The sequence below is a fragment of the Pholis gunnellus genome, assembly GCF_910591455.1.
Source record: "Pholis gunnellus genome assembly, chromosome: 17".
NCBI classification, from domain to species: Eukaryota; Metazoa; Chordata; class Actinopteri; order Perciformes; family Pholidae; genus Pholis; species Pholis gunnellus.
The window spans coordinates 14,673,527-14,745,188 of record NC_136544.1 but is presented as its reverse complement, the minus strand read 5'-3'; the positions used below and the strand labels follow the sequence as shown (position 1 = coordinate 14,745,188).

At 39.4% G+C, this 71,662-nt stretch overlaps 5 protein-coding genes across 5 annotated transcripts; all 5 read right to left on the bottom strand.

Moving 5' to 3' along the window:
* Window positions 1-19,360: 19,360 nt before the first annotated feature.
* spag9a (sperm associated antigen 9a) lies at window positions 19,361-43,991 on the bottom strand. Its single transcript, XM_079177212.1, has 29 exons — window positions 43,543-43,991; window positions 40,346-40,466; window positions 38,329-38,399; window positions 38,138-38,226; window positions 37,768-37,912; window positions 34,176-34,305; window positions 33,853-33,946; window positions 33,637-33,758; window positions 30,966-31,023; window positions 30,685-30,837; window positions 30,517-30,568; window positions 30,247-30,377; window positions 29,692-29,748; window positions 28,351-28,515; window positions 27,979-28,108; window positions 27,208-27,297; window positions 26,990-27,100; window positions 26,677-26,863; window positions 26,341-26,556; window positions 25,931-26,141; window positions 25,296-25,412; window positions 24,957-25,037; window positions 24,804-24,871; window positions 24,388-24,536; window positions 24,049-24,220; window positions 23,825-23,938; window positions 22,603-22,779; window positions 22,104-22,241; window positions 19,361-21,691 (listed from the first exon to the last, which is right to left on the bottom strand). Exons 1-29 carry the CDS (start codon window positions 43,840-43,842, stop codon window positions 21,573-21,575), a joined length of 3,768 nt encoding a protein of 1,255 aa, XP_079033338.1. The 5' UTR covers window positions 43,843-43,991; the 3' UTR covers window positions 19,361-21,572.
* Window positions 43,992-45,327: 1,336 nt separating this feature from the next.
* LOC306709682 (interferon-induced protein 44-like) lies at window positions 45,328-48,300 on the bottom strand. Its single transcript, XM_079177928.1, has 9 exons — window positions 48,211-48,300; window positions 48,025-48,048; window positions 47,695-47,730; window positions 47,444-47,474; window positions 46,982-47,183; window positions 46,599-46,751; window positions 46,260-46,431; window positions 46,073-46,173; window positions 45,328-45,940 (listed from the first exon to the last, which is right to left on the bottom strand). Exons 3-9 carry the CDS (start codon window positions 47,726-47,728, stop codon window positions 45,779-45,781), a joined length of 855 nt encoding a protein of 284 aa, XP_079034054.1. The 5' UTR covers window positions 47,729-47,730; window positions 48,025-48,048; window positions 48,211-48,300; the 3' UTR covers window positions 45,328-45,778.
* A 2,509-nt stretch (window positions 48,301-50,809) lies between these two features.
* Window positions 50,810-53,530, bottom strand: LOC306709975 (interferon-induced protein 44-like). Its single transcript, XM_079178313.1, has 6 exons — window positions 53,412-53,530; window positions 53,130-53,328; window positions 52,172-52,321; window positions 51,834-52,005; window positions 51,621-51,721; window positions 50,810-51,506 (listed from the first exon to the last, which is right to left on the bottom strand). The coding sequence occupies exons 1-6, from the start codon at window positions 53,498-53,500 to the stop codon at window positions 51,345-51,347; spliced, it is 873 nt and encodes a 290-aa protein (XP_079034439.1). The 5' UTR covers window positions 53,501-53,530; the 3' UTR covers window positions 50,810-51,344.
* Window positions 53,531-55,718: 2,188 nt separating this feature from the next.
* LOC306708860 (interferon-induced protein 44-like) lies at window positions 55,719-71,316 on the bottom strand. The gene is made up of 9 exons (XM_079176818.1): window positions 71,280-71,316; window positions 58,190-58,213; window positions 57,860-57,895; window positions 57,609-57,639; window positions 57,139-57,337; window positions 56,724-56,876; window positions 56,385-56,556; window positions 56,198-56,298; window positions 55,719-56,065 (listed from the first exon to the last, which is right to left on the bottom strand). The coding sequence occupies exons 3-9, from the start codon at window positions 57,891-57,893 to the stop codon at window positions 55,904-55,906; spliced, it is 852 nt and encodes a 283-aa protein (XP_079032944.1). The 5' UTR covers window positions 57,894-57,895; window positions 58,190-58,213; window positions 71,280-71,316; the 3' UTR covers window positions 55,719-55,903.
* On the bottom strand, window positions 60,990-64,293 carry LOC306709750 (interferon-induced protein 44-like). Its single transcript, XM_079178018.1, has 8 exons — window positions 64,262-64,293; window positions 63,745-63,756; window positions 63,567-63,600; window positions 63,285-63,483; window positions 62,338-62,487; window positions 62,000-62,171; window positions 61,787-61,887; window positions 60,990-61,672 (listed from the first exon to the last, which is right to left on the bottom strand). The coding sequence occupies exons 2-8, from the start codon at window positions 63,752-63,754 to the stop codon at window positions 61,511-61,513; spliced, it is 828 nt and encodes a 275-aa protein (XP_079034144.1). The 5' UTR covers window positions 63,755-63,756; window positions 64,262-64,293; the 3' UTR covers window positions 60,990-61,510.
* Window positions 71,317-71,662: the final 346 nt, after the last annotated feature.

The following is a 71,662-nucleotide window of genomic DNA, read 5'->3' as shown; positions in this document are numbered from 1 at the left end:
TCTATGTGCAAATGAGACTGACCTGAATACCATTTAATCAATGTTATTAGAGAAGCCTTATCTACTGCATACATGAGAAATGTCAAAAGCACATGTTGAAGGGTGCAGTCACAGTCCACCAACATATTGATTGCCTGTGGCTTTCCATATTGATTCACATTAAAGAACCTTTCCCATCTGAATGACAGCCGTCATTTCTTTATAATTCAATCTAAGAAAGTGGCTTTTTATTTTAATATGTCGAGGTCTTGACCTGTTTTTGCCACCCGGCTTAATGAAGTGTCCCTGATTGAGCATGTGGATGGGACTGCATTGCTGTAATTAAAAATCATATAGATAAGCTGAACATAAGACATGCGATCAATGTGAGTTTTTACGTGTTTGTATTATGTTGTCAGACATATGGTGCATAATTGATGTTTGCTTGGTTGATGGGTAATGGGTGGTGCAGTACACGGGGCTGAACTAATGACGCTTTGAAGGGCACAACATGTACTGACAATTGTTTGCCATAATCATTCAGTGTGTATGTGTGTGTGTGTGCTGAATGGCAGAATGGCAATTGTCTTCCTCTGATGTCATAGACGCAAACCTGGCAGTTTAATGTCTCAATTAATATGTGAGGTTGAAGTGATCTGAGCAGGAACACTGCGCTGCGGTGGTTTCTTGCCCCTCACTTTCATATTCCCCAGCAGCCATAGAAATGTAAATCAGTTTAGGTGTAAATACATACGCAGGCCGCACATCAAGGGATTTAGAATGCACATCCTTGAATGGATTGTCAGAGGTTCAATTTGCCACGTTTGTAGGTTGATCAAAAGATAACAAGATCCGTGGAGATAATTTGTTTTGTTTTTGCATAATGAATTAATTTAGTGCAGCCTGTTTGGCTTCACCTATGCAAGCCTCAGTGGTAGCATAGCACTCTTATTGAGTGCAGAGGATAGAGACCAGGTCAGGCCAGTTAAAGTAAAACATGAGCTTACTGCTGAGGACACGCATGCACTGGCTACAATTCAGATTTTTCCATTCAAATTTCGCAAATCAAGTCTCTTCAATATTCCCAAGGCTTCTCGGTGCAAATTGGCGAAGAAGCCACAACCAATGCAGGACTCACTTCAGCATCTCCAGTCCCTCACTGTGGGATGCTACATCAGTTTATAAAGGTAGTGACTCCTCTCGCCTCCTGCCTCTTTGGTCTTTAGATTGTAAGGTGAGGTTTTCCAATTCTAGTTTTGCAAAGCTTATTGTCATGGCCATAGATAGTGAAGAAATACAGAGCTAAAAAATCTATAGCATAGTTTTTGTCATGTTTAAAAATAAATAAATAAATAAATTTGCATTTCCTTGTCCTCATCCACGTTTAGGCTAAAACAACAAAGTCCTCCCATACAGTAGGCTATATAGCCGTCCCTGCATAACTCATCCACACGTGGTGATTAGACTGTCTCCATCAAAATAAATGTGTGGATGTTGCTTTGAACAAATAAAAAAAGCAAACCCCAGTGCTTTAATGTGTGTGCGTGTGTTATCTTTGCTCTGTTATAGTGGTTTGTTTGCTTTGGTTTTGTGACATCGTTGGTGATATGCGGTCATTGCTGTGGCGTTCTGGGCAGCATTTCCCGCTGATCACTTGGCAACAGTGTTACCACAGTGTTGTTTTGATTCACTGAACTGACAGCAGCTCCCCAAACCCCAAACAAACAGCATGCATTGTTTTACTGAGGCTGATAACACCACAATAAATAATGGAGCAACAAAACACAGCAAAATGAAATATCTGCACTGTCGAAATATATCAAACCATTTATGCTTAGCAACAGTATTCTCAGTATATGTTACAGATAGTGGCTACAATCACTTGTATATTAGCGATTCTCAACCATTATTACATTTACACCAGTGGCTATGTGGGAAGTACATTCAACTAAACCCAATTTAGGAATTTAAATTGTGATTTGATTTAAAAAGTATGTATTTACATATTTGTTTGAAGGGAAATAAACAGACAAATAGGATTAACTTGGTGTGCTGCTGATCTGTAGTAAACTTACAATAACCTGCTAAAAAGTTGAAATAGTTCACTAAAAGCAATGATGTAATGCTCGAAGTGAGAACTACTGGTAGGCTGTACAGTTTGACCACCTTATTGCAGACTAAAAGAGGCAAAGAGAAGAAAAGTAGAGTGACCATATTTCATTCCACTTACATAACCAGAAGATGCTCCCACAGCTGAATTATGAGCATCAGAAGGGAACCAGAGGGGGGTTTGAAGAAGCATCTAAAAACCAGGAAGCTGTTGCTAGATGAATTAGAGCTCTCATCATCAATCAGATCAAACACAAGAAGAAGCCTGTTTTAGTTTTGCAGTCAATAGGAGCCAAACAGCCAGTCTGTGCGGATGCTGGACAAGTGGCATCAAATAACCTCAACACGACTGCTCCCGGGGATGATTCTGGTCATTTATATGAACTTTACTGTGACTTTCCTGAAGCATTGAAGTGATCGTCACGGTGACATAATACATCATCATCATCATCATCATCCACTTGAATGTGGAGACCCATATAAGATATGCACCTGACACATGGTTGTTTGTGCAAACCCGTGAACAAATCATGGGAGACATGAATGGCTATATTGTAAAACTAATATTCTGCTTATTTTTGGTATTTTGAAAGCTTTCAACATTACAGTCTGAGCCAAAAGTAGACGGGGCCGACGAAATAGAAAATAACTGTTTTTCCAAGTGCTCGAGGTCTGACTTAAATTGAGCTGAAATTGCAGCATGGAGCTATATCATTTAAATAAAATGTCTCATTTATTAAGTTTTACATGTCTAGAATAAATCTAGATGCCGTAAAAAATAATTTGGTTCTATAGTCACTATATGTTTAGTCTATTTTTGCCACCCATAAACTCTGATAGGAACCTGCAGTGAGGGCAGGGATGAGCTGGCTATAGGTGAGCCAGTGGACATATATTACTCTCCCTATGCTCTTTGCACACCAACTCTGATTCATATTAGGGCCATAAAGCACGGGGCGAGGGCACTTTTAGACAGGGACAGCATAAATCCCACAGTACAGAGCTGATGAAAAAAAAAAAATACGCTGCTCACTCAAACAAAATCCATTTCTAAACACTGCTTTTTTTGTTTATCTCTGAGCTCCAACTGTGACTAACGTTTCATGCACTGTTCACTGTCAACCTATGTTTGTGTTTTTAGTTGTTGTTATTGTTTAACAGTAGATGTAGAATATGCAGCAAAGCAGTCTGCCGCCTGCGCCACAGTAACACAAAGCCAACATGGTGACCTTCACGGTATTAAGGCGCGTCCATCCAATCTTTCAGAGACCGTCATAAAGCACACACTGCTCTGACACCTCAGGGTGCGAGGTGTAGGGGCGAGAGTTATTGTATGTTGTAAAAAAAAAAAAGAAGATCTAAACATGACTGACTGTACACTGAGCAGTATGTTTATGTTCTATTACCCAGGCTTCACCCTCAGTGCTCTATATTCTCCAGCCACTGACGTCATCACATCTGCATGGGCTGAAATTTACACTGAAATGGACTCAGTCCACCGATCCTGTGGTGAATGCATATATAGATAATGTACTTTTCTTTTCTTGCATTCTGTCAGAGACACTCACTTACAACTGGCTGGTAAATGTCAATTAAATCATATGTTGCAAATTCAGAGTAAGATACTCAATAGTGTCCAAATGTTTAATGTAATGGCCTCTATGCATCTACCTCTTTCATTATTTCCACATCTCAGCACACCTCTTTCTTATTTCACACCAGGACACACTCTATTGAACGGGCTTAAACGAGACATTCCATTTGTATCTCCAGCAGTAATGTCAGACAAGCAATTTCTTAAGTCAAACATGCCCGAGAGAGAGTAAAAAAGGACCTGCTTCCTCTGTCAAGATATCTAATCAATGTTTACCCAGTAAAGTCAGTAAAATTATAATCGGTTTGCTAATGTTTGCACTGTGCTCAGCGTCAGTCAGACGGCATAAAACGACCCGTGTTTAGATTAGGAGGGACGGTGTCAGCCAAGTGGTGAAACCTGATGCCAAATAGGCTCTATGAATATAGCATACAGCTATAGCATTGTACATTATTAGTTTTTCAGTATGGTATTTCTTTTTCCAGTACAGTAAGAGAATCACCACCCTGAATACTCACATTTGGCTCTGTTTCTCTGTGTTAAAACAAAAACAAATCAACATGTATTTTGTTGAATATCAATAATGCACAAATGTTTCCGGGCACAGTGTTTTCCCAAAGACATGAAATTATTATTATTTTTTTTTTAATCCTGCTTGCTTTTCACCTTCAGTATTTCTTCACACCGTTATTATATTTCCTCTTGGCTGTTTAGGGCATGAAGTTACTCACAAGCAGAAAGGTGTAGGCTTATTCTGGCTGGGTTTCTGAAGCAACAATAAACAGGCTGAATTGCAGCTAATATGGACTAAATTTAGAGAGCGACCTCATGGCATTTACTGATGCTGTGACCAGCCTCCCCCTCATGTTTTCCTTGTCAACACAGCACATAACTGCAGACTGTCTGCAGCAGAAAAAAAAGAAAAAGGTAGCAGGGCTGCAGGAGCAAATGTTCTTTATGGTGATTAATCAACAGTCATTTCACTGGAAATGTCAATTGTGTACATTTTTTGGATGGATGACTTTCCAGCATTACATTTGCAGCATTTGTCTTTCCCTCTTACATGGCGTTTCACAAATGTGTTCATTGCTGCTAAAATGATCCTAACAGTCCCTATTATTTTCCTGTCCTTCCTCAGAACTGTAGTCCTTAAAGAGTAAAATACGTGTTTACAGTAAGCATAACTGTAATGAAGAGGAAAAGATAGAGTGTTACTCAGTCAATGTGTGTCCCATTCTTTTTCTGAGTTCCTCTAATTCACTTCCGTGGCAAGAATATTTGCTTTTTGAAAAAAAAAATGAAATGAGAAGAGTATGAGTGGAGACAGAAAAATGGAAACAGTATAAGCAAGATAAATAGATCTATTGAGGAAGTAGCAATAGCAAAAGAAAAAATGAGGTGAAGGGAGAAAGAAAGATAGAAGCCAAGAGAAGATAGAGAAGATGCAGCTGTCAGAGAGAAATTCAGCACTCTCTCTGCTGTTGATTATTTCTCAAGCACCCTGGCACACTGCTATTCTGAGGACGGATGGAGCCTCGTCGTTAATAGCTCTACTGATGCCTCCCAATGTGTAGTGACCCGGCACATTCACAGGTCAAACTATCGGCCAACAGCCCGCGTCGCTATCTTTACAAATTAACCATGGAGTTCTAATTATGTGAGCAATAATTTTTCAGTGTTCTGCAATCATGCCTGACCTACAATCTGCAGCAGTAGGGGGTGGCGTTTTTTTATTCTCTCTGTTTTTTTTTGCAGGATGCATTGTTGAATATGAATTAAAGAAAGTAAATGAGTTTGAGACAGAGCAGAGCTAGCAGGAGATATACCTGTTTCTTTTTCTTATCTCTTTTGTTTTTTCTGCCGCTCATCCTCTTCCACTAGCTCACATTTCAATTCAGATCATTTCTCATATCCACTCACAGCCTCACAAGAAGAAGCAGACTGATTTTTTGGCCAAAGGTGCCTCTCGTTTTTACAGCATTTTATATTTCACAAAATTCGCTGGTCATAATTGAATAACCTCCAGGCGCCTCATGTTGTGGGGTTTGGTTGTTTTGCTGCAAAAATTCAGATTTCAGAGAATTTCTGCAGGGTTCATTAGAATGGCGCTCAGTTCGGTTGCTCTATGACCTACACACCCGTAGCCTTCATGAATTTTAAAGGCTCCTTTACGTATCTGAAATATTGGCAGGAAGAGTCGATAGAGGATGAAAAATATATGGACAGGGACTGGATAGAGCGATTGAGATGCAGTGCGCTCGTATCGGGTGCAGAATGACAGGATTCAATTAGAACCACCATGTTCCTCGAGTGGGGAGGTGATCATTGAAGGTCACATGCTGTTCGGATTTTTTCGATCCTGAAGGAACTGAGCGCCGCTGCATAATGATTTTCTAACTGCGAGTATTGATAGTCACTAGTTCATCAAGGGAGAGACTATTCAGTTTGAAGGCCTTCAAGGATCAGATTTTTTGCAGATTTTAGCGTGACCTGCTTTTTTAATGCAAGAGGCCACCACATTTATATGATCCTTTTCAACTTTGGCAAAAAAAAAAACAGGACATCATGTTCACTGTGAGGGATTATGAAGCAAGCTTAAATTCTCTGCAACTTGCTTTTCATACGACAGGAAGGTAAAGCATTGGGCAAAAACAGTTACAAATCTAAATCACCACGGTATCCTTTTTGAAGTAGGCAGCAGTAATGTAAAGTAATTTTTAGTAAATGAGCTAAAACATGCAAAAACACAGACATGGCTCCCTTTAAGTGAAGAGAAATGCTTGTCTGCAAATTTTGACAAACAAGCTGTGAAAGACAATATGACCTCTCTGAGCAGAACCAGCATATCTGAACACGGCGTATACATTATTAATATACAGCGCTGCTGTGTGTTTCTCTATGCTACGGCATATGAAACAATTACAGCAGGGCAATGTTGCTGATACTAATCCAGTCGATGTTAAAGCCATGGGTCAGTGTTGCTCCTATAGTCCCAAGTTCTCTGTTACACTTTCTATAAGCTCACACTAATTGAACTACTTTCTCTTCTCACCCTTTCCTTATGCATCTGCTTTGTAGCCCGCATACACTATACTAATATCACCCAGTACTCCTTATTCTCCTTGTATGAGCTTGAGCTAGCTTTGGTGGCAGAAAAAGTATCAAGCTGACCTCAATCCCCTCCCACTGTGGGTCAACGTCTTGCTCAGCAGAGCAGCTCTCTGGCTCTCCCACGAAGAACCAATCCGGCATATTCTTAGCCCTAGCAGCTAGCTGGTTCCCATGGCCTGGAGCGATTAGCCTTGCTATTCATACCCAACCAAAGCTACTCTCTCAAGCTCCCTGTCTCCTCAGTCGCTTGCCTAAAGGATGTGACTGGTCAAATACTCTGGACAGCAGATCTACCTCAGCCAAGCAGCTGATTAGTACAGGTTAGTGTGTAAGTCAGTATATGTGCAAATATGTGCTACCTTAACCAAAATCAAGAGTCAGTGGCCCAAAGAGGTAAAAGTTTCCAATATTTCACCAGAAAAGCAAAAACAAAAACAAATTCTGAATACTCATTTGCATAGCTAAACTTTGTTTTTTCTTCTTCCCTACTCTCATGGCACTGAGATTTATCTTGTGACCCTTACAAGGGCCCCGACCCGTAGGATGGTAAAAACTGCATTAAACTACTCTATGTACGGTAAAGGAATTCAAACTAGCTGCATCTCGACCCGCTACAGCAGTAAAATGCTTCTTACACAGTGTTGCATTGGTTTTACCAATCTAATAATGCCATATACAGTATCGTTGTATTATTTTTAGCACAGAGTTGCTGTATTAGTACTTTTACTTAGTTAAAGGATCTGAGTACTTCTTCAATCCCTGTTGGGGATGGTGACACTTGAGAAAGAATTGTCAAAAATGCTCCGTCGCAACACCGTTTGTTTTTAGCTAGTTGTTTCTTTGGGCTTCACAAAGTTTTACTCCATAACAAAAACAGTTTGCACAACCACATAGTGACACAGAGCTTTCAGCTGTGGTAGAGACAGGCATAGTGACACATTGAGCCAGCGGCGATTGCTTAGAAACAGATCCAAGCACACACAAACGCACACACAGGTCTCAACACAACATTGGCCTATATGTAAAGACCACGCCTCATCTCTTGATTGATAATGTCATATTAGCGCTGATATCATCACGCTGGTTCTCAATCATGCTGGCAGAGCAGGATACCGAAGCACTATATTGCACAAACCAACTGGAGCCATTCCTGTGATGTAAAAGAAAGAAAACGCTGTTATAAAACTAAAGTTGCTGGGTCAGCATTGTGAGGAGCAGTCACATTCAAAGCTCAAAAAAGGTTAAAAATGTGTGAATGGTGCCCACATTCCTAGAAAGGTAGAATATCCCTCAGGGTTGGCACAGTTGTCCCCTACACCTCACTGCACAGGAAGTTTCACAAACTGGCATTTTCACACCCAACCAGCTCTCCTTGCCTAAAAGGGCAATACATGCCAGCAGGAGGAAGAATGGAAAAACACGCAAAAGTCCCACAGAGAGACAGGAGGGACAAAACACTGCAATGTCCTCAGTGCAAATCAAAACAGCCACGTAAAAAAAAAACAGTGAAGGCCGCTATATTTATTTGAGATACTTAAGGTTTGTGGTATGAGATTTGATCAGACAGAATAGATGTTTTGTGATAACCTCCAGCTTTCTGGCTGCGAGCTCAGGGCATTTTGCATGATTTTGCACACAAACACTAAAATGTGCCCAGGCACTGCAGAAATACACATGCATCAGTCTATATCACACTTCTAAGATGATCCAATTTAAGTGTTTCTTCTGCAATTATTAATTTCCATACACATGAAACTAAATCTGTCCATTTGCAGCTCCAAACACCCTAACTGACACCGTAATGTACTGCTTTCCAATTTATCATCAATCTGTTCCTTGCAATCATTTTATGTGCACTCTCCACCCTCGTAGAGACCAAGGTACTGTGTCACATAAAAAATGTCGGCACACTCTGAAATGCTATTCTCCCCTTTGGCCAAGATGTACAAGTTCTTCACCTCAAGCTGTCATGAAAGAGACTGATGTTCTTGTGAGGCATCCCAGAGGTCAGACAGCCATGTTCCACCACTGCATCCCAACCTTGGCAGATATATTAGTAAATTTAATTCCCCCTCAGCCCTGCTGTATGTCTTTTAGGTGTGTAGTTGTGTGTAGAGCGTCCAGTAAAACCCAAGAAGCCGTTGTTACTTCAGCTGTATTTCATATGTGTCAGAGAGAGAAAGAGGTAGAGAGAGCAGAGATTCATTTAGTTTGACAGGTATGAAATACAGGTTCACGTCCCTGGAGGGAAGGTTTATGAATTGGAGTTTCAGAAAGATTGTATCTCGAAAATTGCAACTTTGAAGATGTGCTTGGTCATGCAAGAGTTGTGTGTAAAATACCTGGAGGTGTTTTTGTGGGCTGTTTAAGGAAACTGTATGTCAAAGAAACGTCATCAACAGAGTGAGAAAAAGATGTTGCTCTTCCGTGTAATTAAGTTATGAAGACAAGAAGGCTGGTTGAGAACGGGAAAAGATAGAGAGAGGGGAAAAGTCGAGAGTGAGACTGATAACTATGTAGGTAGGAGGTGCAGGAGTATAAGTGAATACTTCAGGCCATCAGCTGACAGGTGCCAGAAACATGTCACAAGATGATTTATTTCACAAGAAGAGGCAAAATCACTAACTATGACCTATTTTTCAGCTTTTTTTCCATTACTTTTTAAACCCAAGATACTAATCTCAAGGAATACTTTTATGAAAGCTTAAAAAGATAATGTTACATTATACATTTTTTGCCACCCACTGTGTAAAATGTTAATTATATTCACTATTGTAACTTCTTAAGGAAATTCTTGTATCATAGCAACACTTGTAGAAGGCCTTCACCGTTGAGCTGGACGTGACGCAAATAACAACACAAACACATGCAGCACAGGCTGTCTGCTGGGATCTCAGCCTGATACTACTTTATTTTGCTATATATATATATGTGTGTATATACAGTATATATATGTGTGTGTATATATATATATTTATATATATGTGTGTATATACATGTTTATATATATATATGTGTCTGTATATACATTTGTGTGTGTGTGTGTGTGTGTGTGTGTGTGTGTGTGTGTATATATACGTGTGTGTATATATATATATATATATTTATGCATGTTTGTACATATTCATTTATGTTTGCTAACTGGCCGAGAAAACTGTACACTAGCAATATCAATGGTCACCTTTCACCCACATATACTTATTATAGATTTATGTCCAAATTTCTCTATGCTTCCTTTGAGGTTGCTTTCCCCCACATCAACTGTCTGTTTCTCTCTCTCTCCGTCTGTCTGTCTGTCTGTCTATTTTTCTCTCTCTCTCTCTCTCTCTCACACACACACACACACACACACACCCTTGGATATATCCTGACACTTCATGTTGCTAATGCTGGATGGAGGTTGTCATGGGAACACATCTTTGACAGTTTTCTGGGCTCATTCGCAGCAGAAACACAGAAACTCACTCAGGAGTCAGAGGAAGTGCAGACGCTAGAGGAGGAACAGGCAGCGGGCGGGGCTGAGTGAAGGGGCATCATCAGGAGGCGTCAGTGAGGGGAGCTGAATGCACATCTAGATAGCTGGGTGTATATTTTGGACTGTTGACAGAGCCGACACAGTTTTGATCTGATTCCTCAGGTCTGTGAATTAAAACGAACTAGATTTCATGTTCTATGCACTTTTCAAATGACCAGTTGCCAGGCAACCAGAGGAAACTCCAGGAAGTTGCTGGTACCGGCCAAGAAATAGTCTGACACAAAACCTCTCGTTAAACGAGGATTTATATTAATTAAACAAACAAGATACAACATGCAGATTTTGTTACCTTCGCACAGAGCCAGGCTAGCTCTTTCCTCTGGTTTCCAGTCTTTGTTATGAGCTAAGTTACCGTACAGACGGGACTCGTTTAACTCTCAGTGAGACAGCACATGAGCATATTTCCCAAAATATAAAATTATTCGTAGTTTGAAAAAGAACTAAAATGCCCAAAGCTCCATATCTGACTCCTTGCAAGTATTCTTTCTAATTTTATTAGTTTGATGAAAAACTTGAAATCTCGTTTGAACTCGCGGACTTCTCGTCTAACAGGATGTAACTATGGTGTAATCGACATTCATGTTCACAATCAAGATCGACTTTGCTAAGTTGTGCTGCAAAGTGAGAATGACAAATCGTCCCTGCACCAAAGACATGTGGTGCTCTCACAATAAATGAATTGCAGACTCTGCTCCCATCTGTTGGGTTTTCTGTCTCCCTGTCAGGGATTTATGACTCTGTCTCACCACAAGCCTTCCAGGGCACCCAAAGATGCTCAGTAACCGCATCAAGAGTGCACAACAGCAAAACATTTGCTCATGCATGCGTGTTGTACCTATACCAAGATGTTTTATTACATTTCTGTGACAAACTTTAGCTAACTTTTACTGACTTTTTATGACATACTATACCGTGACTTTTTATGACCTTTTGATAGAATAGTATAATATAAACTTGACTTTTTAATGGAATACTGTACTATGACTTTTTATGATATACTATACTACAACTTTTTAATGACCTTTTTTTGGCATATTACACTATGATCTTTTAATAGCATACTAGACTATGATGTTTAGGATATTCTTATGACTTTTAATTACTTTTTCTGGCATATTATACGATTGTTTTTTACTTTCGATGGCATTTTATTTTATGCCTTTTTTACTTTTCCATACTATAACTTTTTAATTACTTTTTTATAGCATCTAATACTATATTCTTTTTAATTCATTAGTCCGCAATGCCAACTTTTTATGTCGTTTTATTATTTTTATGTCATATTATGTAATGACTTTTCCATGACTTTTTATTAAGCCACGCCATTACATTTTCTCGACAGGGGCACCGCAGGGAACAGTTCTGGCTCCCTTCCTTTTCAACATCTACACTGCAGCCTCATCACAGACGGGTTCTACGGGGAATACAGGGTATTTACCCAGGACTTTTGGGGTTTGTGCCAGTGGAACAGTCTCAAGATCAATGCAGAGAAAACCAATGAACTGGTGGTACCTCTGCTGGTGCAAACACTCTCTTCTGTACCAGTGAACATCCAGGGAATGGAAATTGAGATGGTGATGTCTTACAACATGGGTGTTCACCTGAATAATAAACTGGACTGGACAGCCAACATAAATGCACTGTAGAAAAAAAGAGTAGACCTTTCTGCTGAGGAGATTCTTTTGAAGTGCATGGAGCACTCCTGCAGACTTTTGTTTGCCTCTGTTGTGGCATCAGCAATGTTCTGGGGGCAGTGGCATCTTGACTGCTGACAGGAAGAGACTCAACAGATTAGTTAAGAAGGCAAGCTCTTTCCTCGATCCAGCGGAGGTTGTGGGAGAACTCAGACTGACGGCTAAACTATCATCCCTGATGGAGAACATGGTCCACGCCATGCAGGACACTTTGACAGCACTGTGCTGCTCCTTCAGAGACAGGCTGCTTCAGCTGCAGCATGTGAAGGAGAGATGCTGCAGGTCCTTCCTTCCTGCTGCTGTCAGACTTTACAATCAACAGTGATCCCAGTAGACTGCACATACCAAAAACTGACAATTCATTCATCTGTGTGCAATATCAATAAACTGTGCAATGTCAATATTTCTTATTTCATATGTGCAATAATGTAAATTGAACCATTCAGTCTGTCTACTATTCTATTTAGCTTGTTTTACTGTACTTATTAATTATATCCTTAATGCTTACTTACTTAATTATTCCTTTTCTTTACTGATGACTTTTGTTGTTGCACTGTCCCCTTTACCACTGTAAGATGTGTTAAAGATGGCCTGTGGCCTCATGCATTTATACAATGTGTTTTATGATTTTTATAATATTCTATATTACAACTTTTTCATGACACTTTGCTGACACTTTTTATGACATGCTATATTATGACCTTCATGACATGTTAATTTATACTGTACTATGATATTTCAATAAAACTGAATTATTATTGAAGACATTGTATGACTTTTTGAGATGTTATGATTTCACATTTTCAGGACTTTTTTTAATTCGATACTGTTACCTTTGAAGACTTTTTCCCCAACAATCTATAACATGCTATCCTATGACTTTTTTGATTTTTTTTGATATGCTATATACTTTGGCTTTTGATGACACGCTATACTATGACTTTTTTATGACTTTTTTTGGCATGCTATACTATGATTTTTTTTTTTATTTTTCGACATGCTATATACTATGACTTTGGAATTTTTCGACTTACTATACTATGAATTTTTTTAATTTGTTGACATGCTATACTATGAATTTATTTTTGACATACTATACTATGACTTTTTTGAATTTTTTGACATGCTATATACTATGACTTTTTTCGACATGCTATATACACACACACACACACATACACCCACACACACAGAGAGAATGGGGTCTGTCCTCTTCTGTCACAAAAGAAGAAAAATGGCTGTATAAACAAAGTCAAGAACACATTTAACACAACAAGAAAAGCAGGAAGACACATCAAATACACACGCACGCACACACACACAAACATCCTGCTCATAGAAAGCTGTCAGCTGCTTTTCATGATATAAGATGTCAGTATTTCCCCGGACTTCACTCCAGGTGTCTTCAGATGAGTGTGACTTGGGGGGGCCCATGAAAGGTCAGTCCAGCTCAGAGCGCTGGTGGAGACCCATCAAATACAACACCAAGGGATCAAAAGCTAGGATGTAGCCCACCTTTCAAACCTGGCAGTGGGGCATCAAGGAGGTCTGAAGTGGAGGAGACGGATGATGAGGTGAGACTACAGGGAGATGTGAAAAAAAGAGAGAGTGTGGTAGAAGAACTTGAAAGAGAAGGGGAGATGGGTGTGCAAGGAAGGATAGACGTTGTAGAAATGAAGTGGCAGCCTTCCACTGGTAGGCACATTGTGAGTCACCCATAAGTCAGCAGCTTCATTATTGTGGCCTAGTTTACTACGCAGCAACCCTCACATATCACCTCTGAGGGCAAATTGTGTTTGACATAATGTGAAGCAAAATCATAAACCATATTTGCTATTTCCATTTCACAGCAAATGATCTGGGATGGGGGGTAGACCTAAGTGTTATACCATCCAAAGCGACACGCGTTTGCAGGTAATGAAGCTACAACAATTTGTGCAGTCTAACTCACACACAGATGCAGTTAGACTATGACAGGTGATAAATGACTGAATCTGTAAAGCAAGATGCCAAAAGCAGTGCATATACTCTTTTAGTATTATACCGAAAGGGTTTATTTACTTTCTCTCTTTAATTTTATGGTTAGACTTGCTGATAGGCAGATTGTGTCACCTTACAGAGCTAGTTTAGCTGTTTCCAGTCTTTGTGCTAAGCTAAGCTAACCGGCTTGCGGATATAGCTAGTGACATATTTATCGTACAGACATCATCTTTTCATCAAACACTCAGCAAAAGGGCACATTTTGAACATTGTATTCCTTTGAAAATCTTATTAAAAATAATCTTGACAATAACTGAGGTTGTGTTTCATGTTAATCCATTGTTTTTTTTCTTGTGGAGAGCTGAAGTCCACTCTACAACCTGACAATTCTGTTCCAAGCCTCTTTGAGAAAAATATTCTACAGTCATGTTACAGAAGTGGCTCTATTTTGTACATAGGAACAAGGTTGCTTTGAGCGAAGTGCGAATGTCAGGCATGCTAACATGCTCCCTGACAATGTTAACATGCTGATGTTTAGCAGGTATAATGTTGTGGTATAATGTTCACCCTCTTATGTTAGCGTGTTAGCATGCAAGGCTCAAATGTATTGCAGAAGTCTACTGGAACCGAGATGAACACAAAAATGCTGAATCTCAGAACTAGGATCATAGTCAGAAAGAGTAGACCTGATAGCCTCTTCAGACAGAAGACCACTGCCAGCCACGTGAATCATAACATCATAAAAAGAGAGAAAGAGAGTGACTCATAGGACTGAAATCATCCAGTTGCTGCCTGCATGCAAGAACACAATAGTACAAAAATAAATGACAGGGAGAAAAGGGGAGGAGGAGGAGGAGAACGATAACAGCAGTATGCCTACGTCATCGATGAAAGAGTAACCAGACCCTTGGGGCGGGGGGATAAATACAGGAGCGAGGAGTGTGGGTAATATTACCCACATCTCCCTGCTGCTTGTGGCCGCCTGCCATGCAGTAATGTCACTCACAAACACAAACACACAAAGACTATGTTAAGAACTGCACACACATACTGCAGGTGCTTAATTATTAAACTCCCCATATATATATTTATACACACACATGATTCCTCATCTATCTGGTCAATAATTCCACTGCAACATTTACCAACGACTTCCTTTGTTCCTCCCTGCATCTGTGATTGCAATGTCATCCCCGAAGTTACAGATGCTGTGAAAAATAACCGTAGTCTAACATATTTAAAGTCAAACTTCACCCTGTATACAGAAAGAGGGCAGCAGGATGTACACGATTCATTTCTCTTATTCAACAAACTGCAAACCTGTGTACTTCAAACGTGCTGCCTAAATATAGGAAAAGAGAAAGGGAGCGAGAGAAAGATGATGAGGATCTAACTGGTTTGCACCCATATATAACCTGTGCCCCACTGCTAGCCTGCACATGGTGTCACACTAAACTGTCTCCCCTCTTTCAAACCTGGTTCAGTCCCCTCAGCACTTTAGACGTTTGCTATAAATAGGCATCCACACACACACACACACACACACACACACACACACACACACACCCCAACAGCCACCCCATTATGCCTGTCTACTTTTATTTTTCAGCTAAGGAGATTTCAGCTGTGATGAGGCCTCATCTGCTGGCTGGTGTTGATGGTGTGCACAGTGTGCTCTAAGAACGCTGTGTTGCTTTGCTGTACTGGCTCACAAAACGCTTAGCCCAGCCTATCACAGTAAAATATACTGCGCACTTCCATGGGAGGCCAAGGGCACTCTCGCCAGGGCCGAAGGAGGCTTTTAAATCACATACTATCATAGGCACACACAGGAAGGAAAGACAGAGGTGCATACTGTATGTGCACAATTTAATATGTGAAAAAGCAAGCACACGGACTGCTCTTCTGGACTCTTCTACAGTGAAACAGACAATATCTATAGTGTTCATGACATTGTGGCTCATTATAATAATTAGTTAGCAGCCATTTTAAACTTCCTTTCAGCACATTTTCTCTACATTTTAAAGCTGTTTATTACCTGGTATGCTGGATTAAAAAAAGCGTTGCTCTATTGGTGGAACATTAATGTGATTTATTTGCAGAAAATAAGCCCTGGGTTTTTGGGATTTTTCAAAATCCCATTGACTTTTTGTCGAGGGAACCAGTGCGATGCTAACTTTCGAGGTTGGCCTGCAAACATACGCCATTCATTCAGCTCTGTGTTTGCAGAGGTGATAGAAACTCCAAAGCACTGACTGCTGATGATCAAATATTTGTACTTGTATGATCTCTCTCCACAGGCCTCCATTGAGAATCATGCTTTGGAATCTGGGGATTAAAACAGAAAAATATAAAACTCCCACACATACAAAAGGTGTTCATCAGACTTATTCAGACACATACACACTTCGTCTTGTTTACCAAGGCTTTCAGCTGCACTGCCTGCAGGGGGGACCCTGTTAATATGTAGCAGATGCATCTCTTCACCTCTCTCCTCACAACCGCCATATTTTCCACCCCAGTGTCATGTGGTGGGCCTCTCCTCTTTCCCCTAACTCTGTTGACTTCCTCCCTTCTCTCCCTCTCTTGGATTTCTCACCTTCCTTCATGCACTCCCCTTCACCACCATGCAGCTAAAAAGCCAAGAGACGTATCACAACATACCACAGGCATCCTCGAATGTATTGCAACTATCTATAAACGTCAGCTCACGGAAGCTTCCATGGGATTGCATTTCGTAACATGTTGTGAAGCTGTTATACAGAAGAGAAAATGTCTTGTTCTCTTCCACTGAAATGATTTGACCCCTGTCTTCCCTTCTCTGAAGTTCCTCTCTGGCCTGAGATCCCAGAGTGATAACACTATTGATCTGGCAGCCTGTGTTGCATGTCACTGCTGTGCCCCAAGCTGAGACACCAGCATGTCAAAAAACACCAGCACGTTTCATCAAACTAAGCAAACAAGCAAAAAGGGGGCTATAGCTTTTAGTGAAGAATAGATTTTCTGTATAATTACAATAACTGACAGAGAGAAAAGCACTTCATAGCATTTGACCTTTAACGGGGGATTGACTTTCATGAAACAGAGAAGGACAGAGAGCGACACAGAGAAGGCACCAGGGAGTGTGGTATGTAACAGTTGAACCTTGCCTCCATCTATTGGGGCCTATTGGGTTTCTTTTAATGTCATCTGAATACGAGTGAAGCTCTATACTAAACTGTGAGCCAAGTGAGCACAACACAGCAACCCAAACCCCCCTTTTCTTTCCGTCTATCCCTGCTAGTTGAAGATAAGTCATCCATCAGAGTTGAAATCCCTCTGCTTCATTACATTTGTCTACTAAACAAATTAATCGGATGACTTTAACGTCAGCTAAGGCCTAGAAAGTCCTGTTTAACACCAACCTCTTTAGTATTGCTTTTAGCTGCAATCTGTAAGAGACACTACTGAAATTACTTTTTGTCCCCATTCCTATTCATTGGAAACAGCTCTGACAGGAAGTTGGGATCAGTTCTTCTTTGCAGCATCCCAGCTGTAATGCAACACAATCCTGGCATGTTACAGTCTGAAGAATCCCCCGTCTGGGCTACAACACACTCTGTGACGTCAGGAAGCTCTTTGTATGCCTGTGCGGGGCTCGCTGTCAGCCCCCGCATGGCTTACGAGGAGGAGGAGAGAGGCCGAGGTGGGATGGAGGGACAAAGAGAGAGACTGAGGTGGGCTTTACGCTGTGATGTAATGTCATGGAAACGGTTATGTGTGGTGATGCTGCATCCTACAGAAGCATTGAGCAGCAAGGCCTCCTACTGGCCAAGGAAAATACCCAATGAACTGAGCACAAACACAGAAAGGTAAACCCAGTAGAGTGCAGATTTCCAGGTCTGCAATGACCACTGCTGCATCGTGTGATTGAAGAATACATCCACCACAGTTTGCTAAGCCCTCATAGACTGTAAGTGTATCAGACGTGTTTTTCACTCTCAAACAACAGATGCGCTCTCATTTTAATCTATGCAGATGTCTGCACCAGCTCTGTGTAGACACGTGTCTCAACTCCGTCCACTCTATTTTTTTTGACAATACGCATGTAAACATGAGGGTGATGGCCAATAAAAAGCCAGGAATAACTGTCTCTTGCCGTAGAACAGCGTCAGAGTAGCGTCAAGAGTAGCGTCAGAGCGGAGGCAGACCGGCGGCGATGCACTCAGCTGTGTGTGTCCATTAGCCCTTAGTTGATAGTCAAACAAGTGAGCAAACTATTTTCCACACTGTGTCCCTGGCAGCACAGCAGCGACGATGCACTCAGCTGTGAAATCACTTGCGGCCAGCTGTGGGCTGGTTAAGAATAGTGAGTAGAGTCAGCAGGCAGTCAAATACAGTATATCGAACGGACAATAAAAGGTGTTTTGGAAACTTGAGTCACTGCAATCACATGAGGGCCTTGAGCATGCAGCCAAAAATGAGCAATCAAAATATGATGCAGTTTGGTGCAGCAGAATGAAAGATTGGCCGAGGACAGACACAGAGATGCGCCTACACAAACATCTCATTATCTGCTGGCGGAGATAATAATAAAACTGTATCCGACTGTAAAATATGTTTGTGCTGCCATCTTAAATTCTTGATGCTCAAGATGAGCGTTTTCTCATCTTGAGCATCAACAAGCATTTGTTCTTTGAGCAAATTACATATTCCATATTCCATACTGAAGCTCCAGGATATTTAAACATGTCAAGGGGACTTTTTTCATAATTCTTTGGTTGTTGTGCAACCTATAAAAAGTCAACATGCAGAGTTCCCATGAGCTGTAAACAGAATGATGGAATAAAGCGCACATTATTAAAGCTTGGTCTTCAATGAAGCCTCTGTCATTACACAATGGCCTAAAAAATCCTATTTAAATGTGACCATAGACATACAGCACCATCTGGTGGTTATATGATTACATTATTTATGCTTTAAAATAATGAGCATTACAATGTCAGTCTTTGGTTGATAAACTCTAATATCTTAAATTCTAAACTGAGTATTTGTCATTTGACCATCTTAATAAATGCAGTAGGTAATGTGATGGAATTTAGTAAATGCAGCTTAGAAACAATTCTGCAGACTGATTGGTGCACAGACGAACATGACATCATCTTTTCCAAATGGAACCCCGTCCACATAAAACCTGTGAAAAAAGCACTGAAAGAACACTTTGTCAGAACATTTTAGTTCATGTAGGAGCCCATTACTCATAGCAACAAGCTGATTGAGAAAATAGCCTTTCAGGGTCTTAAACACACCGTCACATCTTTAAGCGGGAAAAATAAAATTGTACAACAATCAGACACACGATTACAGAAACGTGTCCATGAAATTGAGTTTAATAGATTGTTAAAAATAAGGCTATGATGCTGTTTTAGCAAACATTGACCAGGAGGAACCACGTCCAGAGAAGCCCGGTGCAACGGGTAAATCTGACCAGTCTCTGAAGTATTACAGATGAACATACAGTGAGCACACATACACCACAAATTTCCAAAATCAAACACACACGGACAAATGTGTCTTGCGTTCAAACTCCTACACATACTGTACACACAAACACATGGATAGACATCCACCCCACCCAAAACGGTGGCAATAAACTGATTTAGCTGAAAACATAGCAGTGTCCTTTTTAAAAAAAACAAACATGCATAGCTTAGTACATGAATGTGTTGTTCTAAAACCATCAAGTTATTGTTTGCACACTTTGATTTCATGGTTTATCAAAAATGTCCCACATGATTACATTAATTTCCTTTATTTGACCATTATTAACAATCACGTAAACTCATTGGACTATTTTGTTTACAATAGCCTCCCAATTTATTTTGCTCATGTAGAAAGTTACATTCTGAACCCAGAGAGGCTCGTTAACTAAGGAAATAAATACTGGAATGGCAAAAACAAAATAGAAATCACTATTTTGAAATGGATTGAAGACCAATCTTGGCCCAACTTGTCAGATATAAAAACAAATTAAAACACCTGCTTAATGTTGGTATCCTGCTATCTGTTACAGTCATCATCAAAATACTTCATAAAAGTGTCTCACACATGAATTCAAAACACAAAATAACCAAGAAAATGACAATAATTGGCTTCCAGGCCTCAACATGTATTTGTAACAACAAAAGAAGGAATGATGAAGCAATCAGGAGAAACTCCCTTTAGTGCATAACCATTAGTAGGTGCCACACAAAAATTATATTTTTAGTCAGATTCCCTTATTCAAGCTTATTTCCCAAAAAGGACAACGCCCTGAATATACACATGTATACCCTCAAATTATTAGACTGACAGGACGTTTTATGTCGGAAAAGATGAAAATAATGAAATAGTCAGTTTCACGGTGCGTCTTCTTTCGTCCTTTGGTTACTGGGGTGACACATCGCTACAGATATTTGTACATTTTGTTCCCTTCATACGGTGAGCACACAGTATTGTAGTGTACATTGGGTGTTCTTCCAAACCTCAAGCGACTAACATCTAACATTTTAAAGTGCCAATGAGCTGAAGCAAACAGGAAGCACCAATCTGGTGGCACAGGCAGATTTTCTTCACACGACAGTCGACGGTTTAGCTTCAAAACGTCCGTGCAGACACACACACACACACACACACACACACACACACACACACACACTTGGACGAGGATACGGGTGTTCCCCACGCAGGCTAATGCTAACCTGAAGTACAGTAGGCCGGTTCTTCTGATTAGTAGCAGGACCCAAACTGCTTGGACATTTATTCATGTCATAAAACATAAACCTGTGGCAAACAGGGCTCAGTGTCATTCAATATTAATGAAACCCCTCAAAGTGTTTTATCCTATAACTTTTGCTGAATAAAAGCACATTTAATAAACCACTGGTACGTGCAAGCAGCTTTTCTAATAATCAGACCGTACAGTAGAGTAGTTAGCCTCTGTCAACACGCTCAATAAATTTAACCTTTTGGAATTTTGTATACATTTTGACTTGTAGGTAACATATTTTGACACCCAGCCCTAATGGTTAATATAATAAAAATGCTCAGTGAATGCATACACACACCTGATGTTCACACATACATACACGTGGTTTACAAATGTAAAAGTCTTATGTGTGTCATATAAAATATACTTCTGCTCCTTTTCAATGACTGCCAAACTGCTTTAAGCGCTTTTCCCTTTTATCTTTCACATCTCTTTAACATTTGGGAGACCGACTTCCATTCTTTACCTGATCAAACTATGCCCACAACTTCAGTTGAGTTAACTAGGCCTTTTTCTAGTGCGCACCGGCTCTCCAACATGCAACCCAGCAGAAGGGAACACTTGGACGGATTCTTAAAGTTAACATAAACTTCACCTAATTCAAATTCATAAAGAATAAACTGTACAAAACATGGACTAAAAATAATTGGTTTTCTTTTACAAAGTAGTCAACTACTCAGGCATTAAGAACAATCAATAATATCAAATAAAAAATGTTGAGAAGGACATGCAGGGGTTTGGTGGGCGGCCCTGGCGTTGACACAACAGTCTGATTAGTTTTTTTCAATCATGGGAGGCTGTGACCTGCCAGACAATGAGGTGGCTCTGCTCGGCCTTGGTAGGTGGGGACTGCTGGCTGGCTGTTGGCTCTGATAAACCGTCCGACTCACCGCCTTCATCACCTGAGGAGGAGGACGATGAGTCAAACAAACAGTATACCAGGTGGGTCACAGGGACGACATTGGGCCTTTGAACCAGCTTTAAAAAAGGTCCAGTGTGGAGGGATTGGCTGCATCTACTCCAGATTGCAACCAACTTAAACTTCTCCGTGTGCTAAGCCTGTAAGAGAACGACGGTGGCCCAGGCGAAAACGTGACTGTTTGTCAATTGTACCAATAGATCCTGAATGCTACACATTGGCCCTTTAAGAGAGACTGTACAGTAAACAGCTGCATTACTTTTATGTGGATTCAAATGCAGTCTTTTGTATTTTACATTTCACTAAGGGGAAAATAGAAAGCTACTCGTTGGCTCCACCGAAGTCAATGCACTTTGAACTACATCTGTGTTTCGTCAGTGGTGTGACATACTCACCCATTCGGAAGTCAATGTAGCCTTCGCCTCCACTCATGACCAGGTATGTTTTAGGCTCAGAGGCTGCCGTGTCAGAGGATTCAGATGGAGGGTCATCAGAGCCTGAATCTGCACTGCCTGGAGGGGGCATCGCCTGACCTGTGACAAAAAAGGCCCAAAAAAGCTGTAATCAGGAAACAATTGCTATTTTTATTGTGCATAATAAAGATGCATAGATGCTCAGAGCAACTAACACCATAATCAATTCATCTGCAGATTATTTTCTTGGTTAATTGTTTAGTCTATGAAAAGTCTTTTTGTGCTTTTTTGCTTTAAAAATGACTGAAACAGTTGATCAATTATCAAAATATTTGCTGATTAGTTTAAATCTATTTAAATAATAAGTTAATTACTAACATACAGTAATTTGACCCAAACATATGGCTGGCAATTTCAATGTTTTAATAGTTATTCATTTTGCAGCACTTGTCACTATTTCTGCCCTTTTTTCAACACTTACCTGGCACTGTGACAAAAAACTTGACAGCATCTCGATGTCCATGGAAACACAGCTGGGCGTGGGCCATGGAGCAGTACGGCACAAAGCTGCCTTGCATGGCACAGTCTGAACCGTCATCACCGTAAACCCGTACAGCACTGCCGGGCCGATTTGGCACTATTCCCGTTGTCTTGTTGGCTGCAGAGTAAGAAAAAAAATGTGTAAAAGCTACCGATGTCGCATGGTGCATATTATCTAGGTTTTGCACAAGAAGGTCAGCGGTGGGTGAAGGCGGCTTCGCAAAAGACAAAAGGTGAGGTCTGGGGTGAAACAATCGAATCTCAGTCTCTGACAAAAGGCTGAAAAGTCATCAGTGTTAACGGCTCACTGAAGCACACACACACACACACACACACACACACACACACACACACACACACACACACACACACACACACACACACACACACACACACACACACACACACACACACACACACACACACACACACACTGACAGCAGAGCCGTCTGTGGGTTCATGTCTGTTTGATCTCATTGTTTTTAAAAACATAAATAAAGTGAGACATCCAAGCAAAAAGAGAGGCTGTTGGAGAGAAGCTAGAGGTTGAACACTACAAGAAGAGCAAACAGAAATAAAAGGAGAGTGAACTGCACAGAAGAGGAAAAGATGAAAAGGAAGAATATAGAGCATACATGATAAAAAAAAAGGTTGTTATATTACACAAGCAGTGTCGTGTGCGTTACAAGGTGACTGTAAGACCTGTATCCATGGCAACCCGGTTATATTTTATTCAACAAGTATCTCCTGAGTGGTAACGACGACGTGAGAGAAATATCTAACACACAGATACACAGTGAGGAGAGATGCATGGCAGCCTTGACTTAAAGGCAGGTTAAAAAGGTTCGGTTAAACGTATGCCAAAGTGAGCTTTTGTCTTAAATAAATAGTTTTGGGAAATTCGCTTATTTATTTTTTTTGTTAAGAGCTTGATGATTGATTCCACTTTCATCCCTGTACGGTAAACATGAAGATACCACCAGCAGCCAGTTAGGTTAACACAAAGGAAACAGATAGTTTCTGTCCACAGACAGCAACATCCACCTACTGACGCCTCTAAAGCTCACAGATTGTATCCGTTTAACGTTTATGCTGTGCTATAGCCTTATGAAAACAAATGTTCAGGAGTCTGTTGTATGTGGTAAACCTGAGGTGTGTGATACCTTCAGAGAGCGGGATGGAGATGATGACCCCGTTTCCTGTCCCAACCCAGAGTCGGCTGCAGGACACCACCAGAGCTGTGATTCTCACAAAGGAGAAGCCCAGTTTACCCGTACCTGCATCACACACACAGAACACACACTTGTTGACCGTTTCAAAAAAAAAAAAACATGGTCTGGTGAGATAAAAGTCAGAGAAGAGAGAAATGACTAGTTGGTATGCGTACCCAACATCTTGCTGACGTAGGGCTCGATGTCCACGTCCTGGAGGTGCTGGTAGGTGTGGGCGTGAAACAAGCGTAGAGTTGAATCCAGCCGGATGGACACCCAGATACCGTCTCCAACCCAGGCCAGCTGCCGCACTTGACTCTCCCGGCGAGGATGAGCGTCAAACAACTTCTGCTCAGACATGAGAGAACGAGATGATGGTTGGTTTAGACGTTAGAATATTATAGAAAAATATTATAGAAACGTTAAATGTAGGATTTTCAGATGTTACCATAAGACAGGTTATGCAATATTTTGCTGGTTTGGAAAACATTTATTAATTATAATCACAGCTGTACCTCTATCCTCATGGCCTTCGGCTGGATGACATAGATCTTGTTTCTGTAACCGCACCACACCTTGTCATGGACTACTGTCATACAGCGGATAGAGTGGTGAGGCCGGCCCAGATCCAACAGGTGATAGTTGGTTAAATCCCACTGACCGTCTGCATGGGAGAAACAAAAAATGCAAGATAATCTAGGATCTTTGTAGATTGGCATCCAACAGTATAAACACTATACAAAATATTCAACATCTTCTAATATTCTGAGCTTCCTAGTAAATTGATTTGATTTACAAACATACAAAATATGGTCAAAATAACAGTGACAGTGCGGTGGATTTAGATTCATACCAAAAACTGAAATGTTCTGAATTCTGCACGTCTAAACCACAAGGTGTCTTACCACAATGAGCGCTAACCCAGACTCACCAATGCTTCTGTGAAAAATTGCTAATGTCCCATCAGCCAAAGCTACCAGGACTCTCCCTTTAACGTGCCTGTAACACATAAACACGCTCTTTTTACACATGTTTTCCTGTAGGTATAAATCAGAATTTGAGGTACAACTGACTTTGTACTCACACTATGCTGAGGATGGAGTCTTTCAGCTTGATGGCGTGAAGACACTTCCTCCATCGAGCCACAGACGAGTGCACATAAAGACTTGAGAGGGAGAGACAGAGAGATGAAGAAATGTTGATCAGAGTGCAGCGCTGGCTTATGAGGAGTGGATTTCAAACTACACGAGAAAAATAGAGCTGGTGAAAGTATAACTAAGTATAATATGCTGACAATAAAAGAACCACCATTGGATTAAAACAGACTTGATCTTCAGTGATGCAATAAACACATTATAGGTGTTGAGTGCGTGCCAGCCCTTATATGTTGCTGCTGCCCTCTAGTGGCTGTTGTCCTGCTCACCATCCATTCTGAGCTCCCAGCCACATGGTGGGAAGAGCGCTGCTCATCCTCAGGACTTCCCCATCTGATGGGTCCGAGTCTTCTGGGAAGGAAGTCTCGCCATCATGTCCGCAGCCCCTGCATCACAGAAGGTAGAAAATTCAAATTGTTCTAATGCAATAACTGTAACACTTGTGACAAGTTCAGACTTCTTTAAATACCATGTATATATCAATGTTGCCAGGGTTGTTCTTAACATTTCCTATATAAGCTAAATATCCTCTCCTTGTTTAATTAATATCCAATGTCTAACAGGGGAGGAAACACTATAGTATACTTGTGTCTTATGTATAATAGTTGATAGTAGTATAAGAGTAGTATACATCATAAACTACTGTAGCTAATTTAGTTTTTTGACGTGTTTTTGCTGTAGAATCATGAAAGACAAAGCAAAAGGGGAGTTTTAGCCTCTTTCTAATAAATGGGGGACTTTTGCATCGGGCAGAACATTACTTTTGTACTAATCCAAAAAATAATCATAGCGATTTGCAATTTGAAAAACCTTTCATAAGAAAAGCGATCCTACCTCTGCACATATTAGTAACTACTAAAACCAAACAATTACAGAAGAGATAATCTAGAACATCATTGCTCACCTCTGTGCGTGAGCAGAAGGGGAGTCAGTGGGTCCCACCCCCAGTGGGTCGGTGAACACATGCTCCGTGTAGATTCCTGGCTGGTTTGGATCCGCTCCCTGGTCCTCCTCTCCTTCTTCGCCCACGCCAGCGGTAGCCTCCGTTGCTTCCGTTGCCTCTTCCGCCGTGGGAACGTTGTCTTCTGCTGGACTGGTCTCTCTGGACAGCTCAACTGTGGGCATTGAGGATCACAGGGTTGATCAGAGGGTAAATGAGTGATACGGGAAGGTTTGGGTGGATAACCTGTATGACAAAGATGAAGCCTCCTGGTGGAGTTGTAGCTGTTGGCCACCGTTGTGTTTGATGCTAGCAGTACAACAAATAACGACATACTCTATTAAAGCATTTTTGTCAGTAGAAATCTACTGCACCTGAGCTAGAGATGCCACTGTGCTCAGGCGGCTGATCGGTGACACCTGCAATGGCTGTCTGGGGAATGGCGGTGGTCCCCTCTGCTGCCATGGGCCCATCGCTGCCCGTTGAGCCCACGCTGGCCACACTGCCGGCCAGTGACACCCCGTCACCTTGGCCAGCCTCCGGGTCTTGTGGTACCTCTTCGCCTGCCGAATAATCGGTCTCCAACACACCTGTTAAAAGACAACACACATGAAAGAAAAAGAAAATAAATGATGCAGTCATGGATGAGGAGGACAAAGAAAACCACTCATCCATCCCACACAAACAACCAATGTGACCACTCAGCCTACCTGGCACGCTGGCAATGCAGACGACGTGGGTGTTGCAGGCGTAGAAGCTGTCGAGTAAGTCAGAGGGCTGAATGGCGTCCAGCACCATAACCTTGGTGGAGGAGTGGGTGCTGGTGCACACCCACACCCTACTGGACATCTCATCCTGAAGGACCAGCTCCTTCTCCTGCTCCCCTTTCTCCTGATCCTTACGGGGGGGGGGAACTAAATCAGCCAACAGCCTCGACAGAATCTAAACCATAGTTTAAAGAACTCTCTGAACTCACTGGCTTTACGAGGAGCAACACCTCTTCCTTAAATATCTTACGCTTACCTTACTCTCTTGCTCCAACTGGTCCAGACTACTCTGAGAACCCTTCGTCTGTTTCATGAGCTCTGGTAATGTCTTTCCGCCAGATAGGTTGACCTCTGCAGCACACCACAGCTGGGGAACAGAGAGAGAAGACATTATAAATATCAGATTTTCTTTAGTATTAAAAAACACAGTACGCTGCTTATATCCAAGTGTCATCTAGGTATTGGCTTATGTACCTTCATAGAAGCATCTTTCTGATCCAGAGGTCTCAAGTATACCGGTACAGGTAGGTTCATTTTGTTCTCCACTTGTTCACCATTTGCCACCTGTCGGGGCATCACCGGCACATACAAAGGAAACATGCTATTACAACAGATTCTCACCCAAATTTAGACAAAAAGGCAACATAGTCAACACAGCTTGAAGTCTCTGTAACATTCTGCACACGGTTACCATCTGCAGTAGTGATATGGTCTCCAGAAAATGTCTTTGAGCTGTGAACGTTTTTCAGAAGGCTGATTCCAATTTGAATCAAATCTTACAGATACTAGGTTGAAATTAACCCTTTGTTTCTTTTGTCTGTTTTGTAGACAGAATAGCTCTCATATGTTTCATTGTAGATTATGTCGGGGGTCTTCAAGCTGTGAAGCCAGAGGGGAGAATATTCAAATACTCACAATTTACATCATACACATGTTTTTAGATTCGGCATGACTCACACTTCCTGATATCAAGAGTTATGAGTCACTTCCTGATATGAAAGGGTGGTTTATATTTAGGGGGGTTGCAGGAACATGGACAGAGAGCTTATAAAGGCCCAGCAGAAATAAATGTCAGCTGTGCTCATGAGTAAATTACACTGTACATAAACATTTACAATGTTCATTTTCGTGTCACTGGTACCGTGACATAATCGCATGGTCAAAACTGACAGTCTTGATCATTATCAAATGAAAAAAAGCCATATTCTCTCTTACTTGAGTCCTATTCTAACCTTAATTCCCTACCTTGTATTTGCTGGGCAGGCTCCAGCCGTGTGCAGTGACTCGTCCATCCTCCTTCTGCATGTGGGCCTTGACCTGTCTGTACTGGGCTCTCTTCTGCTCTTTACGCGATGGCGAGCTGCACAGGTCCTTTCTACAAGACGTGCAAAGAGAGAGAAATGTCATCAGATTACTGCGAGCCATTCGGTGAAAATAATATTCCTACAAATATTTTTGGAATGAGTCGTGATGGAAATCAAACCCAAATGGCTTGAACTGCTTTAGAAAAAAAATCTCTGATGATAAAAATGCAATAATTAAGGGTTTGTGGTTTGTGTCAACATGTTCCCCTTGATCAAATACACCAAACTCACAGTCATTGACTCTGTTACTCACTCTTCATTAAGGAAGTCAAACGTCTTTGACTTCTCTGTTGGGAACTGGGAGAAGGTGCTGCTCCTCTTCACCATGCTGCCCGGGGCGTTGTATTTCATGTTGGACTGGGACTCCACCTTCTTTATAGCCGGGGAACTGGAGGAGGAGCTAAACAGTCTGCTGAAGCTGCAGGTGGCAAAGTTACAGAAAGCCAAGAGGGAAACAGAGCAGACAGGAGAGCAGGGAAAAAGCAAGGTAGGGAGTCACCAACCAACCAGACAACCAAGGGCACCAACATTTACTGAACAGTGACGCAGAGCATGCTGGGAGTCGTGAATAGCTGAGCAGTTCCTATCACATTCGACTGTGAATGGGCATTGAACGTCAATCCTTTTTAAGCACTAACCACACCGTGTCTTTAGCACCAAGTATCAACACTATCTTAAGTGTCAAGTGAGATAATTTTATACTTAAGTATAATCCAACCATTTTGAATGTGTAGGAAAAAGTCTGAATAAAAAGATAAAAACATCACAGTTCTAAAAAAAGCTAGAAAATAATATTGATGTCTAATTGATGTTCAAATCATCGTTTCCATATTAACTAAACAATGTAGAAAACATTCCATTAAATACATAAACACATTTCATCCAAATCATAGCAGACTGAACGTGAATGACTGAAACCTGAATGTGTCTCCAGTGATTTATGTGCGACTATTTGTGCTGAACACGTGAGGTTTTACCTTACAGCTTAACATTTTCAGTCAATATTTCTAGAGGTCTACTCAAATTACCCAGATTAAACAAGGAGAACACATCTGCTAAATCTGTTAAAAATCCCTTAAAATACAAAAATAAAGCCTACCGATCTGACGGTACGACCTGACTTAAGACAGACGTGTACATGTATTTAGGCTGCAGGGGGAACTCTGTCGCTCTTAAGCTCCCTATGAGCAGACAGAGTCGGAAAACATCAACCAACGCACACAGCAGGCAGGAGACAGAAAAGCCCGGGGGCACAAGGAGAGTCATGTCTGAGCAGTTTGTGATAACGACAACTGATGCACTGCTCGGAGAGAAAACATTATGGATAAAGACACATCAAAGTTGAATCCATTTGTAATGGAGGAGCAGTTCTGTGTCAATGGAGGGAAAAAAAGAGAGGTTTGACTGGAGGAATGTTTATTAAACCATCTTTACCCAATGCTGCCAATTCAATTGCACATCCCGAGAAAAGAGAAGAAAATGTATTTGGAAAGTTGAGAGAAAATGTCACAGCAGTTGACCTCTATAGGCTGTCAAAATGAATGCCCTGACAAAGATAGTTAAAGGAAAAAAAAGTACATTTGAGAGGACTTACAACTGCCAGATGCTGGATTTCTTTTTTTCTGCGAGTGTTGGATTTTCTCTCGAGGCCCTAAAGAAGAGGACAAGATGATATCACGTTACCCGTTGACAGCTTGAAGACACACGGTTTGAGGACGTCCAACCGTCTTTCACATTAAAAGGATGAAATCTGTTACGTTTTTTGGCTGATATGTCGTTATTGTAATCATCCGTTTTGTGTGTGAAACACTAATACTGAAAAATGTTGCATTAGTCTTGTCTACAGCAGCAACACCATCTAACTTCATCAATTCATAAGAAATAAAATACCCAATGTTCCATGTTCATTGTGTCCTTTTGATCAGAGATGTTTTCACTGGTGTTGAAGATTAATGACTTCAGCTGATAAGAAAACAGCCGACATCATTCTCACAAGTGGACACTGGCATTAAGTTTAAGTGATGAATATTAATTAGGATTTAGAGAGACTTTAACACCGCCTGGTGAAATGAAATACTCCAACAGTTACCTTAATATAAACAAAAACTGGTTATGCGCAAGTGTTGATTTGCAGCCAGGTGTTCGGTACCTGATCATCTCCGTCCACCGCACAGCTTCCTGTAGCTCCATCAGTCTCTCTTTGTACTGGTTCCTTTCCATCAGCACTCGGGCCATTTCCACTCTGGTGAAGCGCTTCCTCTGCGCTGTAGGTACATCACTCTGGGGTAGCACACAAGTAAACCCACACATGACCACACAGAAATACAGCCACATCAAACATACTGTTTGTGTATATATATATTATACACACAAGAGGTCTGCAGCTTCGGACATTGTTGTAAAAGTGAAGAATACTCACATCTTCTTCCTCTTTAGTTTTGTGTTTCACTTCCTCCATCTCCAGTCGCACTCTGGAAAAGACCATTTATTACACTCGCAAAGATATAAAATGTAATTAAATCAAAGCATGTCGCTGTGTTCTGTTGTCATTCTATCATTATTACAACAAGCACAGTAGTTAACCTACTTTTTGAGCTCCTCCTCTATCTCTTTGTTCTTGTCCTCCAGCTTGGTCTTGGCCTGCAGCACAGCCTCCATCTCTCCCTCTAACATCTCCTTCTCACAGGTCAACTCGTCCACCTTCAATATCAAGTCTTTGTTCACCACGTTCAGAGCATTCCTGGACAGGCGGGAACGAGGGCATTTTAGTACACTTGTAAGATACTGCCGGCACATTTTAACAGGGAGATTACGAAGGTATCACATATCAAAGTCAAGACACAAAAACACATTTAATGATGTACTTACTTTGTCTCAAGCAGCTGTGAATTCTCCTGAATGAGATTTTCAACTTCCCGGCCCATTCCTTAACAGAGTTGATGATGAAAGAGTTTTATTACATAAAAAACAGTTTGACAACCAGCTAAAGCAGTGAACACACAAGCACTACAGATTAAGATATAGCACTTTAAATAAGTCTTACTTAAAATACAACAAGGCACTACAAAGGATGTGAAATATCTCCTCGTGAGATATTTAGCACTGTACGTTACACACACACGGTACAAGAAACTACCACAAACACACAAGCCCACAGCACATGTCACATGACTGACAGGAGAAGGATGGATAGAGTGGATGGGGTCTTACCAATCAAACTAAGGTCTGAGAAAACCATGCAATCCAAGTCAGGCGGAAAGAACAGGGAAGAGAGAGAGAGAGAGAGAGAGAGAAATGCGGATATAGTTTGAGACAGTGGAATGATCAAAGTGATGAAGGAGCCAGAGCTAAACCTGTAGCTGTTGACTACACAAGCAGAAGATGCTGTTGGGTCTCTAAAGCTAGTTGATAAAAACAATTGCAGCAGTACAGAGAAGGAAAAACAGGAAAATACAAGGGCCAGAAAAGGAATTCAAGCTGTAAAAGGAAAACAGTTAGGCCAACAAAGGAAGCATTGAACTCCATCATCCATGCACCAAAGTAGTCAAAAGTAGGCAGCTTAAAAGATGTAAACTGTGCATTCCTGAACCAACTGTATGTCTACTGTTATTAAACATAATGAAGAAAAAGCTGTGAGCGGTAACGATGGCGGATATGTCAGAAAGTGACTAATGAGCATAGGTCAAGGATGTTTACAGAGTAATGTTTAGCTAAGGAAAGGTTTGAGGTCATACACACCAGAGTACTCCACTGGGATTATGGACAAAAGCCAGAGGATGAGATACGGGAGAGAGAGAGGTGATGTTAACATGGGTAGACGGCTAACACTGTGTATCACAGCTGGACCAAAGCAAGTGGTGTAGCATTGCAGCAAACAGCAGCTGTCGGACTTACAATGAGTTTAAAACAAGTACGATCAAGTAGAGCAAGAGCTGCTAGCAGAGCAGAGCAGTAGAGAGCCATTAAAACAGCTTTATGGGATTTTTTTTAAGAAATATGGGTTACCATGCATTTCATTTGGCTGATACGACAAGATTAACAATTTTAGTTGATCACATTGAGAAATTACGGAAGCCCTGAGAGAAGTCTGATCTAAATGGTTTTCTTCCCTGTGAGTTTGACTGAAGGTAAAAAATGTTTTGCGAGAAAAATCTTTTTAAGTTTCTTAATCATGGGAACAGTTGAAAAAAAAAGGTTTTGCTCGGATAATTTTCTACGTTACTTTTTGTTTCACCTGTGAATGCCTAAAGAAAGACATGACAATAAGTTAACATAACTTGCTAACACACAATATTTAGCTTTTAGTCCGACAGTATTTAGAACATCAGGGTAGTGGTGCAGTTCAGCCTCTTGTGGCTGAAATTAGTTTTACAACAATAAACACCCACTAAACCCTTTGTTTTCACCGGTTTTCGCAGATGAAAAAAATATTTGGAAAAAAAATCGTGGCAAAATATATTTCTTCCTACCCGTTTCACAAATGGAAAAATTAAAGTAACTTAGAAAGATTATCCTTAAACTTTCCCCCTTTTCTTAACTCATAAACACAGAAGAGAAAACTATTTAGATCAGACTTAGAAAAGGGATAACAAGAATTAGTTTTTTCACTGAGACTCTCAAAGAGTCTTATTTTCAATATCAGGACACCTTGAAGTAACTTATCATGTGTACGAGTATACCATGGCCACTTACAAAAAAACTAAATGATGGGCTAACTAATTATTGTCATCTATTTCTTAAATGTTTAAGTATCTTAAGCATCATAGCTTAGGCTGCCTGTAGTTTAAACTGAGGGAACCATACGGACTAAATCTAAATTAAATTGTAGAAAGTATTACTTATTATATTTTGTTTATTTTCTCAAAATCAGCTATCATAAAATCTGTATCCCTGTATCATTTTTAGATAACCTTGCCATAGGAAGCTTCATTCTGGAATTAAAACTAACTAATCATATTGTACCTCTGAAAAGGAGGTATCTTTTATTAATAAATAGTCACGATGTCCACCAGGTAGAAACACTGAGGGACGCTAACAATAAGAATAGCTTCTATAACTAATGATAAGTGGATATTGTTGGCTGATTTCTTCACGGCCATACGTTGCAATCTGCGTTTTTTTAGGATAGAGGGCCTAAGTCCATTGGCCATGTTTCCCCCCTGACTCTTATGTATCTACCTTGTACATTTAATTGAATTTAATAGACACCTGTGAGCAAATTACAAACAAGTATTTTCCATGACCATGGTATAACTGTCACCAATAACATTTACATGCCTAATCTTCACACAACATGCAACTCATTATAAACTCTTACACAACAACTCATTACGTTCTGTGAATACTCAAGTACCAGAGAAGGACAGTACGGTTTATTCACTTAAACAACTATTGAGTCAATTCAATGAATAAAGACATTTCATACCGACTATTCCAACACAATCCAGATGAAATGTATTCAGAGTATCTGACAGGATTGCTGCTGCCTTACTCCAGTTCAGTGCTGCATTGTTCCAACGAAGATAAGGTTTTTACTCACCCAGCAGGTCGGCCCCGTCATCCACATCCCCTATGATCCCAGTGCCTGCAGAAGACAGCTCTTCAAACAGAGACTCTGTGTTTCGGTCAAATGCCAAGTTCTCAATGCCTTTAGTAGGAGTACTAGAAGAAGAACAAGAACAGGAGGTGATGCTACGCTACCTGGTGAAACATTGTTTAAAACTGACCTGACAGCATGTTGTTGTTTTTTTACTACCTGCCGGGTTTGTATCCAATGGCATCCATGTCCAGCTCAGGGGTGGTCTCAATGATGTCCTGCACATCTGAACTCTCCTCATTTTCAGGCAAACCTGCATTTGACACAGCACATGCCAAAATACCAAAGAGAAAGTGAGTCAAAATCTAAAAACTAGGATGTTTTCAGAATGAAGAAATAAAACCTCTACAGCACAAACACCGTATGCCAAACCCTTCATATACTGTGTATAACAAAGAAAGGAAATGCATGAAGGCCTTTAAGACAGATGACTAATGAATGGGATTCAGTGACTTGTGCAGTTTCATGATGTTTGACCCTACCCACTGATATGGACCTGGTCCCCGGTGCAGCCTGCACCTGCGTGCTCTTACTGTTCCCATCTCCCTTCACCGCGTCTGTGGTGGACATTGGCGAGGCCGACTTGGAGCCGGTGAAGTCCGACAGCTCCTCCTGTAATGAAAAGAAGCTTAAGTACAGCGATATTACAGATAGCTATTCAAAGACAGGGGGCAAAATGAAACTTTACAAAAATGAGATAAAACAAGACATACAGAACACATTTGGACCACAAAGATAACAACACAGTTTACGATCTAACAGGTTAACATGGTTGGACAGATTGAAAGAAATAATCACAAACTAGAAAGGGTTGGAGGTTTACTACATATACTACACACTACACATGTAGAATAACAAAACGTAAGTCCAATTTCTCTCAGCTCTTACATTTTGTAGAGCAAGAGCACCGTGATTAACTCTAAGTGAAAATCTACCTCTAAATCCCTTAAATACAATAATTTGAAATACTAAGCTACTGAGTAGCTTCTTTTCCATGATATTGGAGCTCATTAAAACATCAGGAAATCTAACAGAAATACTATGAATCAACACAAAAAAAGACAGAACCGTGAAACACTAAACTACGTTGCAGATGAACTGAGGAAAGTTTTCCAATCAGATGCAGAGAAATAACATGAGCAACACAGAGGTAGGACACAAACACAGACGAGTAACACAGAGCCACACGACATCAACTGAAATTAAACATGGCCACAATGGGAGCTGCCATTCTACCTCCAGTACACAACACAACATAAACCCACACGATATTCAAAAACTAAGAAACTGCACAGAGACTGAACGTATAAACCGACTGCACGTTAGAACGTATGACACAAATACAGAATTAAAAGACACTATTCGTATGTGTGATGCTACGTTATTGTACAATGAGTGATGAAAAATGTTAGTTCTGTTGAAGATCTGCTGCATGAATGAACAAATTCACAAAGAAGCATGTGAAATATAAAAGTCATGCATATTAATGGTAAAGAATAATAGAGACCAGATGCAACCACGCTGTTATTGATTTTGAAAGGTTAATAATTTAAATAATTAACCAGTTCCATTCGCGACACAGCTGATTGTTGTGTGCACTTGAGATTTTTAAAAAAAGACCCCAAACAATGAAGCCCTCACACAGGACATGGTTGCATGTAGCATGATCTAGCGCAGGTGGTCTGTGAAGTGAGGGTCTATAAATGCACAAAGTGAGAGGCGACGCGTTTGAAATGATGAAACAGCATAGTGGGGGGAGACTACTGAAGCCCACACACACGCAAACACAAACAGTGTGCTGTCCACAGCCAATGCAGGCGTGCTGCTGGCACTTCCGCCAGCCGCCACTCATCCAACTACCTTGCAGTCATCTGCCAGTGATTTCCCCCAAGTAGAGTCCTGCGCACTCTTACCCTCCCTTGCCTTTGGGGGGTCGACAAAGTCCAACTGCTTGGGGGGGGGGAGAGTAAGAATGAAGCTCACATTTGCAGAAGCAGTTCATATGAAATGCATACGCAACAAAGTGTGCATGTCTGTAATGTGAATGGATCAGTACTATCTTATGACAGTGTCTGTAGATGTGTGTGTCTGTGTGTGCACATGTGGCTAGCTCAAACTAGCTAGTTTAGCAATAGATTCATCTTTAATCAAGATAATTTAATTTATAATTTTTCTTAATCATTTTCTGTCCATAATGTACCCATTAAATCTGTGTTACAATAGTGACTGGTAGTAACATTTGTAGGATTGAAACAAGTAGTTAATGCAACTATTTAGATATTCGGTTTATAGTTCATTTTTCAAGTAAAACTCGCCAGTTCATTCGCTGCTTTTCTTTATCTTCTGTGACTGTTGGTCACACAAAACAAGCTATCTGCTGACGACATCTTGTCAGAAATTGTGGTGGGTCATTTTCACAATTTTCTGACAGATATCAGTAGTTGCTGTCCGACCAAATTGTTTCTTTAGTTTAACCAACGGCCAAGATACCTTCAAGTTGTACTCGGACTGATACGAACTGCAGGAATCCAAGCTGTTAATGTGTCAGAAGTACGTTACACATACAAGGAATTTGGCTTGGTATTTGGTGCATAACAATAAACAACAGATTTGTCGGACAGACAGACAATTTTTTACAAAGGTATCAATACTGATGCAGCTGAACCAGAGATATAGTCTTTTATCCCACACCAACATATTACCTACAATGCAACTGGACTGTCGGCAGTTCGGCCAGAGATTCTGCTAATGTTGCCCCGAGCAGCTAACCTGCAGCAGAGATGCTAACTCTACACCCTTTTTGTCATTTTAAAATGTGTAGACTTAAGCCCCTTTAACTGCTTTCTAAAGGTCCCGTTTAATTAAACAAAATAGAATTATGCCAGCTTCAAAGACAATGTGATGCTCTTATTGTGGATGGAGGCCTGGCATAGGGCATATGCACCTCATTAACCTGTCGTTCCTCTTCATTTGAGGCACTCCCGTAAATAAATACGAGGTCTCTGTTTAAGTCTAAGAGCCTGTCTGCATATCAAAGCCACTCATGTTCAAAAGGGTATGGCTCAACAATAACCATCCTGTAGCACTGATTGCATAAGGACTAATCACATTCCAGCTAGTCTTTCTCTCCCTCAGTGACTGGCTGCGAGCCATACAGCGGCATCACTCCCATCGTGCATCACGCCACAGAGCTGATGTCCCAGTTTTAACAAAGATGCAGCAGTGGGATGAATTAACATTGTCACCCTCCAGGTCCTAACTGCCACAGACACAGACATAACCCACACACAAAAACATTTTGAGTACCACTCACTGTGTTTTACGGATAAAAACAGCTAAATTTCATCCGAGTGACTATAACCATAATAACGTCTATGTTAGAAGAATGACTTGTGAATCTTAAATCAGTTTAACAGGAATTGAAATCACTAAAAATACACGTCATACAATAAAGCTCTGGATTATAATTTGCACCTGCATCAATAGAAACGTCTATCTTTTCTGAATACGAGTATTCATAGATGTATCTCGTCTTGACTGCTGCACCAGGAGAACAGACACGTTTGCATATTCATCAATGGCTACAGAGGAGGATGTCTGAAAACAGAGATGGCCTTGTCAGACGCCTACTAAAATACGCCTTGGCACGCCCGAGCCTCATCAAAGGTTCCCTATTTTTAAAATGGATCCAAAGCCAAACCTCCTCCATCTTCCAGCACTGGCAGGAAACACTCAAAAGGGATTAAAACGATCAGATCATTCTCCATTTGTATGCATTTTGTTTTGTCTATGCTTTGTATACGGTTGACACTCATTTTGATCAAACAGCTGAAAAGATGAAAGCACACTTAATCTTCAGGTACCACATAATCTGAATCAGGTTGGGGAAAGAAATGACCATTTAAGATCATCATAATTCAGAGTGGAAAATCAGAGTTTACCATGTCTTCAGGTCGTCTTTTTGCATTTTCGTGTCGGTCATTCAAAGATTATTTGTGTGTCTATTGGAATAAGTCATTATTTTCCACCTACTGTGATTAAAGCTCACACGAAGGAGCCATTCCACACGCCTACCTTGAGGCTAGTGTTGGACCGCGCTGGGTCAGTGAATCTCCAGCCCTCTGTGCCCGGTGTCTCTGCCCTGGCCTGGGAGTCGGGGATTAGCAGAGACGCTCCACTGGGTGATGGGAAGATCCCCAAAGAAAGAGGCCGCTCTCTCCTGGATGGAAAAAAGAAAGCTACTTGACCGAAATTTCTCCCATTTGTCCGGGACATTGAAATCTGCCAGGACGACACGTAGACCGGCACCAATTCTTTTCTAACAGAAACCCTGGTCTTGATGACGGGAATGATTGCAAGTTATCAGCTGCCATTCTCTGCTATCCATCCAATACGCCGTGAACGCAGCATTAATACAAACTTAACGCAACTGTTGTGGTCTTACCTGATTCGACCGGCCGCGCTCGACTCTGAAGTCTCACTTATCTGCTGCATTTTTATCCTTTCCACATGCTCCATGTAGTTATGGATCATCTGCAGAAGTCAAACCAAAGAGCAAGAGGAAACTAGTCATCAATGTGGTTACTGATAACAACTTGACAATAGTTCCTTCCTCATCCTCTCTCTCCCCCTTACCTCTGAGTGTCGCTGATGGAGGGAGTTGTATTCTCTCTTGAGCTCCAACTCACGTTCTTCTAACCTGCCGACTGAAACGGAATACAACACCGCTCAGATACAGGAAGTTAATTTACACGACATAAGACAAGGATAATGCTTTGTCTATGAACTATTTGCAAAATGAAAAAAAATGAAAAAAACATGTTATATCTTGTTTGTATAAAAACTGTGTAAAAATTGTTCACAAATATGTTCCAGACTGTTTCTTGCCCGGGCCCAGTAACTTCCTGGAGAATACCGGTTGCAACTGCTCAGAGCCACAGTTGAGCACAAAACACCCCAAATCGTCGTTTTCACACTGTGATTAAACATACGAGATATGACGTTTATACATGTAATGAGCTTTAGAGTTGCCGGTTCCCCCCTTACCCAGAGGGGGGTAATCTCACTGAAACGGGTTTCAATGTTGGGCTGATTTATGAAATGACAACAACACCTAATCCCCTACTAGCGCGTCAGGTCTATCCTAAGCCGCACAGAGAGCTCCTGCCACAGACGGATATACACTATAAATTACAGCAGCTAAAGCTTCTGCATGTCGTATGATGATGTCCTTGTATTTGTGTGTATTCTGGCATTACCGGGGGATGGAGACATGTAATGCAGGGAAGTGCGAATGGCTATACAGAAAATAATCAGAGGGGCGATAGCTGAGGAGTAATCCCTCCTGTGTGCTCGTATTAGTGCTGTCCAAGGTTGGCAAATCACTGTGCGGCTGAGCATTAAGCCAATGATATTGATTGAATTAATAATTAATTTACCCTAAAAAGCTGTTTAACATCATTAACACCAACACAAAAAAGACATTTTTTTCTATAACACAGACAACACTAAAGAAATGCCAACAGTGTGATTTCCCTGATCTATGTGGGAGCTGCGTAATAAACCTTTAAAGTCATAAATCTGGTGAGACATGTGCCGATGTATAAGTCTTCATCATCACATTGTTGGATGCCTTTTGCTTGATGAGGATATAAAAAAATATATATTTTTAAGGAGCGTTGCATATCTCACAATCACTGGATGTCTGATCTGACGGTAAAAATAAAAATGAGCTTCAAATGTCCCTAAAAACAAAACAAAACTGATTCATTATTCGTCTCTTCAGTGCCAAGCAAGGGGAAAATAAAGCCAAGACCAAAGCAGGAGAATGGCTTAGAGAAATCTGAGCTAAGCTGTCATTGCCCATCATCTGCTGTGGACTCTGTCCTAGATGACTCGGGACACAATGAGCTCAGGTGCTGCAACATACAGTCATGAATGAATGATTTACTGTTCACTGGGAGTGGCCACGGGTTGATTGAACCCACTGAATAGCTGCGTGGAGCGAGTACACTCAAGGATCTCCACTTTCCCCAAATTCGGGAAATACTTGGTGATGTAAAAATAAATCAAGTTACATTTCATTTTCAAGAATAAACTAAACATTGAGCCACTTATGTTTGCCTTGTTGATGTTTCTGCTGAACGTTAAGATACAAAAGAAATTCATATTGGCATTTTCTCACAGACCAGTCATAGTGTGAATCCACTTTTTCCAACCAGACCGAATGTGAGAGCCAATCGCTCTGCCTCCATTCCGTAATCCACCAATGAGATGGGCGGTAATGCACTGCCGCATTACGAGGACGTGAATAACAGAAATCCTATAATCCCATTACTGTTAGTTACCCCAGCAAAGAGGGAGGAAGAGAGTGTGAGTCAGTGTGTGTGTGTGTGTGTGCAGAGAGAGGAAGTAGGCATAACAAACCATGAGAGAGACATCAAACAAGTGAGGAAGATTATATGAAGAGAGACGGCAAAAGCAGAGGAGAATAAGGAAACGCCTTGTACATGGGAACAGACGGATAAGTAAAAGATCATACTACTGGGTCACAACTGATTTTTCATCTCAATGAATGGATGTCGCCCCGTGACCCAATGGAGAACAGTGATTGTGAGAAGAGTGACATTCATAATATCTCATTCGTGCTTACTCTGGTCTGCGTAGTTCTTGATCTTGAGTTCCAGTTGCCGCGAATGGGACTCCTTTCTGTCCACATGGTTCTGCAGGTCCTTCTTATCCTGTTCATGCGTGTCCTCAAACTCAATGAACTTCTGCTCAGGAACGCAGAACAAACAGAACAAACAGAAACACAGAGCGTGGTCAGATTCATCCCAAATCCATCAAAACTCATTGTAGTCTGACGCAGGTTAAAGGGATAATCAGGTTTCTTTTTGTCATTTATTAACATATTAGTGAAAAAGATAAGAGCTTGAGCTAAATAGTGTGTATTATTAATGTGACTAAAGTAATCAAAACCTGAAACCATTAAGGCATTAGCAACTTTTCCAACATATAAGTTAGTATGAGATTAATAACGTATTTGGTATTTTACACAGCTCAACCAATTAGATTCATCAAAGATCAGCAAATTATTTAATGTTTCAATTATTTTTCAGGCAAAATAGTTGAAAATATGCCAAACATTCTCTGGTTACAGCTTCTCAATGAGAGGATGAACTGTTGGTCGGACACAACAAGACATCTGAAAGTCTGGGAAGCCCCCCCCCCCCCCCCCGACTACATTTCATAGAAACATTTGATGAATTAAAACATATCAACAGATTGATCAATAATGAAAATAATCTATGAATAATAGTTGTAGCTCTATACACAGTGCATTACATAATAGCACAGACGACATGTGTGACGGCGTAACTTTCCAGAACATGTACCATGATGGCGTGGATGTAAACAAAAGAAAGACTAAATCAGATTTTGACTTAAGGGTTCATTCGGAAATTCCCGTTCCTCCCAGTTTCCTTCTAGGCGGACCTCTGAGCGCGTGTCAGCGTCCACATCCTGTCCAGCGGAGCAAGCCAAGGCCCTAATGTGGCTGCCCTTCCTCTTCCTCTGGATGCATGAGTCCTACTGCAGCTTGACGTACAAAGACATGTCACAGCCTGCTCGGCAGCCTGATATTTTTGCGCTATATGGTTGAAAAACTAAACTAAATGAGAAATGATCTCCAGATTAAATTCATCTTATTTGTATGTAGCACTCAGGTTTGCCCAATTCATATGTTCAACAAATGTGCAAAAAAAATGTGCTCAAATACATAATTAAGTAATGTAGAGCTGAAGTGCAAGACATCTCAACAGCAGCCACCCTATGGTCATACTTTATTGCAGGTATTTACATATAAGAAAATGTATAAATGAGGCAAAGTGATGAAGATGATAACTGGTAATGTGTGCAGATTGATGGTCCGGATACGTGTGAGAGAAAAAAGCAGCAGTCATGCAGGTTTGGAACCAATGAGAAGCTGTGAATTAGTTTTAATGATCTGAACAGCTGGCTAGATTCCTCAGACTTAATCAAAATCAATGTAATGTCGGTCATCAATATAAGTAATTTGCACTGTTTAATTTCATGTCTTTGTCTCCAAATTACATCGGAGGTCGGAGGAAACAGGGTTGCAATAATAACAGAGCAGGGAGGATGAGGATACCATCTATTTTGTGTCTGTGTGAAATCTTGATCATGATTTAAAAAGCAATCGATGGCCAAGCAAGCAAAAGGTCTAAAAACCAAAATCTAGTTCCTCTGGAAGAAGAAAGGTGACTTCACTTCTAAACCCAGGCACTACAAAAAAAGGGGGAAAGGAAGCAAAAACGCAAGCTGGTGGAAGTTCCCTTTCTGCTTGTGTGTGACAAAGGATCACATGACCTGGAAGTTATACCATGCCTCTCCATCAGACTCAGCGTATCGCTGCTCACTACTCCTCAGGGGAGGGGACAAGCTTCTCTTCCTTTCCAGGACAATCCCGTACACACATTTACTGTACAGTTGACATGATGTGTTACTGTAACAGTGAAGGATACAGGAGTATTGTCAGTGTGCAGCGTTTGTGTGTGTGTGTGAGTGTTTATGTGTGCCTGGCTGTCACACCGCTTCACTGTCAATGTGTGTGCAGAGGGGTCTACGTGTCCACAGTGTACTGGGGCCAGTGTCCCTGCTGTCCCGAGGCCCCGAGTCAAAAAATGCAAGCTGGGACAGACGGTCTGAGTCTCATCACGTTTCCCTTCAATTCAAAAGCTCAGGGCCAGGAGGCAGGCTCACACATTTAAACCACACACATCTTAGGCAATATCCCAGACAATACACAAGATCCCTGAGACATGCCTGCACACACACACACACACACACACACACACACATCAGGGGGTCATGTTTGTTGGCAGTGTCTGATCAACGAGTGACAGCTTTTCACCCATTTAGTTGCTTAATCAAACTGTGTGTAGCAGCAAATGCTGACTTGATTTCATATTTGTTCATTTAAAGGACAACTCCACAGATTTTACAAATCAAAGTCAGTTTACATCACGCGGAGTTACTCGTCCTCAAATCATCTCAGCCTAATTTATGACAGAAAGACTTGTTATCAACTGAGAGTTTGAGTTACCAGTGACAAATGCTATCAAGTACTGGCATTACTAGGAACGAGCATTGTTTTGCACGTAAAGGCTAATTTCTTGCGTGCGTTGCACAGGGGTAAAGGTAGTGGAGGACCCTAAATACAGTAATATGAGCATCATAAGGTATAATTTGGGTAAAGCTGTGGTTGGATGCTTGTAGTGAGTCCTATCACAGTACAAGCACATGTGTAATCCTCCTGACTGCTTGTCTGTCTCCATCCTCTTATCCCTGTGGGGTTGTTTTAAACTTATGTTATGGTGATGCCCCAAAACGCTGAGTCACATCACCTGCTGTTTACTCCGTCAGGGTCTCACAGGGCTCAGACAGTGACTTCGCTATCTGATGCAATAGGTGAGCTGATGGCTGTAGATGGATTTGACAGAGAAAGATGCTTATATGGAAGCAGTGGGTCAGAAGTCCCATCCTTGGATTACAGTGTCACTGACCATCCTTCTGTGACACACAGCGACTACAAAGAGAGGGCCAATTCAGCCTGACGTTAGCCATGACACTGCCTTGTTTACATCCCCAACGAGCTCCGTGGCAGGACGGGCAGGATGCTGCCCCGGCCACGTGCACAGGTTAAGTCATCGCAAAAGGGATGCTGGGAGGGCAAAACACCTGAAGCAGCCCTCGTTCCTCCTCACGAGGATGCCCGGCGACCATCCCGTTTTTTTGTTGTTTTTTTTACGCCAGGTCCATTCCACTCACCTCTTCTGCATGTTTCCTCAGCGCTTTCTCCCGCTCGTACTGGGTGATGAGCTGCTCGTTGTCCTCCTTCAGCAGCTCCAGCTCCACTTCGTGCTCCTGGTTCTCCGCGAACACCGAGTCCAGGTTCTCCAGCACCGCCACGACCAGCGGCATCAGCTCCTTCACCACGTCCTCGTCGTATTTACCGATGAGCCTCTCGAACTCGCGGTAGATGGAGTTGGCCAGGCCCGATACCCGCTCAGACATCATCGCTGATGTCCCCGGGTCGTCCTGGTACACAACTCCGTCTTCCAGCTCCATTTTATAGTCCTCTCTCCCCCCCTTTCAGCAAACGGGACCGATGTGGGTTGTTCCGCGTTACCCCGCCACTGTGAACACCGCTATCGGCTTAATTGCATGCAGCGTTTCATCAAATAAGCGTAACGGTACACATTGAGGACATTACACGGCCGTACGACTGCGATGCGAGAGAGGCTACGTGGATGTCTTCCTCTTTTTTCCACTCACTTGTCCCATGTTGCCTTCAAATGCTTTTCCAAAGCTTGTACTTCATAGTTTCACTGGAATACCGAAATCACAGTCCGAAGACCCTCGAGCACAGAAATATATCTTTGATCTTGTGGCTATAAAAATCATATTGATTAGAACCGTATTATAGTAGTGTGGCACCGAAATATTTGTTTGGGTCCTACACCAACATATTAGAGAGGAAACTACACCAGAAAGTATAATTTGTTATATTGATCTATGTATTAATAATTTTAGTAAATTTAACAATTGCATTATATCTGCTGAGAAAAGAATCACGAGCCCTCCTGTCCTATTGGTCATTTTGTTTGTTTTCATCGGGGTGTAGTTGTAATTTCAACATTTCCGACGGTACGTGAAGCCACCATCACAACAGCTGAGTTGTTGACCAGATCACGTGATGACGTCACATCGCGCTAACAACGTAAGATGATTTGACGTAGAAGACGTAGAAAGAGAAGAAATTACGTCAATCATATTCTGAAAGAGATTCTGTAAAGAAATGACACGAGAACATCAAAAGGTGTTCACACTTGTCAGTATAAATATACAAATATAAATTATATAAATACAAATATATGAGTATCTCCTTTTAACACTCCAGACTCAGATGGGACTCCTTTACACTGAATCTTAATAGAGCTTTTGTAGTGACCCCACTGCTTATCAAAAAAGTCACCACGGTTGCTGATTGTTTGTTTAGGCGCGTGCCATAAATAACGAAGTCCAGTTTCCAATATAAGCATTTTACTTCTCAAATAAACAGAGGATAACCACTTTCTCTGTCATAATCCATTTCCTCTACATAGATAGACCAAATAAATCATAACATTTACAATTTTTACATTTGTTTGCTCCTGCTTACTCAGCAACACCTGTTTCAAGTGACCCTCCTGATTATATTCAACTGTGGCCTAATTGACAGCGGCACTACTCCCCCAAGTGGTGGGAGGTTGTACAAAAGAAAACAATAACAAAATGGCTCTTACAGCTTTATTATACATTTCCATTGACAAATACCTCTGATTGTGCTCCGATGGATCGAGGTGCAATGACTCCTACAATAATTTTACTTACATTTTTATTTGCCACCATAAGAGGTCAATTCATGCTCCTAGTTTACAAGCCTTACCACATATTACATATAATTGTGTAATACTGTGTGGATCACTTCAAAGGGATTGCATTACAAGACAATCTAGTGTATGGTATGGACTAAATGGAAGGAAATAAAAGGAGACTGAATACAAATTTCATTATTTATGTTATTTATTGTGGGTTTTACCTGAACAGCAGTATTAGCTGATGATTCAATAACAGGTCCAAACATTGAAATAAAACAATAGATACAGCATATATGTAATTAGCAGTCGAATACAAGTTTCACTTTTCAATCATATTTAGTCCAGTTTTAACCTGAGTTATGATTACTGGGAGACTGGAACATCAGAAACCACCACCTGAATCAACAAAGCAACTAACAAAATAATAATGCAAAAACTCAAATGCATAGTGATAGTGATACAGCCTATCATACTTTGTTCAACTATGTAAGACATTTAGAGCATATATATATATATATGCATCATATCTTTACAAATGAAAAACAAAAAGCCATAAGTCCCACTTTATTTAATTACATCCTGTTCACAAACTGACTTTATTTCATGCTGAGATAAAGCAAGATTTCCCTCAGCAGTTTGTAGGTCTACAGGCTGTTGACATAGTCTTCTCCAAAGTTGATGATCGTTTTCAGTGCGTTCAGTATCAGTGTATCAGTCTCATCATTTGTTTCGTTCTCTGAGTGGTAGTTTTTCACAGGAAAGATGCAGTTCTTTGGAAAGCCCAGCTTATCACTCAAGTCGTCCACCTAATTTGGAAAAATTGCACTTTTAAGGAATGCTGCTCAAAAAAGACTTTTGTGTTGACATTTTAAAATGTTAAGCAACATTTTATTCCAATTACAATGACAACTCTACAAACTCATAAAATAAAAACTTACCATTTGCTTAAGGTACTTGCTCTTATACACGTTCTTTATATCGGTCTTGACCTCTGGACAAGCTTCATCAATTTTGGTGAGAATAGCCACTTGGGGAATCTCTGCCGATACAAAGATCCAATTCAATCAGATTCATGTTTGTCAGGTTATTTGATTTGATTTATGAACCCCAAAAACTAAACCTTACCCATGTCTGCAGCTGCAAGTCTGACATCCCTCATCTTATTCATAGATTCATCACTCAGTATATTTTCTGTGGTGGCAGCGATGACACAAACCAGAACATGAACTTGGTCCTTCAGAGTGGGGTCCTTGTTGTAGTTTTGATTATCCTCTGATAATTTAGTGCACGGAACGATCTAGAAAATAATGAAAATGTAATCAAAGAATAACTTGTGCAAATAGTTCCTTAAAAGTATCTTCATGTAAATAAAATCATTTATGCAAAACAGATCTCAAAGCTGGATTGTTTTACTGAAATATATCCAACAAAACTTAATGAATTTAGTAATTAATTGGACTGTACATTGTAACCGTCTTTTATGTGCCCCTTCATGGCCAGTTTGATGTCTTCCACACAAACTCCTCCATGAGTTCCCTTCTCAAGCCCCATCAAGTCAGTGAAGACAAAAGGGTAAAATGTCCCTGGTCCTCCTTTATTGAATTTGTAAGTTTTGTGCTGTAAAACAAAAAAGCACAGATATGATGATATTATTGATACATATTGAATGTCTATGAGGCAACTAGTTGCTCAACTGCTGCTGCCTGATCTGTGTACTGCAATTATCTTTGCAGGTGCACACAAAAATAAATAAATCGGAAATAGATGAAAGAGTTGTTAAGTTTCATGAAGTTTTACAGTTCATAACATACGACCTTAGTTAAACCACACTGAAAAGGGATTCATACTTTTCTGGTGAAGCTCTTTCCAGCGAGTGCACTATCCGCCAAAGCTCGACCAGTAACTCTGCCTTGTAACGCACTGTCGACGGTGTTGATGAAGCTGGACTTGCCAGCTCCAGTAGGTCCATGAAGCAGAACTCTGAGCTGCTTGACTTCTTTGTTATGAGGCTGATAATCCTTCACAAACTGCAGGTCTTTGTTTTTATGGCTGTTCAAAAAAGAAAAGGTAAGATTATATTTCAGATCACAATGCACTTCAACATTATTATCAGTTTTCCATATTTTGTGGTTGCTGTACGGTCGTCACAGACACCACACTAAACCACCATGAAACTGAAACAAACCAAAATGACAGTAACAGAGGCAGTCTCAACAAAGGAGTGCTGCAGTTGCGCAGTTTTAGTTTTAACTTAGTTGAAGAAAAGCCATTAAACACCAGAAGCAACATAAATTAAACAAACCACTCACCCCCATACCTTCCTCCATTCTTCCATCAAAGCTGACAAGTAGAGAGCACACATTGATGTAATATATCCGTCAAATATATTATTTCAACACAAATTAAGAATCTTTATACATTTCTCAAATGTATTTGTGCAAGTTTGACTGTGTGCAGGGTTTTATTCACAACGTTTGATCTGATTATCCACTCGTGAAATAAATGTGTGATGTAATCTTCGAAGTTTAATCAATGTTCTGAAATATTTTAAGTATCTTACGCTCAGGAACCACTTTTGACGGTGCTTTACCCATGGCTACAAAAAGATATTAGGCAACATGTAAACAAGAAACTTTATTACACAATATTTATTACCAAAAACAAAACAAACATCAACAGAATATTTGAGGCTTCATATTTCAGAATATTCATTTGTAAGTTCAGACATGTTGTAAGTTATCACCGATACAATTGCATGAGCAAAGTATTTATTCTTTTTGAATATGTGTAATTAAATGTATCCAATTGAATTCACAGAAAACACAAAAGTTAGAGTATAGCGAAAGTGAAAGTACAAAGCTAAACTGTCAAGAAATTATAGTTTTTTTACCTTTCACTGGATCCAAAGAAGTATCTGGACAGAAAGAAAAATTAAATTGTACCTCTGCATGAATTTAATGATAGAGTTCATTCAGTAAGTCATGCCACTATAAGAGCATTGGGATAAACATCCATCACGGTATTGTAGTTTAAGATGGTGTTTATCAAAATTAATAATATAAAAAAAGAATCTTACATCCGCTGTTATGCCCTTGAGAAGAAGTACTGCAGTCAACCCACCGTATAGCTTGAAAAACACTGTCAAGCCAACACCCACGATGTTTTGTGGTACGTTTTATACACGAGGCGTTAATGCAAGAGCGTGCAGAGTGTCACTCAGATAATATCAGGATATCCTGATGCAGAGTTCCACAATTGAAACCCTTTAAAATCTGATATATGAGCTGTCTTCCCTGTAAACTCTGATTAGGACTAAAAGGAAATTGCCAATTGTCACAAACTATTTTCACTTCAGAACATAGCAGACCACTTCAGAGTGTCACTCTGAGAATATCAGGACATTTTGGTATAGAATTTCAAAAAAGAAAGCCCTTTAAAATCCCTTTTATGAGCTATTTTACCTCTAAATACACTGACTTAGTACACTTAATCTGACACAGAGACACACTCAAACTGAAATCTCCACATATTTTAGCGTGTTCAACTTTTTTAGTATTATAGCTATTAAAATGTTTAAACTGTGAACTTTTAGGAAAAGGATTTCAATCACAGCCTTACTGAAATTATTTCTGAAAGAGCCACCAAGCGACTAAGTCACGACTACATGAGCATAGCTGCATGCATGGCTTAAAATTGTTGATCAGAAACAAAGGAAAGAAGTAGAGAAACACATGCTGTAACAGGCTTCCCTCCCACAATTAGCATAGTTTCATTTTCACTTATATGACTTTGTGGCAGGAAGGACAGCAGTGCTCTACATCTTCACAGAATACATTGCATTATTATAACCGTTCTAGACTAGACACACTGTACAAGACGGGCAGTGATGGTCACATGACTTTACCAGAGCATCAGTGTATGATAGCAACAAAATGAGGATCAACAAATAACGTAACTACTGTACATGTACAGTAGGTGTTGAACCACTTCATTCCATTGAAATGTAATACGGTAACTTAAGGGACTTTAGTGCTTGGCACATGAAGCAGTTATCGGGGGTTTTTTCAGCTTTTACTTGGAGACTAGAGTTGTTTACAGATAGCCTGCATTGCAAACTGGGCATGCAACAAAAAGTCAGGATATCGGGTTTATAAGCCAGAGTTGCAGGACAATATATTATTAATAAAAAAGAACATAATCCTTCAGCTTTTCTAAAACAATTTGGAGATAAAAAGGTGAAAAGAAATTAGTCACTTCGTGGAACCTTTAAGTTTCTGAATCTGAGGTGGTGTACTGTCATTTTAAATTCAGATTGGTTTTAAGAAATGTCGTCTTTATTAATAAGTTTGACTAAGTATTCACACAATTGGAATTAAAATGTTGTCTAAAGTACAGTTTACAGGCAGTAAATATTATTGTTAATGAGTTATCAATCACTCAATTTATTGTTCATGCATTTAGTATTTATTTGTTTGTTTCTTTGTTTGTTCGTTGAATTATTCATTAATTGTTTTATTTTTCACAGACTGACTGAATAAATGTGAAATGGCCTCCTCGTTTACCCAAACGATGCTCTTATTTTGAAGTCACCTCTTACACGCTCTTGCTGTAATGCCTAGCATACAAGGTTACCGCAAAACAACATGTGGCTGGTTTGACCTCATTTTTGAAGTGGAGGCTGGCTTTAAAGAACTGGTGATGGTGAACCGTAATCACTCTGCAGTTGAGAAATCAAGCTTTTTATACAGTATTCTAAGTTCCCTTTTATGACTTTGACAAATTATGTGATTATATAACTTAACCACAGTTTCCTATCGACAAATTCAAGCAGTTAATAATCATGACTTGACGTTCACAAACTAGTAAATGGCAAAGACATGGTTACTATATAAGCTAAGAGCGAAGTTGTTGATGCTTTTATGGTGTTATCTACATTGTGTTCTGCCACGCAGCTTTAAATGTTTTAGCATCCTTTCAGTTTCCTTTAGATCATGTGATTTGAAAGCTGACTCTCATGCCAGTCAGTTGTAGGCGTGTGGGAGGTTGTTTGTGTTACACATTGAATTCCAGCCTCTCAGGAACCAAGTTACATGGATGTTAAATTTTGAAAAGCTGATAGAAAGTTCCTCCAGAAGGCCCGGACCCCACACAAAGGTTTCAGCCATCTTGGTCACCAATGGGTCCAACAGTAAGCTATGGAGATGAAAGGTGGCAAAATCACATTAACCTACGTGCTGCAGTACCATGGAAGAATATCGCCTCCCTAATCTCTGTGACATTTAGATATTTTCTCCATCACCTGACAGCCCCACCCAGTGACTGAGCTTGATAAACAACCTGAGAATCCTGCAGGTAGACAAAGGCCAAAGGCAGCGTGGTCTTCATGCCCATCAAACACTGCCTCAACCTGGTAGCAAGACCACAACCTGGTAGCACCAGGTTTTCTTAGAGACAAGTGAAGATGTTGCTTCCATGTGAATGAACAGTGAATCACAGACGTGCTCTGCCCGGTTGTCTGGATTAACAAACAGACAAAAATGCAGAGATGAAAATGGTATAAGAAATTAAAACATTTAGTTGATAGTATTGACGTTGTGAAATAAAACAACAGTCTTTAGAGAAAAATGAAAAAAAAAGCTTGAAATCAAATCTGGTGAAATATAATAAAAGAAAAAAACCTGCAATAAACTATTTTATTGGAATAAAAAGCAAGAGGAAAAAACATTTCACAACAGCAAAGTGCACATACAAAATTGCTTCACATTGACATGTTGATATAACATTATTGTGTTTTTCTCATATTATTATTTATTACACAATGTATTTCATGTAGTGTTGCACTACACACAAGTATACTTATTTTATCCCACAAAGTAAAATAGGAGAAACATTTTCAAAATGTTTAACTAAATCAACTAAGACGCATGTAATGAAGCCTACAATATGTGCATAACATGCTTAAAAATTAAAATAAAAATCACAAAAAGCATCCTGCACATAACTGTTATTATTATTATTGTTTTAAAGAAGCCATTTTTTTCACATGAGTTGTTAGTAAGTTAAGTGAACGTCACCCACTCTCTTTTCCCAAACCTAACTTTCTGTAAAGAAGGAAGTTTATTTTGAAAGTAAACTATGCATGCAACAAGTGGAAACTGACACGTAGAGCTTTGTTTGATCATACAAGGTTTGCCTCAGCAGTGTGTAGGTCTACAGGTTGTTGAGAAAGTCTTCTCCGAAGCAAATCATCTGTTTCAGTGCGCTCAGGATCAGCACATTGATATCATCATTTGTGTTGGTTTCTGAGTGGTAGTTCTTCACAAGAAAGATGCAGTTCACTGGAATGCCGAGCAACATGCTGAATTGGTCGACCTAAGTAACAGGATTTCAGTTGATTAGTGAATGGCAAAAAAAATGAGATTCTTGTGCTCAAATTCTGAAAGTTGAGCTCTGACAACAAACACAAAATCACCAATAAAAACCTACCTGTTCCTTCAAGGACTTGATCCTGTATGTTTCGTTTATATAGTTTTTCGCCTCAGGACACGCTTCATCAACTTTGGTGAGAATAGCCAGTTGGGGAATTCCTGTAAAGACAGAAACATAATCCGTATTTGCTTTGCTGGTATTTTGATTCATCAAACCAGATCTGGTTCCATTAGTGAACACAGTCATGACCGTTGTGATGTCTGCTCTTACCCATTTCAGTGGCTGCTAGTCTGACTTCTCTCAGCTTCTTCATAAGTTCTTCACTTATTCTAGATACTGAGGCAGCAGGAATGACACAGACCAGGACGTGAACTCTGTCTTCCAGAGTGGGAGATGATTTGTAGTCCTTATCAGTCTTCTGAAACCGGACTTCAGGATTGAACTAGAAAAACGATTTAAAAAAAGATGATCTACTGTTAACTATTCAATAAAACAGTTAAACAATAGCATTTGGCACAATGTAATGCAAAACAAAGTGTAAAATGCTAAACCGTATGAAAAAAGAAAGGTAGATAACTTAAATAATGTCAGAGTTCAAAGAGTTGTACCTTATAACCATCTGGCACATGTCCCCTCATGGCCAGTTTCACGTCTTCCACATCAACTCCTGCCTTAGTATTTTGCTCAAAGCCCATGATGTCATTGAAAATGACAGAGTAAAAGCTACCAGGGTCTTTCTGGATTTTATAAGCCGTGTACTGTAAAGCAGAAGGTGTAATTATTTGCATCACTTTAGTAAATCCCTGATAAATTTAGAATAAAAAATGTCAAACAGACATCGTTTCTTCCAAGAAAACAACAGGTGAGGCATTCAATTAAACTATAAATCTAAGCTTGTCTGCACGGTAACAAAAACAAGCACACAATCAAAAATTCAGAATCAAACTCTTGTTGCTGTATCTCTGCTGTCCTCTCTATTGCACTGCTGATTAGGCTAAACTGTCAGAGGTTTACAAGGCTGGGCTCGGAGTTTTAAAATGTTTTGGGGAAAAAAAGTTTTTTAGTCCTCTATTTCAATCCTTTATTTTAATGTTAATTCATTTGTACTTCTAGATTTACACAAATATCAAACACATTTCAAATTAAATTTGCGTCGTTTTAACTGAGATCATCATTTGTTACAGCTGTTGGTGATGGTGACATAAACAACACGAGCTCCAAACTCTTTTGCTAAGAGTCAGTGCTTGATGCATTACCTACAGTGTCATAATGACACATTAATGTAGAAAGGCAATTGAACACATTGGCCCACAATACATCATAGATGTCTAATTAAACTGTTCGGTTACTAAATTTGAATCCCTCCAACCAATCACAATTCTGATTTGTTTGAGTGACCATGGTATAAAGCTAAATATTGGATAGTATACGGATATTATCAGTGGAAATGCACAAATGTGATCAGTTATCTTTAATGCTTTCATAGCCATTTCAGTTATAAGGCTGTGATTGTTTCTGAAACATTTAAACAGTTTTTTAAAGTCACCACAATTAAGTTATTCATACCTTTTCGGTAAAGCTGCTTCCAGAGTTTGCATCTGTCAAAACTCGACCAGTAACTCTGCCTTTTAAAACAGTTTCAACAGAGTTGATGAAACTGGACTTGCCAGACCCGACCGGTCCATGAAGCAGAATTTGGAGATGTTTGACATCTTTGTTTCGAGGTTGGTAAGATTTCACAAAATCGAGATCTCTCCGGTAGTTCCTTTAAATTAAAGAAAAGGAACATTTGAACAGTATACTTTATTATATTTAATATTAAATGTACAACATGTGACTCATACTCACTCCGTCACATTCCTCCATGGCTTACTAAAATATGCTAAAGAGAAAGTTACATATGTTAACATAAAGCTGTAACACTTCAGCAACATCATGCATTCCTTTTGGTAAATGTTAGCGTTATACATTTCAATCACTTCTGCAATATTTAGAACATTTCCAAAGTGAAATAATGACAATTCAAGACTTACCTCCCCCCATTGCTGTAAAGGGAGACATTAACATGTAAATGTGCATGAATTTAAATATAGTGTTCTGGAGAAGGAATGTTGCAAATGCCTAAATTGAAAAGTTAACTTCAATTAAAGACTCTTAGTGGTAAAGATGCAAATGACAGAGAACATGTTATGCATCAGTGCTAGCAGTTGCTAGCAGCAAGAATATGATAACAGGAGACAAAGGTGAAACATCAAGACAGTGGTCACGAATTTAACCATAAATATATAGTTCAAGTATGTCAACGTTATGTCAACACATACCAAATTGAAATGACAGTCGAGACAATTTTCACTTTCAAGTTCTGTGATTAATTACGTAAAGAGGTAAAAGTGAAGGCTTAACTCTGCAGTACATAAAGCATGTCTTTCATAAAAGTGTGTTTCTGTTTAAAATTCATAAAGAGACAAACATTTTATGAAACCATATGGATACAATCAGTTAAACATTACCCGTTGTTACATAATATAAAGTCCTTACCTTTATATCTGCAGAGTGCCGCTTCAAGTAATGTTGACAGCAAGAACGGTTCTTATTATGTAAGTTATCAACTTACTTTCACTTTCAGGATGAAGCCAATCATGTGACTGAAAAGAATTTTTTTTTAAATGCACCATGGAAAGTACCATTGAAGGAAGTATGTACATTTACTGATGTAGAGTACACTTTTATTGTAACTGTTCTTAAGTATTTACATGTATTGCAACGATATACAGCTAAGACTTTTCAGTCTTATGTCATCACCAGATTTGAGGGTGAAATGTACTGACTGCACTGACTCAGCAAGACCAGCAGAGGCTGCCAATAGCACAGCAACTGTAACGTGATAATGAGTTTCTGTTTTGTTTCTGTCTTTCCAAGTCATTTTGATTTTTATCGGGGTGGAAGTTGTAATTCCAACATTTCCGACGGTACGTGAAGCCACCATCACAACAGATGAGTTGTTGACCAGATCACGTGATGACGTCACATCGCGCTAACAACGAAATATGATTTGACGTAGAAGACGTAGAAAGAGAAGAAATTACGTCAAACATATTCTGAAAGAGATTCTGTAAAGAAATGACACGAGAACATCAACAGGTTTTCACATTTGGTCAGTAGAAATAAAAAATATAAATTATAAAAAATAAAAATATATGAGTTTCTCCTTTTAACACTCCAGACTCAGATGGGACACCTTTACACTGAATCTTAATATAGCTTTTGTAGTGACCCCACTGCTTATCAAAAAAGTCACCACGGTTGCTGATTGTTTGTTTAGGCGCGTGCCATAAATAACGAAGTCCAGTTTCCAATATATGCATTTTATTTCTCACATAAACAGAGGATAACCACTTTCTCTGTCATAATCAATTTCCTCTACATAGATCAAATAAATCATAACATTTACATTCATTAAATGTCGCACGGTCAAAAACTGTTTGCTCCTGCTAACTCAGCAACACCTGTTTCGAGTGACCCTCCTGATTATATTCACCTGTGGCCTAATTGACAGCGGCACTACGCCTCCAAGTGGTAGGAGGTTGTACACACACACAAAAACAATAACAAGATGGCTCTTACAGCTTTAATGTACATTTTCATTGACAGGCCCCTCCGATTGCGCTCTGATGGATCGAGGTGAAATTACTCCTACAATAATTTTACTTTAATTTGTATTTGTCACCATATGAGGTCAATTAATGCCCCCAGTTTACATGCCTTACCAAATATTACATAAAAGTGTGTAATACTGCCTGGATCACTTCAAAGGGATTGCATGACAAGACAATCTAGTGTATGGTATGGACTAAAAGGAATGAAATGAAAGGAGACTAAATACAAATTACATTATTTATATTATTTATTGTGGGTTTTACCTGAACAGCAGTATTAGCACAATGATTCAATAACAGGTCCAAACATTGAAATAAACAATAGATACAGCATATCAGTAGTCTGATATAAATTTCACTTTTCAATGATATTTAGTCCAGATTTAACCTAGACATGTGTTATGATTACTGGGAGACTGGAACATCAGAAACCACCACCTGAATCAACAAAACAACTAACAAAATAATAATGCAAAAACTCAAATGCATAGTGATAGTGATACAGCCTATCATACATTATTCAACTAGAGGTAAGGCAATTTAGAGCAGATAGTATATGCATTACATGTTTACAAATGAAAACCAAAAAGCCATAAGTCCCACTTTATTTAATTACATCCTGTTCACAAACTGACTTTATTTCATGCTGAGATAAAGCAAGATTTCCCTCAGCAGTTTGTAGGTCTACAGGCTGTTGACATAGTCTTCTCCAAAGGTAATGGTCATTTTCATTGCGCTCAGTAGCAGTGTATCAATCTCATCATTTGTTTCGATCTCTGAGTGGTAGTTTTTCACAGGAAAGATGCAGTTCTGTGGAAAGCCCAGCTTAACGCTCAAGTCGTCCACCTAATTTGGAAAAATTGCACTTTTAAGGGATGCTGCTCAAAAAAGACTTTTGTGTTTACATTTTAAAATGTTAAGCAAAATTGTATTCCAATTAGAATAACAACTCTACAAACTCATAAAATAGAAACTTACCATTTGCTTCAGGTTCTTGCTCTTATACACGTTCTTTATATCGGTCTTGACCTCTGGAAAAGCTTCATCAATTTTGGTGAGAATAGCCACTTGGGGAATCTCTGCCGATACAAAGATCCAATTCAATCAGATTCATGTTTGTCAGGTTATTTGATTTGATTTATGAACCCCAAAAACTAAACCTTACCCATTAGTGAAGCTGCAAGTCTGACATCCCTCATCTTATTCATAGATTCATCACTCAGTATATTTTCTGTGGTGGCAGCGATGACACAAACCAGAACATGAACTTGGTCCTTCAGAGTGGGGTCCTTGTTGTAGTTTTGATTATCCTCTGATAATTTAGTGCACGGAACGATCTAGAAAATAATGAAAATGTAATCAAAGAATAACTTGTGCAAATAGTTCCTTAAAAGTATCTTCATGTAAATAAAATCATTTATGCAAAACAGATCTCAAAGCTGGATTGTTTTACTGAAATATATCCAACAAAACTTAATGAATTTAGTAATTAATTGGACTGTACATTGTAACCGTCTTTTATGTGCCCCTTCATGGCCAGTTTGATGTCTTCCACACAAACTCCTCCATGAGTTCCCTTCTCAAGCCCCATCAAGTCAGTGAAGACAAAAGGGTAAAATGTCCCTGGTCCTCCTTTATTGAATTTGAAAGTTCTGTGCTGTAAAACAGAAAAGCACAGATATGATGACATTATTACATATTGAAAAATATCTATGAGGCACTTTATATCATGCTCATTAGTTTCATCACAACTAGTTGCTCAGCTGCTGCTGCCTGATCTGTGTACTGCAATTATCTTTGCAAGTGCACACAAAAATAAATAAATCAGAAATACTAGGTGAAAGAGTTGTTAAGTTTCATGAAGTTTTACAGTTCATAACATACGACCTTAGTAAACCACACTGAAAAGGGATTCATACTTTTATGGTGAAGCTCTCAACACCAATTGAATCCACCAAAGCTCGACCAGTAACTCTGCCTTGTAACGCACTGTCGACGGTGTTGATGAAGCTGGACTTGCCAGCTCCAGTAGGTCCATGAATCAGAACTCTGAGCTGTTTGACTTCTTTGTTATAAGGCTGATAATCCTTCAGAAACTGCAGGTATTTGTTTTTATGGCTGTTCAATAAAGAAAATGTAAGATTATATTTCAGATCACAATGCACTTCAACATTATTATCAGTTTTCCATATGTTGCACATATTTTGTGGTTGCTACACGGTCGTCACAGACACCAAACTAAACCACCATGAAACTGAAACAAACCAAAATGACAGTAACAGAGGCAGTCTCAACAAAGGAGTGCTGCAGTTGCGCAGTTTTAGTTTTAACTTAGTTGAAGAAAAGCCATTAAACACCAGAAGCAACATAAATTAAACAAACCACTCACCCCCATACCTTCCTCCATTCTTCCATCAAAGCTGACAAGTAGAGAGCACACATTGATGTAATATATCCGTCAAATATATTATTTCAACACAAATTAATAATCTTTATACATTTCTCAAATGTATTTGTGCAAGTTTGACTGTGTGCAGGGTTTTATTCACAACGTTTGATCTGATTATCCACTCGTGAAATAAATGTGTGATGTAATCTTCGAAGTTTAATCAATGTTCTGAAATATTTTAAGTATCTTACGCTTAGGAACCACTTTTGACGGTGCTTTACCCATGGCTACAAAAAGATATTAGGCAACATGTAAACAAGAAACTTTATTACACAATATTTATTACCAAAAACAAAACAAACATCAACAGAATATTTGAGGCTTCATATTTCAGAATATTCATTTGTAAGTTCAGACATGTTGTAAGTTATCACCGATACAATTGCATGAGCAAAGTATTTATTCTTTTTGAATATGTGTAATTAAATGTATCCAATTGAATTCACAGAAAACACAAAAGTTAGAGTATAGCGAAAGTGAAAGTACAAAGCTAAACTGTCAAGAAATTATAGTTTTTTTACCTTTCACTGGATCCAAAGAAGTATCTGGACAGAAAGAAAAATTAAATTGTACCTCTGCATGAATTTAATGATAGAGTTCATTCAGTAAGTCATGCCACTATAAGAGCATTGGGATAAACATCCATCACGGTATTGTAGTTTAAGATGGTGTTTATCAAAATTAATAATATAAAAAAAGAATCTTACATCCGCTGTTATGCCCTTGAGAAGAAGTACTGCAGTCAACCCACCGTATAGCTTGAAAAACACTGTCAAGCCAACACCCACGATGTTTTGTGGTACGTTTTATACACGAGGCGTTAATGCAAGAGCGTGCAGAGTGTCACTCAGATAATATCAGGATATCCTGATGCAGAGTTCCACAATTGAAACCCTTTAAAATCTGATATATGAGCTGTCTTCCCTGTAAACTCTGATTAGGACTAAAAGGAAATTGCCAATTGTCACAAACTATTTTCACTTCAGAACATAGCAGACCACTTCAGAGTGTCACTCTGAGAATATCAGGACATTTTGGTATAGAATTTCAAAAAAGAAAGCCCTTTAAAATCCCTTTTATGAGCTATTTTACCTCTAAATACACTGACTTAGTACACTTAATCTGACACAGAGACACACTCAAACTGAAATCTCCACATATTTTAGCGTGTTCAACTTTTTTAGTATTATAGCTATTAAAATGTTTAAACTGTGAACTTTTAGGAAAAGGATTTCAATCACAGCCTTACTGAAATTATTTCTGAAAGAGCCACCAAGCGACTAAGTCACGACTACATGAGCATAGCTGCATGCATGGCTTAAAATTGTTGATCAGAAACAAAGGAAAGAAGTAGAGAAACACATGCTGTAACAGGCTTCCCTCCCACAATTAGCATAGTTTCATTTTCACTTATATGACTTTGTGGCAGGAAGGACAGCAGTGCTCTACATCTTCACAGAATACATTGCATTATTATAACCGTTCTAGACTAGACACACTGTACAAGACGGGCAGTGATGGTCACATGACTTTACCAGAGCATCAGTGTATGATAGCAACAAAATGAGGATCAACAAATAACGTAACTACTGTACATGTACAGTAGGTGTTGAACCACTTCATTCCATTGAAATGTAATACGGTAACTTAAGGGACTTTAGTGCTTGGCACATGAAGCAGTTATCGGGGGTTTTTATCAGCTTTTACTTGGAGACTAGAGTTGTTTACAGATAGCCTGCATTGCAAACTGGGCATGCAACAAAAAGTCAGGATATCGGGTTTATAAGCCAGAGTTGCAGGACAATATATTATTAATAAAAAAGAACATAATCCTTCAGCTTTTCTAAAACAATTTGGAGATAAAAAGGTGAAAAGAAATTAGTCACTTCGTGGAACCTTTAAGTTTCTGAATCTGAGGTGGTGTACTGTCATTTTAAATTCAGATTGGTTTTAAGAAATGTCGTCTTTATTAATAAGTTTGACTAAGTATTCACACAATTGGAATTAAAATGTTGTCTAAAGTACAGTTTACAGGCAGTAAATATTATTGTTAATGAGTTATCAATCACTCAATTTATTGTTCATGCATTTAGTATTTATTTGTTTGTTTCTTTGTTTGTTCGTTGAATTATTCATTAATTGTTTTATTTTTCACAGACTGACTGAATAAATGTGAAATGGCCTCCTCGTTTACCCAAACGATGCTCTTATTTTGAAGTCACCTCTTACACGCTCTTGCTGTAATGCCTAGCATACAAGGTTACCGCAAAACAACATGTGGCTGGTTTGACCTCATTTTTGAAGTGGAGGCTGGCTTTAAAGAACTGGTGATGGTGAACCGTAATCACTCTGCAGTTGAGAAATCAAGCTTTTTATACAGTATTCTAAGTTCCCTTTTATGACTTTGACAAATTATGTGATTATATAACTTAACCACAGTTTCCTATCGACAAATTCAAGCAGTTAATAATCATGACTTGACGTTCACAAACTAGTAAATGGCAAAGACATGGTTACTATATAAGCTAAGAGCGAAGTTGTTGATGCTTTTATGGTGTTATCTACATTGTGTTCTGCCACGCAGCTTTAAATGTTTTAGCATCCTTTCAGTTTCCTTTAGATCATGTGATTTGAAAGCTGACTCTCATGCCAGTCAGTTGTAGGCGTGTGGGAGGTTGTTTGTGTTACACATTGAATTCCAGCCTCTCAGGAACCAAGTTACATGGATGTTAAATTTTGAAAAGCTGATAGAAAGTTCCTCCAGAAGGCCCGGACCCCACACAAAGGTTTCAGCCATCTTGGTCACCAATGGGTCCAACAGTAAGCTATGGAGATGAAAGGTGGCAAAATCACATTAACCTACGTGCTGCAGTACCATGGAAGAATATCGCCTCCCTAATCTCTGTGACATTTAGATATTTTCTCCATCACCTGACAGCCCCACCCAGTGACTGAGCTTGATAAACAACCTGAGAATCCTGCAGGTAGACAAAGGCCAAAGGCAGCGTGGTCTTCATGCCCATCAAACACTGCCTCAACCTGGTAGCAAGACCACAACCTGGTAGCACCAGGTTTTCTTAGAGACAAGTGAAGATGTTGCTTCCATGTGAATGAACAGTGAATCACAGACGTGCTCTGCCCGGTTGTCTGGATTAACAAACAGACAAAAATGCAGAGATGAAAATGGTATAAGAAATTAAAACATTTAGTTGATAGTATTGACGTTGTGAAATAAAACAACAGTCTTTAGAGAAAAATGAAAAAAAAAGCTTGAAATCAAATCTGGTGAAATATAATAAAAGAAAAAAACCTGCAATAAACTATTTTATTGGAATAAAAAGCAAGAGGAAAAAACATTTCACAACAGCAAAGTGCACATACAAAATTGCTTCACATTGACATGTTGATATAACATTATTGTGTTTTTCTCATATTATTATTTATTACACAATGTATTTCATGTAGTGTTGCACTACACACAAGCATACTTATTTTATCCCACAAAGTAAAATAGGAGAAACATTTTCAAAATGTTTAACTAAATCAACTAAGACGCATGTAATGAAGCCTACAATATGTGCATAACATGCTTAAAAATTAAAATAAAAATCACAAAAAGCATCCTGCACATAACTGTTATTATTATTATTGTTTTAAAGAAGCCATTTTTTTCACATGAGTTGTTAGTAAGTTAAGTGAACGTCACCCACTCTCTTTTCCCAAACCTAACTTTCTGTAAAGAAGGAAGTTTATTTTGAAAGTAAACTATGCATGCAACAAGTGGAAACTGACACGTAGAGCTTTGTTTGATCATACAAGGTTTGCCTCAGCAGTGTGTAGGTCTACAGGTTGTTGAGAAAGTCTTCTCCGAAGCAAATCATCTGTTTCAGTGCGCTCAGGATCAGCACATTGATATCATCATTTGTGTTGGTTTCTGAGTGGTAGTTCTTCACAAGAAAGATGCAGTTCACTGGAATGCCGAGCAACATGCTGAATTGGTCGACCTAAGTAACAGGATTTCAGTTGATTAGTGAATGGCAAAAAAAATGAGATTCTTGTGCTCAAATTCTGAAAGTTGAGCTCTGACAACAAACACAAAATCACCAATAAAAACCTACCTGTTCCTTCAAGGACTTGATCCTGTATGTTTCGTTTATATAGTTTTTCGCCTCAGGACACGCTTCATCAACTTTGGTGAGAATAGCCAGTTGGGGAATTCCTGTAAAGACAGAAACATAATCCGTATTTGCTTTGCTGGTATTTTGATTCATAAAACCAGATCTGGTTCCATTAGTGAACACAGTCATGACAGTTGTGATGTCTGCTCTTACCCATTTCAGTGGCTGCTAGTCTGACTTCTCTCAACTTCTTCACAACTTCTTCACTTATTAAAGATACTGAGCCAGCAGGAATGACACAGACCAGGACGTGAACTCTGTCTTCCAGAGTGGGAGATGATTTGTAGTCCTTATCAGTCTTCTGAAACCGGACTTTAGGATTGAACTAGAAAAACGATTTAAAAAAAGATGATCTACTGTTAACTATTCAATAAAACAGTTAAACAATAGCATTTGGCACAATGTAATGCAAAAAAAAGTGTAAAACGCTAAACTGTATGAAAAAAGAAAAGTAGATAACTTAAATAGTGTCAGAGTTCAAAGAGTTGTACCTTATAACCATCTGGCACATGTCCCTTCATGGCCAGTTTCACGTCTTCCACATCAACTCCTGCCTTAGTATTTTGCTCAAAGCCCATGATGTCATTGAAAATGACAGAGTAAAAGCTATCAGGGTCTTTGTGGATTTTATAAGCCGTGTACTGTAAAGCAGAAGGTGGAATTATTTGCATCACTTTAGCAAATCCCTGATAAACTTGCAATTAAAGAAAACAACAGGTGAGGCATTCAATTAAAGCTATAAATCTAAGCTTGTCTGCACGGTAACAAAAAAAAGCACACAATCAAAAATTCAGAATCAAACTCTTGTTGCTGTATCTCTGCTGTCCTCTCTATTGCACTGCTGATTAGGCTACGTTAAGCACCATCTAAACTGTCAGAGGTTCACAAGGCTGGGCTCAGAGTTTTAAAATGTTTTGGGGAAAAAAAGTTTTTTAGTCCTCTATTTCAATCCTTTATTTAAATGTTAATTCATTTGTACTTCTAGATTTACACAAATATCAAACACATTTCAAATTAAATTTGCGTCGTTTTAACTGAGATCATCATTTGTTACAGCTGTTGGTGATGGTGACATAAACAACACGAGCTCCAAACTCTTTTGCTAAGAGTCAGTGCTTGATGCATTACCTACAGTGTCATAATGACACATTAATGTTGAAAGGCAATTGAACACATTGGCCCACAATACTTCATAGATGTCGAATTAAACTGTTCGGTTACTAAATTTGAATCCCTCCAACCAATCACAATCCTGATTTGTTTTAGTGACCATGGTAGAAAGCTAAATATTGGATAGTGTATGGAAATTATCAGTGGAAATGCACAAATGTGATCAGTTATCTTTAATGCTTTCATAGCCATTTCAGTTATAAGGCTGTGATTGCTTTTGAAACATTTAAACAGTTTTTTAGAGTCACCACAATTAAGTTGTTCAAACCTTTTGGGTAAAGCTGCTTCCAGAGTTTGCATCCGTCAAAGCTCGACCAGTAACTCTGCCTTTTAAAACAGTTTCAACAGAGTTGATGAAACTGGACTTGCCAGACCCGACCGGTCCATGAAGCAGAATTCGGAGATGTTTGACATCTTTGTTTCGAGGTTGGTAAGATTTCACAAAATCAAGATCTCTCCGGTAGTTCCTTTAAATCAAAGAAAAGGAACATTTGAACAGTATACTTTATTATATTTAATATTAAATGTACAACATGTGACTCATACTCACTCCGTCACATTCCTCCATGGCTTACTAAAATATGCTAAAGAGAAAGTTACATATGTTAACATAAAGCTGTAACACTTCAGCAACATTCCTTTTGGTAAATGTTAGCGTTATACATTTCAATCACTTTTGCAATATTTGGAACATTTACAAAGTGAAATAATGACAATTCAAGACTTACCTCCCCCCATTGCTGTAAAGGGAGACATTAACATGTAAATGTGCATGAATTTAAATATAATGTTCTGGAGAAGGAATGTTGCAAATGCCTAAATTGAAAAGTTGACTTCAATTAAAGACTCTTAGTGGTAAAGATGCAAATGACATAGAACATGTTATGCATCAGTGCTAGCAGTTGCTAACAGCAAGAATATGACAACAGGAGACAAAGGTGAAACCATCAAGACAGTGGTCACGAATTTAACCATAAATATATAGTTCAAGTATATGAAAGTTATGTCAACACAGACCAAATTGAAATGACAGTCAAGACAATTTTCACTTTCAAGTTCTGTGATTAATTACGTAAAGAGGTAAGAGGCAGGAAGAGGAAGAGGCTTAACGCTGCAGTACATAAAGCATGTCTTTCATAAAAGTGTGTTTCTGTTTAAAATTCATAAAGAGACAAACATTTTATGAAACCATATGGATACAATCAGTTAAACAGTACCCGTTGTTACATAATATAAAGTCCTTACCTTTATATCTGCAGAGTGCACCTTCAACTAATGTTGACAACAAGAACGGTTCTTATTATATAAGTTATCACTTACTTTCACTTTCAGGATGAGGCCAATCATTAATCCAAGTTTATTGACCAACCTGCCAACACCAAGACTATCCCATAACAGCAAAGTCAGCAATCTGAGCTCAAACACACAGAGTGAAGCACCATTGAAAGTACCAATGAAGGAAGTAGGTACATTTACTGATGTAGAGTACACTTTTGTTGTAACTGTTCTTAAGTATTTACATGTATTGCTACTTTATACTATAAAGTAGGTTACAGTATAATGTAACCAGCCAGTTTAAACTTACATTTGACAGTAGAAGGATATTATGTACATGCTGTTAGGTTTCTGTTTAGTTCAGCCTTTACTTTATAAGATAAGATAAACTTTATTAGTCCTGCAGTGGGGAAATGTACAGGATTATACTTCCCCCTGCCATCGGTAACAAAGGTGAATGACTGCTGCATGTGCAGGGCATAGGGTTGGCAGGTGTCTTCTTGTTTTTTTTATCCTCTCCTAAATCCCTTTCTTTCAAAGTACAAATGACTCATAACAAGCAGTAAAATACAATACAGAAGGACCAGACAGGTGAGGCACACTTTGTTCATCACATAAATTATTAGAATTCATATTACAGTAAAGGGAAAGAGATTGGAACAATGTCTTATTTAATCTTGACTTTCTGTAATATATGGTCCTGCATATGACGACAACACTGAAAGGGATTATTCTCCTGGCTGGTGACTACATATACTTAAAGTATAGTTTGTACTTAATTAGAAGTACAGAAAATACTTTAGGTTAAATTTTGTGTGATAGTTCTGATCTGAATGATTCCTCTGTACGCTCCTTAGACACAGTGTAGTAATAAAAACTTGCATACGAGGCAGTTAGTGGTATTGAGTCATTTAGAAATTATAATTCTGATGCATTCAAAAAAATGTTGCTGCTGTTATTAATCAATTAGCAACAACGTATGTTTGCTTTCCGAAATGAACTAAAAGACAATAAAAAAAAACGTATTTTTTTAACAATGCAATGCATTTTAAAGTGAAAATGTGTAATGTATGTAATGGAGAGCTGGAGGTGCTATGTTGAACAAAGCCCCATAGGGCGTCAGATGGAGCCGCATATCTGACTGTCTCTTTAACACAAGTTTTCTGATAGGTGACAGAGAGGATGATCTTTTCTCATACTTCTCTAGACACTAGAGACACTTGTTTGTGTTGAACAGCCGTGAAAAAGTGCATTTTACATAAAATGCAGTGACTGGATATAAGAAGTGGACGTAGATGTCGTGACGACACTTCACCCATCGTTGTATTAGTCGTTTTGATGCCTCGCATTTGGCATTTTGGCCATCGCCATCTTGCTTTTTTGCAACCAATGAGTGGAAGTGACCATATTTCGACTGCAGAGAAGCGACAAGGAATACGGCTCTGGTAGCAGTAGCGACCGGTCAATCTATTCTGCCTATTTTACTGTAACTGGGACCATAATTTACTAAATGAACATCATTCTGTATTGAAGAAGACTTGAAACTAGCGATTTAAACCAAAAACTTGTGTTTATAATGTTTAAAATGATTACTGAGGTAATATATCAGGTGAGAAGTAAGGTCATTTACTCAGAGACTTCTTTTTGCAACAAGAGAAGTCGCCGCCTGCTGGTCAGTAGAGAGAATGCAAGTTTAAGGCACTTTCACGAAGGCTCCACTTTCCCGCACTGTAGGTTGCCACCTGATAGGATGTGAGCTTAAATAATGGTGCAGTGATGTTCCACATAAAAAGTGTTTAATTTACTAAAATAATACGGATCACATATCTGGAAAGATAAGTTCAAGTTTCTGTTTAGTTTACTCGTTAGCCAACTTAATGCTTTTCTGCTCTGATCTCTCTTTCCCTGTTTTTTGTCCCTCTCTTATTTTCTAACCCGGTCTTATTTGTGTTTTGGGAGGATGAATAGAGAGTGAGAAAGAGATGCCATGCCTGAACCAAACCATTGTTAACAGGTATGATTTTTGAAGTAAGAACATAGTTTACCCACAAAATTTGGATTTAACTTATATATATCACATGCAAATAGTGTCTCGTTGCTCCTGTGGAATTTGCACATATTTGAATTAGGTAACACAGTTGCAAAACAATGGCACCCTTTCTATGCAAATGTGCCTAATTGCAAAAACAGTGCAATCCCCAAAGATCAGTCTAAATAGGTACACGCAGTTACAGTGAATGTATGGTAAATTATATGTATTTTGGGGAATAGTGGCAGGATGCAAGGACAATTGTGTCATGAAATATAATGAATAAAGCTATACCCTACATGTCATATATGAAAATACACGAGAAAAAACATGAATTAAATGTAAGGTTGTTAGACTTAGCCTATACAAACAAATAAACAAATGTTTTATTCTCTCTCTCTCTTTTCCCAAATCCTGCGCTTACAGTTTTCCCTCCCCCTCTTAATTGCCTTTGAGAGGTTTGGGTGGAAGTGGCCCTCTGGGCAGACCTCTGGTGCAGGCTGCCTCTCACCTCTCACAACCGACACATTGGCTTCAAGCACATTTATACTTTGCCACTTGGATAACTGCAATCAGATGCAAAAACAAGTTGTACAGACATTCATGGCTTCCAGAAGAATGGCTTTTGTGATCGGGACTTTCCTCTATCGCCACAATCTTAGCAACTGATAGATAAGCCTTCAGTTTATGTTGAGTTTATGACCACACAGCTGCAAAACAAAGACATTTCATCAGACTCAACTGCACTTTGTGTTTAATGACAGGTAGCAAGTGTTAGCATGTTAACATCCATAACTCAAACGTGAACATATTATTACGAAGCATTAGTATGTTTGCATTTTCGAGCATGTTAGCATGCTAATGTGAGCATTCAGCACCACTGTGTACAGCCTCACAGAGCAGCTAGCGTGGCTTTAATCTCTCAGTCGTATGTATCCTCTTGGTAGAAAGTACCAAACAGTGAATTAAACAAATGCCTTTTAACGAAAACTATTGAGTGATCACCTCTCCATTGTATAACGCCATGTCTGTCCAAAATGCCATCACTTCATTTCATCAGATATTTGTATGAAATCATCATACTTGGCAAATTAGTAGTGGTTTATGAGGTCACAGTGACCTTTGACCAACAAATAGAATTAGTGTGCTGCAGTAAAACCGGTGACCAACTGCACAAAATGGGCGACTAACGACTACAGCAGACAGCTGAAAAAAAGTTTTTTGTATATAACACAGTATGATGCATATATCATTAGCATTCAAATCAAAGGGTGACAGAGTCACAACATGACAGACAAGATGTCAGTATAGGATGAAAGCCTTTTGGATTATAACTTTGATCTGTATAAAAAAGAACGTTGTAGAGTAAGAGAGACTACAGATAAGCGTTGTGATATTCTCCCCCATTCACAATCAATTTTAAAGTCGCTTGTACACGTAGATGACTTTTTGGCAGGAAGGACAGCGATGCTCCACATCTTGACAGGCCTCAACGCAGAACGGGATACAACAGCAGAGAAAACACCTGTTGGTGAAAACCAAGAGAATTTTGTAATTCCAGTTAATACCAGTTTGTGAAAAATGATTTTTTTGTACTTTTTACGAGATAGAAACTAGACAAGTTTTTACCCAAAGATGGCGAGGCCACCACAGACGGCCCAGGTCATCAGGCCGGCAGTGTGCTCTGTGTTGGTGATCACTGCCTGCTGGCAGTGGGGGCACACAGTTTGTCCTGGGACTTCATGTAGTGCCGGAGTTACAACCAAGTGAGTCACTGAGGATGAGAAATGCACAGCACATACAATTCAGGTTTTATCTTCATATTCTTTAGTCTCCATATTCACTTGTACAAGCTAACTGGAAGTTAGTAGTTCCCCTTTTTTAGGTAATAACTAATGATTTATTTTCGTAATGCATTATGTAATAATAACCGTTGTGGCCAGCAAGTCAGACATTTCTGTTGTTATTTTAGACTTTTCAGTCTTAGATGTCATCACCAGATTTGAGGATGAAATGTACTGACTGCACTGACTCAGCAAGACCAGCAGAGGCTGCCAATAGCACAGCAACTGTAACTTGATAATGACTTTCTGTTTTGTTTCTGTTTGTTTCCAACTCCCCTTTCCTGTAATTTAAGTCATTGATGGAAAGACAGTAATATAAAAAGTACTTTAAAATGTATTTCAATGTAGATGTGAGAATTGCAACACATCCTTCAGGTGAGAAGCCTAAACTTCATATGAGCTGCTCCTTACTCATCTTTTACAAGCAACACTCAAAATGTGAACGTGCATCAACAGAAGAAACAATGAACAATAGCTGTTTATTATGCACAGAGGCTATAAATGGGCTATTCTTTAGATCACTTTGGAGGGAAACTGCAGACTGTGTCCACTGCCTTTGTGGTTTTGTGTTTTCTCACTTCACAAACAGGAACGAAAACACTATCTGCTCTCAGATGTGTGTTCACAGTTGTGTTTACTGTGTGTGCAGGCTGTGAACATAATATTCATGAACATCTTCTGACAAATGGTGCATCTCAATTGTGTTTCACCATAGACTGTCTATAAGAAGTGGCCACAGTCATCTGGAAGTCACCCATTGGTTTGTGGACTGGTGTTTTGAGGCTTTAAGTTTTACATTTTGGCCGTCGCCATCTTGGCTTTTTGCAACCAAAGCGTGACCAAAAAGGTTATAATTAACTCTAATGCACTGACAACGTGTGAAAGGGTTAAAGTTGTAAGATGAAAACACACATAACTACCAAACTGGACAACAAGGTAGCCCCGCCCTAAAGCATAGCCTGCTTTATCATCTAATTTACTCTAAATAGGAGCATCAGTTACTAAATGAACATCATGCTGTATTGAAGAAGACTTGACATTCATGATTGAGACCATAAACTCATGTTTACAATGTTTACTGAGGTAATAATTCAAGTCAGAAGTGGAGTCAGGATAGGTAGGCACTTCTTTTTGCAATCAGAGAAGTCGCCCTCTGTTGAAAAGTTGAAGGCATTTCCACATTTGTTTCACTTTTCAGACCTGCAGCCTGATGTCTCCTACAGAATAAGGTTCCCATACATCTAAACTGCACTTTAAAATATACATTTGAGGGAAAGAATTTTAAACATAAACCAACAATACATCAGAAAAAAACGCTAGAAAACTTTATGTTCACTGGTTTGGCTTAAAATGACTACAAAAAACAAAAGTACTTTGTTAGCTTCAAAACTACTACTTGCTTATGTTTAGGTTCGCATGGGACACAAACAGCAATGTTCTGTATGAAAGTGCAGCAATTCATCCACCACCCCGAACTTCTCCCTATGCAAAATCCCGTGGACTCATTTGAAACTTATTTGTGAAACATCAAAAGCAACAGTCTCACCTGTTGTGACAGGTGCACCCTGGGCCGGAGCATAAGCAACACCTGGTAGATAAATCACAGTTTACCAAAGCAGGAAAGGATGGTTGAGAACAGATATTTCCATAGATCATCTGTGGCTTTGCATAAAATACATGTAAGTGCGTATGTATGTATATATTTTTTTTTTTTTTGTCATACAGCCAAAGCTTAAAAACAAAGGTCCATTTGTTTTAAAGAAAAAGATGTGAAATAGTGTTGTTAGTCCGTAGATGGGTACAATTAACCAGGGGTAACAGTATCAGCTTTTGACTGGGTCAGGCACAGACCTCCCTGATAAACTCCAGGTGGAGGCGCTCCAGGCGAGAGGCCCGGCTGAGGGTACATACCTGGCTGTGGCATTGCACCCCCATAGTTCATAGGTGGCCCAGGGTACGGTGGAGCTGATTCATGTGATTTTTCCATCTTCGGAAATCTCTACTGCATATGAGAAATGTGTATTATTTTCTTTAGTTGATCAACAGGCTTTAAAAGGTAACAAGCAAAAAGTATGAACTTAGTTATGAATGTAAGACATCGTATTCTATTGCTGCCACAAAAAATACAAACATGTGAACACTTTTCATTACATAGTGACATCGTGACAGCTGTGTGGGAAAGCTATCACGCAAAAGAGGGTTTAGAAGCAAACAGTAACACCTCACACACATTTACAGTTATAAATATATCCTCAAAATGTTTTTAAGAAAGATTGAACTGGTTGATTGAGGTTAGATCAGATGTATTTATTTAACTCATGAACCACAGCAAGAGGAAGTGACTTGACTTCTCTGTACTAACTGACATTTCAAGAGGATCTAGACTCTCTCACCATACATTTCATATCCTCTTTATAAGCCACACTGCCGTGAACATCCGCAACTGCAAATCCATTATTCAACCATCTCCTGAGACAAATATGTGGCTATTTAGCTGCTACAATAAATGCTTCAGTATGTTCACCAGCTGTTTGGTGCTGGGCGGGTTGTGTACCATGTTTCTTTTTTCTTTTCTTTTTTCACAAAAGGGACGCTATGAGAGCTGTGAGAGTAAACGATGACCTGTAACTCACAAAAACACTCCATAGCTTTCCAGATTCAAGTGAAAATAAGACTTAGTAAAAGTCTCTAAGTATTGTTTGCAGTATCTAAAGTAAAAAACATGTCCATGTGAGTGTTATATTATATTATATAAGTGGTACTTAGGCATAAATGAGTAAGCAGCATTTTACTGTTGTAGTTGGTCAAGATAGCTAATTTGATCTAATTTTTGATCTAATGTTAGTCGGAGTTTCATCTATAACAGTGCATCATATTTGATAATATCAAAATACATACAAGGTATTACGATGGGCCTATAGTGCACACTAGTTACTTATGACTACGTATCTGGACAGAAAGAAAAATTACATTTTACCTCTGCATGAATTTAATGATACAGTTCATACAGTAAGTCATGCCACTATAAGAGCATTGGGATAAACATCCATCACGGTATTGTAGTTTAGAATGGTGTTTATAAAAATTAATAATATTTAAAAAAAGAAAATCTTACATCCGCTGTTATGCCCTTGAGAAGAAGTAGTGCAGTCAACCCACCGTCTACCTTGAAAAGCACTGTCAAGCCAACACCCACGATGTTTTGTGGTACGTGCTATACACGAGGCGTTACTGCAAGAGCGTGCAGAGTGTCAATCAGATAATATCAGGATATCCTGATGCAGAGATCCAAAATTGAAACCCTTTAAAATCTAATATATGAGCTGGACACACTCAAACTGAAATCTCCACATATTTTAGCGTGTTCAACATTTTTAATATTATAGCTATTAAAAAGTTTAAATTGTGAATTTTTTGCAAAACTAAATGAGCATAGCTGCATGCATGGCTTAACATTGTTGATCAGAAACAAAGGAAAGAAGTAGAGAAACACATGCT

Bases quoted from the DNA above. Each gene is read 5' to 3' on its own strand.
- spag9a (XM_079177212.1), bottom strand. From the start codon at position 43,842: ATGGAGCTGGAAGACGGAGTTGTGTACCAGGACGACCCGGGGACATCA. The intron at 28,516-29,691 runs GTAAGTCCTCTC...TGCCACCTGCAG, and splicing joins AAATCCAGCATCTGGCAGTT to CTTCAGCAGACTGTTTAGCT. The intron at 24,872-24,956 runs GTGAGTACAAAG...TATGTGTTACAG, and splicing joins GACTCCATCCTCAGCATAGT to GCACGTTAAAGGGAGAGTCC.
- LOC306709975 (XM_079178313.1), bottom strand. From the start codon at position 53,500: ATGATGTTGCTGAAGTGTTACAGCTTTATGTTAACATATGTAACTTTC. The intron at 52,322-53,129 runs GTATGAATAACT...TCTGCTTTACAG, and splicing joins GAAGCAGCTTTACCGAAAAG to TACACGGCTTATAAAATCCA. The intron at 51,722-51,833 runs GTAAGAGCAGAC...CTGTCTTTACAG, and splicing joins ACTAGCAGCCACTGAAATGG to GAATTCCCCAACTGGCTATT.
- LOC306709750 (XM_079178018.1), bottom strand. The intron at 62,172-62,337 runs GTACAACTCTTT...TCGTTTTTCTAG, and splicing joins ATGTGCCAGATGGTTATAAG to TTCAATCCTAAAGTCCGGTT. The intron at 61,673-61,786 runs GTAGGTTTTTAT...CCTGTTACTTAG, and splicing joins TCAAGTCCTTGAAGGAACAG to GTCGACCAATTCAGCATGTT.
- LOC306708860 (XM_079176818.1), bottom strand. From the start codon at position 57,893: ATGGGTAAAGCACCGTCAAAAGTGGTTCCTAAGC. The intron at 57,640-57,859 runs GTAAGATACTTA...TCTACTTGTCAG, and splicing joins GTCAAAAGTGGTTCCTAAGC to CTTTGATGGAAGAATGGAGG. The intron at 56,877-57,138 runs GTATGAATCCCT...TCTGTTTTACAG, and splicing joins TTGAGAGCTTCACCATAAAA to CACAGAACTTTCAAATTCAA.
- LOC306709682 (XM_079177928.1), bottom strand. From the start codon at position 47,728: ATGGGTAAAGCACCGTCAAAAGTGGTTCCTGAGC. The intron at 46,432-46,598 runs GTACAGTCCAAT...ATTATTTTCTAG, and splicing joins ACATAAAAGACGGTTACAAT to ATCGTTCCGTGCACTAAATT. The intron at 45,941-46,072 runs GTAAGTTTTTAT...TTTCCAAATTAG, and splicing joins GCAAGTACCTTAAGCAAATG to GTGGACGACTTGAGTGATAA.